The sequence below is a fragment of the Leucoraja erinacea genome, chromosome 10, assembly GCF_028641065.1.
Source record: "Leucoraja erinacea ecotype New England chromosome 10, Leri_hhj_1, whole genome shotgun sequence".
NCBI classification, from domain to species: Eukaryota; Metazoa; Chordata; class Chondrichthyes; order Rajiformes; family Rajidae; genus Leucoraja; species Leucoraja erinaceus.
In genome coordinates, this window is record NC_073386.1 from 51966828 (window position 1) to 52038916 (window position 72089).

Consider the following 72089-nt stretch of genomic DNA (forward strand, 5'->3'; position numbering starts at 1 on the left):
GAGGAGACGGGTGCATGGTGGAATATTGGGTTGGGGGAATCACACCATTGGGGGAGCAGACCCAACGGGTCTGCACTTGGTCTAGTATCCCTCTAAAACTGTCCTATCCATGTACCTGTCAAATTGTTTCTTAAATGTTGCGATAGTCCCTGCCTTAACTACCTCCTCTGGTAGCTCGTTCCATGCACCCACCACCCTTTGTGGGAAAGTTACCCCTCAGATTCCTATTAAGTCTTCCCTCCCTCACCTTAAACCCAAGTCCTCTGGTTCTCGATTCCCCTTCTCTGGGCAAGAGATTCTGTGCGTCTACCCGATCTATTCCTCTCATGATTTTATACACCTCTATAAAGTTCTATGTTATCCCATTGTGTCATTCAATCCCTACACACTAGGGGCAATTTACGGAAGAAAATTAACTTGAAACCATGCAGGTCTTTGGGAGGTTACACAAAAAAGCTGGAGAAACTCAGCGGGTGCAGCAGCATCTATGGAGCGAAGGAAATAGGCAACGTTTCGGGCCGAAACCCTTCTTCAGACTGATCGGGGGCGGGGGTGGGCGGGGACAAGAAAGGAAAAAGGAGGAGGAGCCCGAAGGCTGGGGGATGGGAGGAGACAGCAGGGGGACTGAGGAATGGGAGGAGACAGCAAGGACTAACAAAATTGGGAGAATTCGATGTTCATGCCCCCGGGATGCAGACTCCCCAAACGGAATATGAGGTGCTGTTCCTCCAGGTCTTTGGGATATGGGAGGAGACCAGTGCACCCTGAGAAAACCCACGCGGTCTCAGGTACTATATGTCAATTCTCTTTATCCTGTATCTGTACACTGTGGATGGCATGATTGTAATCATGTATAGTCTTTCCACTGAGAGGTTAGTATGCAACAAAAGCTTTTCACTGTACCTTGTTACACATGACAACGAACTAAAGTAAACCGAACTGAATGTGCATACTTCACACAATCAGTACCTGAGGTCAGGATCGAACCTGGGTCTCTGGCGCTGTGGGGCAGCAGCCCTACCTGCTGCTCCGTGCATTGCAATGCTATTAATTCAGATTTGCAACAGCACTGCATGACGATTCAAATCTGCTATTGCAACAAGAAGGGCCCTGACCCGAAACTTTGAGTTACTCCAGAATCTTGTGCTCAACACAAGAACTTTCGTACGCGAGGCTTATTATACCTCGATATAAACTAGATTTACTCAATTTGTTACCTTCTCCCATATGAATGAATGAATGCACGGAGCCATATTTTGGGTACAAGCCTGCATCTAAACACATTCTCAAAGCCCTTCTATGAAACATGCAAAATTCTTAAAGGATCGGACAGGCTAGATGCAGGAAAAATGTTCCCGATGTTGGGGGAGTCCAGAGCTAGGGGTCACAGTTTAAGAATAAGGGGTAGCAGGCCATTTAGGACTGAGATGAGGAAAACCTTTTTCACCCAGAGAGTTGTGAATCTGTGCAATTCTCTGCCACAGAAGGCAGTGGAGGCCGATTCACTGGATGTTTTCAAGAGAAAGTTAGATAGAGCTCTAGAACAGAATCAAGGGATGTGGGGGAAAAAGCAGGAGCGGGGTGACTGATTTTAAATGATCAGCCATGATCATATTGAAATGTGGTGCTGGCTCGAAGGGCCGAATAGCCTACTCCTGCACCTATTTTTCTATGTTTCTATTACACGCTCAAAGCTGTTTTGCTCAGCTAGTTCGTTGTTCCTGATCCAGGATAACTTTTGTTTTTGAAGTTAGTTAGTTATTACAAATATTCTAGTCTGCCGCGCGTCTGATAAAATCGGGCAGTAACTCACGCGTTGAGTGCAAATTTGGAGCCAAAAATGTTGTCACATGTTTTTCATTAACCATCCTGCTTCATGACTTTCATGGCCGCAGTCTCTGCAATGTATAAATCGGGGTTGATTATGTAAAAAAAGTAAGACATGGTGGCAAAACAAATTAAACAATCAAAATGGAGTGCCTCCAAATGAAAATGACATTTTACTTCCATCAAAACAAGTTAGGCTGACCGGAGGTCTGTTTAGAATAGCTTATCCTTTGAAGTTTCCTGTTGCTGAATAATTCATGATTTAATTGTGACTGTGGAATTTCTCCTTATCTTGGATTTGGAAATGATGTGTGTATTTTCCAACGGCATCCATCACAGGGGACAGACTTCTGACCGACATACACTACAAACCTACTGACTCACACGGCTATCTGGACTACACGTCTTCCCACCCTGCCCCCTGCAAAGACTCCATCCCCTACTCCCAATTCCTCCGCCTACGCCGCATCTGTTCCCAGGATGAGACATTCCATACCAGGGCATCGGAAATGTCCTCGTTCTTCAGGGAACGGGGATTCCCCTCCGCCACCATAGATGAAGCTCACACCAGGGTCTCATCCATACCCCGCAACACTGCTCTCTCTCCCCATCCCCGCACTCGCAACAAGGGCAGAGTCCCCCTGGTCCTCACCTTTCACCCCACCAGCCGGCAAATACAACACATAATCCTCCGCCATTTCCGCCACCTCCAACGTGACCCCACCACTCGCCACATCTTCCCATCTCCCCCCATGTCTGCCTTCCGCAAAGACCGCTCCCTCCGCAACTCCCTTGTCAATTCTTCCCTTCCGTCCCGTACCACCCCCTCCCCGGGCACTTTCCGTTGCAACCGCAAGAAATGCAACACCTGTCCCTTCACGTACCCCCTCGACTCCATTCAAGGTCCCAAGCAGTCGTTCCAGGTGCGACAAAAGTTCACCTGTATCTCCTCCAACCTCATCTACTGCATCCGCTGCTCTAGATGTCAGCTGATTTACATCGGGGAGACTAAGCGGCAGTTGGGCGATCGTTTCGACGAACACCTCCGCTCAGTCCGCAATAACCTACCTGAGCTCCCGGTGGCTCAGCACTTCAACTCCCCCTCCCATTCCCAATCCGACCTCTCTGTCCTGGGTCTCCTCCATTGCCAGAGTGAGCAACACCGGAAATTGGAGGAACAGCACCTCATATTCCGCCTGGGCAGCTTGCATCCTGATGGCATGAATGTTGAATTCTCCCAATTTTGCTAGCCCTTGCTGTCTCCTCCCCTTCCTTAACCCTCGAGCTGTCTCCTCCCATCCCCCTGCCCTCGGGCTCCTCCTCCTCCCCTTTTTCCTTCCTTCTCCCCTCCCACCCCCCATCAGTCTGAAGAAGGGTTTCGGCCCGAAACGTCGCCTATTTTCTTCGCTCCATAGATGCTGCTGCACCCGCTGAGTTTCTCCAGCAAATTTGTGTACCAGCAATTTCCATGTTGCTTCTAAAAATGGAGACGTGACTCAGGTGGTCTTTTGATCAGCAACGATATTAGACTCATCTCCCCTACTTGAGTCAATGTAAGTATCATCGAAGATAGACACAAAAAGCTGGAGTAACTCAGCAGGACAGCCAGCATCTCTGGAGAGAAGGAATGGGTGACGTTTTGGGTCGAGACCCTTCTTCGGGCTATATTAGGAAGCTTGGGCACCTGTAGCTTGAATCAATAGCTATGGGAACCGATATTAAGCTATGTAATTGATATCAAAATCACAGTCATGTTGCATTATTTGGAACAATGCTGTTTGTACTCTTGCCATCTCCATTCAGAAATATTCAAAATAATAATAATAAAAATCATATATATTATTGTCATTGCACATATGTGCGATGAGATTTGGTATGCAGCTTCCATCCGATGTCATAACTGAAACAACTAATAAAAATTAGATTTAGATACCCCGAGAAACATGATTTATAAAAAGAACAGTAAAACCAGTCAAAGTCTAAAGTGCAAATGTGTCTGTGCCGGGTCGATGTGCGATCAAATGTGTCTGTGCCGGGTCAATAGAGGGTGGCACAGTGGCGCAGCAGTAGAGTTGCTGCCTCACAGCGCCAGAGAACCGGGTTCGAACCCAACTACGGGTGCTGTCGGTACGGAGTTTGTACGTTCTTCCAGCGACTGCATGGGTCTTCTCCTGGTGCTCCGGTTTCCACCCACACTCCAAAGACGTGCACCTTTGTAGGTTAATTTACTTGGTATAAATGTAAAATTGTCCCTGGTGTGTGTAGGGCAGTGTTAATGTGCGGGGATCGCTGGTTGGCACGGACTCGGTGGGCCGAAGGGGCTGTTTACATGTTGTATCTCTAAACTAAACTAAACTACACTACAAGTAAACTAAACTAAACTAAACGCTTGTTGCTACAACTGCTCTCCCTTCAGCAACCTTTCCCATGGCCTCTATCCTCACGAAGCCACTTCAAAGCCTGTCCTGTCCAGTAATTTTCCAGCCTCTGTCTCTGAACTCTTCTGGCTTCTGTGCAAGACATCGATGCAGTTGGCCCATTGCTGACAATTCCTTCTGCAACTTGCTCAATTTCCTTTCGTATTCAGGAGTTAGATTTAGGTGTAGGCTTCAAATTTGGACAATAACCCCCCCTCACCTGTATACACCCTTTCTCTCCCCCCGCCACCGTGGTCGGCATGGACGAGTTGGGCCGAAGGGCCTGTTTCCATGTTGAATGACACAACAACTAGATAGGGTGAATGCACTGAATCCTTTATCCGGGGTAGGGCAATCATGAACCAGAGAACATAGGTTTAAGGTGAGATGAGAAAGAATTAATAGGACAACTTTTTCACTGAGAGGCTGGTGGGTGTATGGAACAAGCTGCCAGAGGAGGTAGTTGAGGCTGGGACTATAACAGCATTTAGGAGTCACTGTGACATGGATAGGTAACGTTTGGGGTCGGGACATTCTTGAGACAGTCTGAAGAAGGGTCCCGATCCGAAATGTCACCTGGATTATTGCCAAGTGTACTGAGGTACAGTGAAACATTTTGTTTGGATCCAATCAGATCAGACAATATTATGCACAAATACAATCAAATTATCTCAAGTGTGTAGGAATGAACTGCAGATGCTGGTTTAAATCTAAGGTAGACACAAAATGCTGGAGTAACTCAGCGGGACAGGCAGCATCTCTGGAGAGAAGGAACGGGTGACATTTCATGTCGAGACCTGTCTTCAGACTCAAGTGCAACAGGTGGAGCAAAAGGGATGATACAGAGCTACTCCAGCACTTTTTGTAAACCGGCATCTGCAGTTCCTCGTTCCTACATAAGGTTCTCCATGTTTTTTGAAAATCATTGAGTCTTTTTTCCTTGTCCCAAAGAGCATCAGGAAACCATAGACATCTGGCCCTGCCTTTGTTGAAGAAATCACTTGGAATTGCAAGACATTGTATGGTTACGGTTATTATATCTGCTATTTTAATCATGGGCTGTCCTTCATTCAGGATTAGTTTAGTTTTTAGTTTAGTTTAGTTTAGTTTAGTTTAGGTTTTAGTTTAGCTTAGCTTAGTTTAATTAAATTCAGATTAGTTTAGTTTATTGTCACGTGTACTGAGGTACAGTGAACAACTTTTCGTTGCGTGCTGTCCAGTAGCTGAAAATAGGATACAAGATTACAATCGAACCGTCCACAGTGTATAGATCAGTGGTTCCCAACCTTTTTTTGGCCATGCCCCACCAAATCACCTCTAAAATCCTGATGCCCCCCCTTGCTTTCCCTTGAGAGAAAACGGAGGAAATAGATATTATAAGGGTAACTTAGCAAAAGCTCTTTGAATCGCATTTCTAAATCCAATTCAATAAATAAGGTTCTCCCATGACCTCGCGCGCTTCGTCCGACGTGCATGAAGAGCGATGGCGCGGTGATTATGTAATAACTACACAATAAAGACCTTTTTTACCCCAAAAAAATTATTTATTCAAAATAACATCTGAAACATAAACTACATATGTTTACCTGATGGAAAATCCAAAAAAATAAAAATCGAAAATTTGGACCCAGACCTCCTCAGTCGCGCTCAATTGCCCCCCTTAAAAATCAAATTGCCCCCCTGTGGGGCGTACGCCCCACGTTGGGAACCACTGGTATAGATGTATGATAACAGGACTAACATTTAGTACAAGATAAAGTCCAGTAAAGTTTGATTAAAAACAGTCTGAGGGTCTTCAATGAGGTAGATGTTAGCTCAGGGTCGCGTTCTAGATCTTGATCAGATGATTCAGTTGCTTGATGACAGCTGGGAAGAAACTGTCCTTGAATCTGGAGGTGTGCGTTTTCACACTTCTGTACCTCTTGCCTGATGGGAGAGGGGAGAAGAGGGAGTGAGACTGCTCCTTGATTATGCTGGTGGCATTATCGAGGCAGCGTGAAGTTTAGATGGAGTCGATGGAACGGAGGTTGGTTTGTGTGATGGCCTGGGCTGCATCCACAACTCTCTGCAATTCCTTGCAGTCTTAGATGGAGCTGTTAGCCAATCACGCTGCGATGCATCCCGATAAAATGTTCTCTACAGCACATCTGTAGACGTTGGTGAGAGTTGTTGGGAACATACCACACTTCCTAAACCTTCCAAGGACATTGAGGTGTTGGTGTACTTTCTTGGCTATAATCTTGGTATGGTGCGCCCTTCTGCTTCAATATTTATGTCTCTGAGGTGGCATCTTTCTTTCTTGATCTGCTCATGCATTCCTCTTCTCCATTACCACCACTGTGACCATACTTCATACTTTCTGATAGACACTGCCTCTCCTAGTGAGAGCTTGTGGCTCATCTTCTGAAGAAGGTCTGAAGAAGGGTCCCGACCCACAACGTCACTTATCCATTTTCTCCAGAGATGCTGCCTGACCCGCTGAGTTACTCCAGCATTTTGACTTTTTTTTGCTTCTGATCCTCCTCTTTCTCTGTGTACTATTCTCTTATCTACTGAACCAGGGATGGATCAGGCAACTGAACCACCCTGCCAGCAACTAGAGGACAGTCCTGCCCTACCCTCTACCACATTGGAGACCCTCAAACTATCATTAATTGGACTTTACTGGACTTTATCTTGCACTAAACGTTATTCCCTTGGAAGGCTTGATTGTAATCATTTATAGTCTTTCCACTGACTGGATAGCATGCAACAAAAGCTTTTCACTGTACCTCGATTCACGTGACAATAAACTAAACAGATCTTATGATTTTACTCTATTCATAGTTTGATTGTAGTCTTGTATGGATGCTATTTAACTAACCAACCAACCAACCAACCAACCAACTAACTACTGTAACTGACCAACTGACTAACTAACTTGACTAACTAACTAAATATCTCCAGAGGGAAAGGAGACCTGTCTGCTTGTTTGATTTCGTCTATATCTCTTGTTTCTCTTTCCCCTGAATCTCACTCTGAAGAAGGGTCTTGTCCCAAAACATCACCCATTCTTTCTCTCCAGAGATGCTGCCTGTCCCGCTGAGTAACTCCAGCTTTTTGTGTCTATCTTCAGTTTAAATCAGCATCTGCAGTTCCTTCCTACACAATTTGTTTGCTTGGTATCTTCCACATGACACTGGGTATGGGACTCAGACAGTTCGGATCAATCCTCTGCCCTGTGTGGTTAGATTCCAAACATAATCTACCAGGATTATCAACAAATTGGCCTGTGTGTATTGGAAGGAACTGCAGATGCTGGTTATATCGAAGATAGATACAAAGTGCTGGAGTAAGTCAGCAGGTCAGACAGCATCTCTGGAGAGAAGGGATGGTTGACGTTTCTTCTGAGTCAGAAGAACGATTCTAACCCGAAACGGCACCTATCCCTTTTCTCCAGAGATGCTGCCTGACTTGCTGAGTAACTCCAGCATTTCGTGTCTCTTCATGTTCAATAGCCTGATGGTTGTTGGGTTGTTGGGAAGAAGCAGCTCCTGAACCTGGTGGTTATGGTTTATTTATTTATTTGTCTATTTATTTATTTATCTATTCATTTATTTATCTATCTATTTATCTATTTACCTATTTATTTATCTATTTATTTATTTATTTATTCATCTATCTATCTATCTATCTATCTATCTATCTATCTATCTATCTATCTATCTATCTATCTATCTGTCTGTCTGTCTGTCTGTCTGTCTGTCTGTCTGTCTGTCTGTCTGTCTGTCTGTTTGTTTGTCTGTTTATTTATTTATGTATTTATTTATTTATTTATTTATTTATTTATTTATTTGTTTGTTTGTCTGTTTGTTTATTTATTCATTTATGCATTTATTCATTTATCCATTTATTCATTTATACATTTATTCATTTATTTATTTACTCATTTATTCATTTATTTATTTATTTGTTTATTAGAAGTAAGTACAATACAGTGGCACCTTATTTCAGGTGCTAAATATATGTTGGCATGTTACATTCTATGTACAGCTTCATTTATTTTTTATTTTTTAAATGAGAGAGAGAAAAAGGGAGTAGATAATAGAGAATAGAAAAACATGTGATGTATAGTGTGTGAGAAAAAAAATCGAAAAGAGAGAGAGAGTGAGGGAGAGAAGTAAAAAAGGAGAGAGAGAAAAAGAGTAGAAGACAGGAAATAGGAGATAAGTATTTATATTCTTGACCATTCTTCACTCAGACCTGAAACAGTTGTTTTTTACGATTTTGTTGCACCATATGCTTCCAAGAAATCAATAAATGGAGACCAACTCGTTAAGAATTGGCCTGGTTTATCTGTTAGGAGGAATCGCATTTCTTCAAGATGTGCTGTGTCCAACATATTTATAATCCACATTTTAAGCGTTGGTTTGGGGAGGTCATGGTTTTCAGACTCCTGTATCTTCTTGCTGATGGCAGAAGTGAGGTGAGATTGTAGCCAGGGTGGTGTGGGCCCTTGATGATGCTGGCTGCCTTTTAACTGCATAATGGCGATAATCACTGAAGTCTTCTCAATTGGGACTATGCATTGGGTAAGTATCATTCAGCATGTACCATTCTGTGTCTTCTTTTACAGCTGTATTCGGCATATCTCTCTGAGTTTGCTGCCCTGCCTTCAAGACATGCGATACACACAAAATGCTGGAGTAACTCAGCAGGAGGCAGTATCTCTGGATAGAAGGAATGGGTGACTTTTTGGGTCGAGTCCCTTCTTCAGACATGTGAGGGCTGTTGTTTGCAAGGATTATAAAATTCCCTGCACTTTCATAAACTAGTGCAAGTTTTCACTACATTAACGCAGTGGGCATTCTAACTGGACAAACTACAGCTGGGTGATCAGTACATCCTAACCCTAACACTAAACAAAAAATGATTGAAGAGTTACAGACGAGAGAGCCCATTGGCCTTAAAGTTGCATAAGCTCAAACCTGGGGTAGATCCTGACTGACTCCTACAAATCGACAGAAGGGCAAGGGTAAAGGCGAATAGATTTAGACGAGGATAATGAGACCTTAGGCCAAAGCAAAGTGGCAGTATATTGGCGAAAAGGAATCTCTAGGGGGAGATCATTGAGCCCTAGAGGGAATTTTGTCCCACTGTTCAATAAATGATAACCTAACCAGTAGTGTTCATGGAGTGGATGAGAAAGTGGGATAACATAGAACTAGTGTGAACAGGGGATCGAAGGTCGACGTGGACTCAGCCGGCTGACGGGCCTGCTTTTATGCTGTATATTTCAATTGATTCAATCAATCAAGAGTGAGTATGAGGGATTAACACAGATGTGCACATGTTTCCAATGTATCAAACAAACAATATTATGCACATGTAATAACTAGGAACTGCAGATGCCGGTTTTTGCCAAAGATAGACAGAAAATGCTGGAGTAACTCAGCAGGTCAATCAGCTATATGAAAGATAGACACAAAATGCTAGTGGTGAATCAGTGTGAAGAAGGGTCCTGACCTGAAACATCACCTATCCATGTTCTCCACGATGCTGCCTGACCTGCTGTGTTACTCCAGCATGTTGTATCCATCTTTGACATTGTATAGTTGACTGAAATTGGTACATCTGAATAATTTGTACAAGAACAATTTGATATTTACTCAATAGTTCAGGATTACTGACTAATAGATAAACAATAAGTTGTGATAGCCATGGAAAAGGACCGTTGCATAACTTACCTAAGGCACAGTGGATTTGTTGGAACAAATAATAATTTAGGAGACTTTTGGATAGCCACATGGGTATGCAGGGAATGGATGGATATGGGTTAGGTGCGGGCAGATGAGAGATGGTCTTGGCATCATGCTCAGCACAGACATTGTGGGCTGAAGGGCCTGTTCCGGTGCTGTACTCTTCTATGTTCTATCTTCTAAAAATATGGTTATTATCATGGTTGTAATATGGCTCCATGTTGCCCCAATACTTCACTTAGACAATATTTGATCCAACTAAGTTACAGAAAGTCATTTTGGAGGGTTCCCACCCACACACCAAAGTTATGATAAGGAACACGATTTTCTCAGGAAAAATTATGAAGCAAGAGTATAAAGTACCAGAAACCCTAGTCTACAGTCTCCAATTCTGTCTGCAGGAAAGCAATAAAAAGAACCACAAAATTCCATCGAACCGATCGTTCAACCACAGGAAACACAGAAATAAAAATAACTTGCCTTTCTTTGTGACTTCAAACTCCAGATATTGTGTAGAAAGGAACTGCAGATGCTGGTTTAAACTGAAGATACAGTGCATTCAGAAAGTATTCAGACCCCTTCACTTTTTCCACATTTTGTTACGTTACAGCCTTATTCTAAAATGGATTCAATGCTTTTTATTTTTTAATCATCAATCTACACAATCCATAATAAAAAAAGTGAAAACAGATGTTTAGAAATGTTTACAAAGTAATTAAAAAGAAATAACTGAAATATCACATTTACATAAGTGCCATTCAGACCCTTTACTCAGTACTTTATTGAGGCACCTTCGGCAGTGATTACAGCCTCAAGTCTTCTTGGGTATGACGCTACAAGCTTGGCACACCTGCATTTGGGTAATTTCTCCCATTCTTCTCTGCAGATTCTCTCAAGCTGTCAGGTTGGATGGGGAGCGTCGATGCACAGCTATTTTCTGGTCCCTCCAGAGATGTTCGATCGGGTTCAAGTCTGGGCTCTGGCTGGGCCACTCAAGGACATTCACAGACTCGTCACAAAGTCACTCCTGCATTGTATTGGCTGTGTGCTTAGGGTCATTGTCCTGTTGGAAGGTGAACCTCTACCCCAGTCTGAGGTCCAGAACGCTCTGGAGCAGGTTTTCATCAAGGATCTCTCTGTACTTTGCTCCGTTCATCTTTCCCGTGATCATGACTAGCCTCCCAGTTCCTGCCGCTGAAAAACATCCACACAGCATGATGCTGCCACCCATCATGATTCACCGTAGGTATGGTATTGGCCAGGTGATGAGCGGTGTCTGGTGTCCAACAGACGTGACACTTGGCATTCAGGCCAAAGAGTGCAATCTTGGTTTCATCAGACCAGAGAATCTTGTTTCTCATGGTCTGAGAGTCCTTTAGGTGCCTTTTGGCAAACTCCAAGCGGGCTGTCATGTGCCTTTCACTGAGGAGTGGCTTCCGTCTGGCCACTACCATAAAGGCCAGATTGGTGGAGTGCTGCAGATATAGTTGTCCTTCTGGAAGGTTCTCCCATCTCCACAGAGGAACTCTGGAGCTCTGGAGTGACTATCAGGTTCTTGGTCACCTCCCTGACCAAGGCCCTTCTCCCCCGATTGCATAGTTTGGCCGGGCGGCCAGCTCTATGAAGAGTCCTGGTGGTTCCAAAGTTCTTCCATTTAAGAATGACGGAGGCCACAGTGTTCTTCAGGACCTGCAATGCTGCAGAAATTGTTTTTATACCCATCCCCAGATTTGGGTCTTGACACAATCCTGTCTCTGAGGTCTACGGACAATTCCTTTGTCTTCATGGCTTGGTTTTTGCTCTGACATGCACTGTCAAGTGTGGGACCTTACACAGACAGGTGTGTGTCTTTGCAAATCATGTCCCATCTATTTAATTTACCACTGGTGGACTCCAATCAAGTTGTAGAAACATCTCAAGGATAATCAATGGAAACAGGATGAACCTAAGCTCAATTTTGAGTGTCATAGCAAAGGGCCTGAATACTTATGTAAATGTGACACTTCAGTTATCTATTTTTAATTACTTTGCAAAAATTTCTAAACAGCTGCTTTTGTTTCTTCATTCTTGGGTACTGTATGTAGATTGATAAAAAAAAATAATTTAATCCATTTAAAATAAGGCTGTAACGTAACAAAATGTGGAAAAAATGAAGGGGTCTGAATACTTTCTGAATGCACTGTAGACACCAAAAGCTGGAGATCTTCAGACAAAGGGTCTGAAATTTTTTTAAGGAAGCGTCTCGACCCGAAACGTCACCTATTCGTTTTTTCCTTTTCTCCAGAGATGCTGCCTGACCCGCTGAGTTACTCCAACACTTTGTATCTATTTTCAGATATTGTATCGTTCTTACTAAAGGGCTTGTCCCACTGTACGAGCTAATTCAAGAGCTCTCCCGAGTTAAAAAAAAAAATCAAACTCGTGGTAAGCATGTAGAATGTACGCAGCGGGTTCGTCGGAGCTCGTGGACGTCTCGTAACGCTAATGGCAGGTACTAGGGGAAAGCCGGTAAGCTCGTGAAGACTCGTGAAGATTTTTCAACATGTTGAGAAATGTCCACGAGAGCCCCGAGTACCTACGAGCGGCCATTACCGTAATTCTCCGAGTTTGAATCAGAGGAAACTCGGGAGAACTCTTGAATTAGCTCGTACAGTGGGACAGCCCCTTTAGGCTGCACTTAAAGGCCCTGTCCCACTTTCCCGAGTTACTTATTGAACTCTCCCGAGTTTTCCCCTTGATTCGAACTCGGAGAATTACTCGGGGCTATTTTTTTAAACTCGTGGGCATTTTTCAACATGTTGACAAAACGTTCCGACTTACCCGATGCCTCGAGTTCCTACGGCTGGCATCAAGAGCCGCTACGAAACATCTACGGACTCCTACGAGCTCACTACCGACATTACCCGACATTACCCCTCCTCTACCATTATACCTCCCCCACACACACACCCTCTACCACTATATCACCCCAAACCCCTGTCCCTCCATCACTATCCCCCTCCCTTTTAGCTTGAAGCTCAAAACCCTGCCTTGTCTGGGAAATCTCACGAAAGTTTCACTAACTACAACTTCCTCCACCATCAGCAAGTTTTGTCTGCAGTTCCCAAGTTGTCTGTCCTCCAGTATGCTTTCAATATGTTGGGAAATTCCTTCACCGGTTTACATTCACTGACATATAGAAAGAAGTCATTGTTTCACACTGTCAAATATATAGGAATTTCTCTTCAGGATATTCACATCATTACATCGATTTCTGCCGACAATGGGTTGGGTGTAGCAAAAAAATAGTTTTTAGGAAAGTAGAATTCGATTTAATCTGTTGGACATCTGTGTGTGGGGCTTTTTTTTTTCAGAAGAACTGATATGATTTTTTTTTCGCCACAGTGTTTGACCTTTCTTTTGCTCCTGCCGAAGGCTACAGTCTCCAGTTCCCCTCACTTCGCAGAGAACCAAGCGGTCCCTGGACTGTAATCACTTGTGCAGGATGCGTAATTGGTTAGCTAGCCGGCGTCACTGGGAGAGGGGAGAGAGTCTGTATATAATCCGCAAGACTCTGCAGCCCTCTCCAGGAGGAGCTTCAAGTTTAGCCAGACTTTTTAATTTGGCGAACAGTGACAAGAGCCGGCATAAAATATGTGCAGGGGGTTAGCCGCGTTACCAGCCACATGCATCGAAAGGTGAGAAAAAAACATGCGCCGGTTTCCAGTTCCCGCGACTCAATGTGAACGATATGTTATTGTCGTCCCGTAGTAATTAACACCAGGTCTATTCAACAGGTCAATTACATTCTGTTGCACAGGGCAGCATTTAAAGCTAGTTTTAATTCTAAGACTGCCACTGTGTGATTTGGAGATCTATAACTGGGACTATCGATTGCATTTAACTGAGACACAAGGAACTTCAGATGGCAGTGTTGCTAAAACTCAGCAGGTCAGGCAGCATCTTTAGTCCGAAGAAGGGTCTCGATCCGAAACGTCACCTATTTATTCCTTCTCTCCAGAGATGCTGCCTGACCGGCTGAGTGACTCCAGCTTTTAGTTACTATCTTCAGTGAGCGATCTTTAGACAACATTGATAGGTGACACTTCGCGTTGGGGCCCTTCTTCCGACTGAGGAACTAAAGGTGAAGTTCATGCGAAGTTTAACAATTGACTTGACGTCTCTCGGGTCTGGGCACTTTCACTGATTTGGGGCTTCCAATGGTAAATTACACGACTCCAAGCAATATTTCACAGTTAATGGCATACCTTCAAGGGATATAAAGTGTTGTTCTCTCTATAGTGCATGCCCTTTATGCTGTAAAGCGTTAGTGAATGGATCGATCAAAGACAAGTTTATAATGGTGTTATGTAATGGGAAATATTGATCTGTTGACTAACATTCCTTCAATTAGTCTTCAATTACGTGGAGCTTGTTATCTTAACAGAAACAAACTTTTAGTTTAATGATTTAACTAAAGTTAGTTTTATTATTGCCATGTGTACCAAGCTACAGTGAAAAGCTTTTTTTATTGTGTGCTATTCAGTCAGCTGAAAGACCATACATGATTACAATCAAGCCAATACAGATACAGGATCAAGGAAATAATGTGTAGGAAGGAAATGCAGGTGCTGGTTTATACTGAAGATAGACACAAAATGCTGGAGTCACTCAACAGGTCAGGCAGCATCATTCTGCCTGACCGGCTGAGTTACTCCAGCAATTATGTATCATTAAAGGGAATAATGTTTAGTGCAAGATAAAGGCCAGTGATAGTGAGAACCGTTCTCTAGTTGGTAATAAGATGGTTCAGTTGCCTGATAACAGCTGGGAAGAAACTGTCCCTGAATCTGAAGGTATGTATTTTCACACTTCTGTACCTCTTTTCTGTTGGGAGAGGGGACAAGATGGAATAACTGGGGTGGGACTGGTCCTTGATTTTGCTGGTGGCCTTGCCAAGGCAGTGTGGTGTAGATGGAGGTTTTTACTTCAACTAAATCTCATAAAAGCCAGAAAGACCTGTTTTCAATAAGGCAACTTTTATGGACCAGAAATGTTTCCAAGAGGGGTTGTGTTATGTTAACTCCAGAAACAAGCAAACAAATGAGATATGGGATGTATTTATATCGCTGAAATCATCTCCAAATTGCAAGACTTCAAGTCATTCATTAAATGAAATTGTTCCGAATTATGTGGAAGAAAATCAAACACATTTTCTTCAAAAAACTTGCACAACAAATGTTGCTGCCAATTAAATTGCAGTCCGTATCGTGTTTGCTATTTCACTTCAAACTCCAATGTGGTTTGAAGTGAAATGTTTTTGATTTAAGCCATGTATTTTTTAAAGAAAATATATAGTATAATTATTATAGTGACACAAGAAACTGCAGATGCTAGAATCTTGAACAAAACACAAAATGTTGGCGGAAATGGGTGGCACAATGGTTGAGTTGCTGCCTTACAGCGCCGGGGACCCGGGTTCAATACTGCCTATGGATGCTGTCTTTGAGGAGTTTGTACGTTCTCCCTTTGACCATTTCATGTTTTCTCTGGGTTCTCCGGTTTCCTCCCACATTCAGAAGACGTGCAGGTTTGTAGGTTAATTGGCTTCTGTAAAAACTCCCGCTGAGTTACTTTGGCATGTGCTAATAGACAGAAAAGAATCAAGTAACATAAATATTCAGGGATAATTTTAGATAAGTTTATTATCATTGTCCCATGTACCAAGGTAGAGTGAAAAAGCTTTTTTTGTTGCATGCTAACCAGTCAGTGGGAAGAGTATACATGATTACAATGAAGCCGTCCGCAGTGTATAGATATAGGGTACAACGGGTCGTGCAAGATAAAGTTCAGTAAAGTCTGATTAATGATTTTAACACTGGATATCCACAAATTCGGCACAAGATGACTTCATCTTGTATCTCAGTGTTCAACATACCATACGCTTCAAACGCAACTGATTTGAACAAGTCATCCATTAAAATATGCAGAATTAACCCAGAATCAAGACATCCATTAAAATATACAGAATTAATACTGGCTGGGCATAGTCACTGATGATGTGCTAAGATCTAAAAAAAAAACACCATTAAAACTGATCATGTGTTTTAATTCAATTTTATTTGCTTTAACATAATTACCAAAATATTAAATTTAATACCAAGAAAATAGTTATCACCATTTTCTAGTGCTGTAAAAACCCCCGAAGCTTATTGCGACACAAACAAGTACAGATGCTGGTTTACATAAAAAACACCATAACTTGGGATTCAGGAAGGGTCCCGACCCGAACCCTTGTCTAACCGTGCCCTCAGGAAACGCTGCCTGACCCGTGGTGTTACTCCAGCACTTTGTGTCCGTTTTCTGCCAATGCTTATGCCCCACTTTAGTAACAACACGTGACCATTTTGCTAGTCTTGACAATGGCTGTATAAGAGGAATGTTAGCGTTGATGTTACGGGTTGCTTATAAATGGACTGCCTTTTAAATTCCCAATGCACAAGGCTGACATAGCGTAGGGAACACCTCAAAGTTAATGTTGAATGGAATACCAAGGAACTGCAGATGTTGGTTTATACCAAAGATAGACACAAAATATTGGAGTAACTCGGCGAGTCGGGTAACATCTCTGGAGAAAATGGATAGGTGATGTTTTGGTTTGGGACCCTTCTTCAGACGTTATGGTCAGTATGGCCTTTTTCCATGCTGTATCTTTCAATTGATCAGTAAACTAACTAGCTTCAGTCTGGCTCTGAATTAATAAGGACTTTGCCCGGCCATCTATGACTTCCTCTGGCTTGGATGAGGAAATCCAAGAGGTTTAATGTGTCCTGTTACAAACAAAGGCCGTGGGTCTGGATATAATGGGAATTAATCAAAATATTTGTCCTATCCAGTCACCCCAGGTGAAGAACGGCTTCAATATTGAATGAACAGCAACATGTGTTTGCTGCGTTAATTGATCTGAACAACAAACATCATGTGTTAATAGACACAAAATGCTGGAGTAACTCAACGGGACAGCCAGCATCTCTGGAGAGAAGGAGTGGGTAGCGTTTCGGGTTGGGACCTTTCGTGTGTTGATTAAAAGAAAGAAAAAAAAAAATTTATGATTAACAATATATAAGGAAGCCCACCAAATTGGCAGCACAGTGGCACACTGTGGAGTTGCTGCCTCACAGTGCCAGAGACCGGAGTTTGATCCTGACTAATGTTCAGGGTGCTGTCTGTACTAAGCTTGTACGTTCTCGTAGGTTTTCTCCGGGTGTTGTAGGTTAATTGGCTTCGGTAATTGTTCCTCTGATGTAGAATAGAATTAGTGTGAATGGGTGATGGGAGGTCAGCATGGACTCAGTGGGCCAAAGGGCCTGTTTCCATTCTGCATCACTAAACCAAAATAAACTGACCTAAATCTGTAGCAATTTTCAGATTTGGAAGTCACATGTACTGAGGTGCAGTGAAAAGCTTTGTTTTGCATGCTGTCCATTTGAATCAGTTAATACCATACATAAACAGTGATGCTTAATTGTCATATGAACAGATAACAGAACACTGACATTCTTGCATGCAGCAGCAAAACAGGTCTGTAAATACAATACACATAGATAAGATATAATAAACAAGATGTCTATAAATTAATAATCCATGCCTAAAAAAGCCCCAAATCCTTGGTGCAACCAAAAAGATGGTAGGGCTGAAATGAGAGTGTGGCCAGGGTGATGTATGTATTTGGCATGGTAGTGCAGCGGTAGAGTTGCTGCCTTACAGCACCAGAAATCCAGGTTTGATCCTGACTGAGAGCAGAGTTTGTACGTTCTCCCTGTGACTGCGTGGGTTTCCTCCGGGTGCTCCGGTTTCCTCCCACATTCCAAAGACGTACAGGTTTATAAGTTAATTGGCTTCAGTAAAAATTGTAAATTGTCCCTGCCTTTCTTGACTGTCTCGTTCAATTGGCTTTCCTACTGATAGTGTGTTTTAAAAGCAACCAAGACCCAGGCTCTGATCGCTCATTAAGCTGTGTTGCAGACACACCCAGGTTTCCGATGGGAGGACATTTGAGCTTGTACTTGGCTTGTACAAGCTAGAATTTAGAAGATTGAGGGGGCATCTTATAGAAACTTACAACATTCTTAAGGGGTTGGACAGGCTAGATGCAGGAAGATTGTTCCCGATGTTGGGGAAGTCCAGAACAAGGGGTCACAGTTTAAGGATAAGGGGGAAATCTTTTAGGACCGAGATGAGAAAAGCATTTTTCGCACAGAGAGTGGTGAATCTCTGGAATTCTCTGCCGCGGAAGGTAGTAGTTGAGGCCAGTTCATTGGCTATATTTAAGAGGGAGTTAGATGTGGCCCTTGTGGCGAAAGGGATCAGGGGGTATGGAGAGAAGGCAGGTACAGGATACTGAGTTGGATGATCAGCCATGATCATATTGAATGGCGGTGCAGGCTCAAAGGGCCGAATGGCCTACTCCTGCACCTATTTTCTATGTTTCTATGTATCCTGAACGGTCCGATATTAAAGCTGGAAATCTGCCTCCAGATTAGTTCCATTTATTACTGCTGATCGGTACTGGATGAGGAAATTGAACTGCAGCGGATCCATTCCCTTAGAATGATCGATTACGAGTGGAAGTGAATAATCCACTTACCCATCCATTCTATAATGTGTCTGGTGTAGCAATGTGATAAATCATAGGTCACTATCATCTCAGATGAAAAGAGTGAATTGTCCCCAAAGTTTAGTTTAGTTTATTATTATCACATGTACCAAGGTACAATGAAAAGCCTTTGCGTGCTGTCCTATCAAAGTTCATAAGTTATAGGAGCAGAATTGGGCCATTCGGCCCATCGAGTCTTCAATCACGCCTGATTTATCTTTCCCTCTCAACCCCATACTCTTGCCTTCTCCCCATAACCCTTGACGCCCTTGCAAATCAAGAATCAATATCTCCTGTAAAAATACCCAAAGACTTAGCCTCCACAGCCGTCTGTGGCAATTAGTTCCACAGATTTGCCACCCTCTGGCTAAAGAATTTCCTCCTCATCTCCTTTCTAAAGGAACGTCCTTTTATTTTTAGTAGCTGCCCTCTGGTCCTAGACTGTCCCACTGGCCACTCTCACAAAGAAAAGACTATACATGAATGCAATGAAGCCGTCCACTGTGCATGGATAGAGGATACAATATTTAATGTGAAGATGTAACATTGATGGCAAGGTTGGGTGGTTTTGTGATATAGAAGATCAGAAAGAGACTACTCATCTCCTCAAACTTCGTTCCCCACAGTTAGATCAATAATGTTTCCAACTTTGTGGTCTGTAGCCCTCAATAAAAACTTCTGCTAAAGTGTTCAACCTCGTATGACAAGCACTTTAATGATCACGACTGCCTGTAAAGTCCGTTAATTGAAGTCAAACCTCTCATTGTCTCTCTATAAAAATAAATGTAATGATTAAATATCAAAGATCAATCAAGCGTAGCCATTGTTATCGTTGAAGAACATTCAGGAGAGTTGCTTTAGGACAGGATCGTAATATACTACTGCCAAAATAAATTGACGTTTATTGAGATCAGTTTGGATTGAATGCAAATTTAGTTTACTTTAGAGATACAGCGTGGAAACGGGTCCATCGTCCCACCAGGTCCGCACCAGCCTTCCATCACCCCGTACCCTAGTCCTATCTTGCACACTAGAGACAATTTACAGAAGCCAATTAACCTGCACGCCTTTCAGTTTATAATGGGGTGGGTAAAGGTCGGATTCATTTGTATCTTAAAAAACGTCAATATTTTTTCCTCTTTGTGAACCAGGAATGATAAATTGAAAAAGGGTCTCAGCTTGAAGCGTCACCTATTCCTTCTCTCCAGACATGCTGCCTGACCCGCTCAGTTACTCCAGCATTTTGGTGTCTATCTTCGGTAAACCAGCATCTACAGTTCCTTCCTACAGCTGATGAATTGACCCTATGCTTCACATTGCCGTGAATTAATGTCAAATCATATTTATTAGATTATGCTGTGGGACTTGGTGCTAACTGTTCTGGGTTTAAAAACATCTGAAAGCTAACTTTAAGGAAATATAATACCATATGGTATTGGGGGGGGGGGGGGTACTGATGGATTTACAGTGTGTGTCTGGCTAAAGCTTCAGTTACTTTTGTGTAGATATTTAAACGGTTGAAATGCTTTAAAATTGATTTCAACTGTAGCGCATTCTGGTAAATGTCCATTATATTTGAGAGGCACAAATGCTGGAGTAACTCAGCGGGACAGGCAGCATCGCTGGACAGAAGGACTGGGTGACAGAAGGACTGGGTGACATTTTGGGTTGAGAGCTGTGTGTGCGTGCGTGCGTGTCCTTGCAATTGTGCAACACGTTGGTGAGTGCCCATGGAATTCTGTGCACCATTCTAGTTGCTCAGCTATTGGAAGGATGTTATTAAGCTGGAAGGTGTTATCTGGATTCCTTTTCTCCATTGATGCTGCCTGACCCACTGAGTTACTCCAGCATTTTGTCTCTTTCTAGGGCACAGAGGTATATGGAATTGAAACGAGTAAATGTGATTAGTGTAGATGGTCGGCAGAGGTTCAGTGGGCTGAAGGCTCCGTTTCTGTGCTGTACAACTCTAATCCAAGGGGGTGAAACATCTGGAGTTCAATGTTCAATATTTTGGATGCAAAATAATGGAAATATATAGATTCTCCTTCCATCCATGTATTTCATTCAGTGCGACACAGCTGGTACAGCCGCTGCCTCAAAAATGCTAGAGACCTGGATTCGATCCTGACCTCGGGGTTTGTCTGTGTGTGGAGTTTGCACAATCCCCCTGTAACCGCATGGGTTTCCTCCGGGTGCTCCCATTTCCTCCCACGTCCCAAAGATGATTCAAGATTAAGATCTGGCAAGTAACTCGTGGTCCTCCGGTCCGCAGTGATCCATCTCTTGCTCTTTGCTTTTGAGATCTGGGGGGGAAAGTCAAGTCAAGTCAAGTTTATTCGTCAAGTACACATACGAGATGTGCAGTGAAATGAAAAGTGGCAATGCTTGCGGACTTTGTACAAAATACAAACAAACTACAAACAGAATGGAAGAAAATCGCATATTCTTTTATATATTAAATATTGTGGGCGGAAGGAAAAAGGGAAACTAAAATCAGCAATTTTTTAAAAAACAGTAGAATGGTACAGTGAAGTTTACACAGAAAAGCTGGAGAAACTCAGCGGGTGCAGCAGCATCTATGGAGCGAAGGAAATAGGCAACGTTTCGGGCCGAAACCCGTACAGTGAAGTTAGTCCCTGGAGAGATAGGAGTTTACAGTCCTCATGGCCTCTGGGTGGAAAAAGTACCTTGATGTGTAGGGATTCGATGAGAAAGTTGGATAACCTAGAACAAGTGTGAATGGATGATCAATGGTTGGCGAGAACCCAGTGGGCCGAAGGGCTTGTTTTAATGCTGTATCTTGAAATTAAACGAAACATTGATCAACACTTCAGTGCCACTCCCAAGGTATCTTGGTGCTACCTCTGGCCTTTCTCTTTTTCCCCCATAGAAGAAATAATGTTGCTTCTGCCCAGTTGCAATGCAGACGGCACCATTAAGGGCCCATACCTCAGGAAGTCCCGATACAGCTCTGTACGACTTTGGTCAGGCCGCATTTGGAGTGTTGCGTGCAGTCCTGATCGCCCCATTACAGGAAGGATGTAGAGGCTTTGGAGAGGGTGCAGAAGGCTTAGCAGAATGTTGCCTGGATTAGAGGGTTTCAGCTGCAGGGGAGGCTGGACTAACTTGGATTGTTTTCTCTGCCACACCGGTGGTTGCGTGCAGACGATAGGCGTACATAAAATTACGAGGGGCATAGATAGGGTCGACGGTCCGAACATTTCTCCTAGGGTGGAGATGTCAAGCACTAGAGAGCATAGGCATAAGATGAGAGAGGGAAAGTTTAAAGGAGATGTGTGGAGCACTTTTTTTTCTTTTCTTTTTTTTATAAAACACAGAGTGGTGGGTGCCTGGTACATATTGCCAGAGTTGGTGGTGGAAGCAGATACAATAGTGGCGTTTAAGAGGCTTTTAAATAGGCACATGGAAGCACTGGGAATAGAGGGATGTGGCTCATTTACAGGCAGATGAGATCAGTTTAACTTGGCATCATGTTTAGCACAGACATTGTGGGCCGAATGGCCTGTTCCTATGATGTTATTGTCCGTTGTGATTGATTAATTAATTGATTGAGTGCTTTCCCACTGTGTGGGATCCATTAAGACTGTTCCTTCAACAATATAATGGTAGAACACAAACTCAAAACAGACCCTAGACTCGGGTGAGCGGGCGTATGGAAGGGCAGTTGGATATATCTCAAAGCCCTCCGGTTCATCCTCGACCAGAGAAGCAACCTATACCCAGCCACTGACACTCTCCTCCGCCTAGCGGAGCTGGTCCTTACCCTCAATAACTTCACGTTCGACTCCTCCCTTGTGTAACCTTCCATTCTCCAGCATCTGCAGTTCCTTCTTAAACACTGGATATATCTCCACTTCTTTCACTTTTTCGTTAGTTCTGGGGTTTTTCTTTCTTTTTTCGTGTCTTTCTCGAAATTCTTTCTTTTTCTTTTTCTTTTCTTCTTTCTTTCCCTTTTTTCCTTTTTCCTTTTTTCCCCCGATTTAGTTATTAGTTTATAAAATGTTAAAATGGAAGCAGTACGGAAATTGTGTAACTGTTATGTCGATTACTTTCTCTTTATTGCTTCTAATAAAATTAATATTAAAAAAAAAAAAGTTTCAATTGCCGGAGAGACGACCAGGCCTACTCACCAAGTCAGGCAACGTCTGAGGGGAGGGAAAACGGGCTCAACGTTACAGGTCAACAACCTTTCTAACCCTAGGTACACAAAAAAAGCTGGAGAAACTCAGCGGGTGCAGCAGCATCTATGGAGCGAAGGAAATAGGCAACGTTTCGGCCCGAAACGTTGCCTATTTCCTTCACTCCATAGATGCTGCTGCACCCGTTGAGTTTCTCCAGCTTTTTTGTGTACCTTCGATTCTCCAGCATCTGCAGTTCCTTCTTAAACACCTTTCTAACCCTGCCGCCTGCTTGCTTGCACATGACCCTGAGATCACCCAATTTGGCCTGACCACAATAAAATTTGGGCTTGGCAAAATAGCATTTCCAGCATAAGTGATTTAAGATCAAGAATGAAGATAAGATGATGGAGACTTGGGACGGAGAGCAGGGAAATTGTATTTTGCATGCAGTTAGCGATTAAATCAGAACTCGTGTCGACATTTAAAGATGGATTAGGGTGGGTGAAGGAAAGGAGATTAAGAGGATAGAGAAGATGGCAGATGTGTGAGACTGGAACTGCTGTATGTCTGCCATACAGACAGCACTGGAGACTGGCTGAGCCAAACAAAGATATTTTGAGAGGGCTGTTCATAACAAGCAGTCAACAGAAGTCGTTGGATGAGCTATCTTTTTTGGCAAGCTTGTGGTGCACTTATCAGGATCCATGTACACATGCTATTGCTTTCCCAATGCATTTTTCATAGCACATTCTCCTGAAGACACGTTAATCTGTACTTTAAGCCAAGATAAACACGAAATGTTGGAGAAACTTCAGACGAAGGGTCTCGACCCGAAACATCATCCATTCCGTCCCTCCAGAGATGCTGCCTATCTCGCTGAGTTACTCCAGCATTTTGTTTCTATCTTTGGTTTAAACCAACATCTGCAGTTCCTTCCTACACTGTACTTTAAGGAAGAAGGGCAGGATGTGTGAGTCACAATTCACACTGGACCCATGTGAACAAAATAGTAATTTTTGATATATATATATATATAAGCAGAACTGTTATTTCTCAAGGCAAGGGCAACTTTGTTGTACAATTTCTGGGATGTCGCAGTGGTAGGTCTGCTGCCTCACAGCGCCTGAGACCCGGGTTTGATCGTGGCCATAGGTGCTGTCTGTACAGAGTTTGCACGTTTTCTCTGTGACCGCGTGGGTTTTCTCCAGGTGCTCCGGTTTCCTCCCACATTCCCAAGGCGTGCATGTTTGTGGGTTAATTGACTTCTGTGTGTACGATAGAAGGAGTGTGTGGGTAATCGATGGTCAGTGCGGACTCGGTGGGTCAAAGGCCCCGTTTCCACGCTGCATCTCCAAAACTAAAACAGAACCGCAGTTTCTCATGGCAAGGACATCTACACAAGATACAGATACAAGATGCAAGATACATTTAATTGTCATCTGTGTTGTTCAGCATGAAGACGGCATCGATAGTTACTGTGGAGATGTACACAGAAGGGGTTTTGTGTTCGGGGGTGGGGACAGTGAAATCCTGGTCCATAGCAACATGAGAAGGAAAGATGCTGGAAAGGCATCAATGCAGATTAATCCCCAGGTCCTGACCAAATGTATCCTGGGGTGTTATGAGAGCAAGATTGCTAAGGCTTTGGCCGAGAGTTTTGTATCTTTGTTAGATATGGGTGAGTCATTGGAAGAGTGGAGGATGGATAGTGTTGTGCCTTTGTGTAAGGCACAACATTATAACAGGTCACGGGGAGAACGTACAAACTCCACACAGACAGCACCTGTAATCAAGATTGAACCCGGGTCCCTGGTGCTGTAACACCATGCCACCATGGAATAGGTGTAGGTGATGTTTCAGGTCAGAACCCTTCTTCAGACTGAAAGATAGAGAAGATCAGAACAATGATGAATCTGGGGAATTCTTTGCCACAGAATGCTGTGGAGGCCAAGTCAGTGAATGCTTTTAAGGCAGGGACAGATAGACTTGATTAATATGGGTGTCAGAGATTATGGGTTGAAGGCAGGAGAAAGGGATTAGGAGGGAGAGATCAATCAGCTATGATTGAATGTGGAGTAGACTTGATGGGCTGAGTGGCCTAATTCAACTACCATCAATTACGATCTTGTGAGAACAGGGCCGACGACATAAATCATATTTTGATTTGTCCTATTCAGCGGGAGTTCAATGTTCAATATTTTCTATGCCACAGAAGGAAATCCATCTTGGTTGTCCATCACTTAACCCTCATAGAAAAGAGCATTGTAAACACGATAAATGCAAATCAGAGATTTAATAGGGCTGAAATGGATGGCTGCATTAAATCTGCAGCTTTATAAAAGGTGAACAAGCAAACACCAGAGCTTTTAAGCCTCCCTGTAAATATATAGAAACTGCAAGAAGAGATAGCCCCTGTGTTTGGTCAATATGTGTACAGGTTGTGTTTGGTCCTGTGGACACGTGTCACCAATATGGGTATTGGAGCGCACAGGATTAAGCAAGTGAAGGGATATTGATAGTCATAGAGTCATACAGCATGAAAACAGGCCTTTCAGCCCTGCCGACTAAGGTGCCCCAACTCAGCTTGTCCCATTTGCCCAATTTAGCCATCTCTCTAAACCTTTCCTGTCCATGTACCTGTTCAAATGTCTTTTAAATACTGTTATAGTACCTGCCTCAACTACCTCCTCTGGCAGCTTATTCCATATACACACACCACCATCTGTGTGGAAACGTTGCCTCTCAGGTTCCCAGATGTCTTATCTAAACTAATCCCATTTCCCCACATTTGGTCCAAATCCCGCTAAACGTTTCCTATCCTTTGACGTTGTACCGGGGGGAAGGTCTCCTTGGCTGGACAGTTTAGAACTACGAGTCCTCGTCTTAGAGTATCAACAAATTTGCCCAGAAATTCCTCCCCAATTGGTAGCGCTGAATATTAGAGTCAGAATATCGTGTTTCCCATTGGGACTATTTGACCTGATGAAAGTGGGCAGAATCTCCTTCTATGCGATGGTGTTCATTACATTTCATTCTGGCCCTTCATCCACTATCCCACTCTGGGTCAATCACAAAGTGCTGGAGGAACTCAGTGGGCCAGGCAGCATCTGTGGAGGGAATGGACAGGTAATGCTTTGGGTTGGGACCCTCCCTCAGACTGATTGTAGGGGGGTGAGGAAGAAAGCTGGACAAGAAGAGGTTTGGGCAGGTGGGATTAGTGTAGCTGGGACATGTTGGCCGGTGTGGGCAAGTTGGGCTGAAGGGCTTGTTTCCACACTGTATCACTCTACTGGCTCGGTGACTATGACTGGCAAGTGATAGGTGGATACAGGTGAGGTGGGATGATTGGCTGATGAGTGAAGTAAGTGTCAGTGACTTGAGGTGAAAATGAGACAAAAGGGTGTCGGAGAAAAGGAGGAGTGAAATGTAAACACGGAGGGAGGGATATGGGTGAGGGGGAAGAGGGATGGGATAGAGGAAGGATTGGGTACATTCCCGAGTGGGCAAGGGGTCAGGAGAAGGGTCCAGACCCGAACCATCGCCTGTCCATTCCCTCCACAAATGCTGCCTTAAGCCCCGTCCCACTTTCCCGACTTACTCACGAATTCTCACGAGTTTTCCCCTTGCTTCAAACTCTGTGAATGTCCGTAGGAGGCCTTAGGCATCCTTAGATATTTCGCAGCGGCTCGTAATGCCAGCCGCAGGAACTCGGGGCATCAGGTAAATCAGGAAGTTTTTTCAGCATTTTGAAAAATCTCCACGAGTAAAAAAAAAAAAAATAGCCCCGCGTCCCTATGGCTGGCTATTACCGTAATTCTCCGAGTTTGAATCAAGGTGAAAACTCGGAAGAATTTGTGAGTAACTCGGACAAGTGGGACAGGGGCTTAACCCGTTGAGTTTCTCCAGCACTTTGTGTTTGGCTCGAGATTCTAGCACCTGCATTTCCTCGTGAATTGATTTTAATAAATGATTTGAATGACAAAGCCGTCATTTATTAGTAAGCTGTCGTGATTGGAGCCTGGGAGTTTTTCATTCTGTTTTGAGCAGTAGTATACTTGGCCTCTCAAACCAGCCCTGTTATTCACTGCAATAGTGACTAATCTGCTCCTGACCTCAATTCTTGTGACTTGGATCTCCAGAGACCTCAATTCCAACAAGGTGCAAGTCAGAACACCACAGGAGATCCTTCTTCCCTGTGGCTATCAAACTGTACAACTCCTCCCCCTTTTGTCATGGGTCGACTGAGACTGACTCCCCTCCCCAATCTTTGCACATCCCCAATCCTTTCCACTCGTCACTTTAATTTAATATTTCATATATTTTGTGTTTTTATGCCTGTTGGCAAATTAATTCCTCTCTTGGGATAAATAAAGTTCTATTGTATCGTATCTCCCCTTTATATAGCTCACATGGTCTAGCATCCACAGTCTCCTAGAACATTCCAGAGATTCACCACTCCCTGCAAGAAGTTGTTCCAGTACACACTAGCTTTAATTGCACCCCCTTATTTTAGAAGCATGTTCCCTTGTTCGAGACTCTCCACACATGAAAGCATCTTAATGTTTCAATAAGATTACCCCGTGTTCTTCCAAGGGCCAAAGAATGCAGATCCACCTTCCTCAGCTGTTTGCGTTGGGACAACTCCCTCTTCTCCAGTACGAGCCTGAATAAATCCACTTGTGTCCTCCATTTTGCAAGTTGGACTAAAATGCTGGCAAGATGGTGCCAGAGCGTGGCGATTCCTCGCGTGCTTCCTCTCTTCCAGCCTACCCTACCCCAACCAGTCTGAAGAAGCATCCTGATCCGAAACATCATCAATCCATGTCCTCCAGAGATGCTGCCTGACCTGCTGCGTTACTCCAGCACTTTGTGTCCTTTTCTTTTGTGTGTACAAAGTGTGTATTCATCGGGTGGTGGGTATATGGAATGAGCTGCCAGAGGAGGTAGTTGAGGCGGGTACTATATAAAAGGCACTTGGATAGGGACATGGATCGGAAAGGTTTAGCAGAGATAGGCCAAACATGAGCAAATTAGACAGCTGAGTTGGGGCATCTTCATACACTTTCCCGTTTGTTGAAAGGAACTGCAGATGCTGGTTTAAACCGAAGATAGAATCAAAAAGCTGGAATAACTCAGCGGGACAGACGGCTTCTCTGGAGAAAAGAAATAGGTGACGTTTTGTGTCGAGACCCTTCTTCATTCCCATGCTGGTATAAGTCTAGAGCAGGGTACCGACTTGTCACCCGAACACTGACACCTCTCCGTGTTCTCCGGAGAGGATGCCTGACCTGCTGCGTTACTCCAGCACTTTGTGTCTTTTTCTTTTGCAGTAAAGCACTTTCATGTCCCATGTTGGTTTAAGTCTAATGACGGGTCCCGACCTGAAAGGTCACCTGTCCTTGTTCACCAGAGAAGCTGCCTAGCCGGCTGTGTTACTCCAGCACTTTGTGTCCCATTCTGTCTAATGACTTCACCAATTCACTGTTTGCACTATCTGCCATGAGATATCGTTTGTACATTTGTACACAATGATTGTTGGCAAAAAGGAGTAGATATTTAAATTGTTGTTTGATTATTTAATATGTTTATTGTGCAACAGGAAACAATTTCTACGGAATTTTAAAATGTTGATAAACATCAAAATAGTTGATGATTTGACATGCCAGGAGGCAGCTCTCCAAAGCTGCAGCAACAAGCAATGCGACAAGTAAAATCGATGAAGGAGAGCCTGTGGATGTAGTGTATAAAGGCACAGAAAACCTTTGATAAGGTCCCACACAGGAGATTAGTGGGCAACATTTGAGCACATGGTATTGGGGATAGGGTATTGAGATGGATAGAGAATTGGTTGGCAGACAGGAAATAAAGAGTAGGAATAAACGGGTCCCTTCAGAATGGCAGTCAGTGGCGAGTGGATTGCCACAAGGCTCGGTGCTGGGGTTGTGACTATTTACAATAAATATTAATGATTTAGATGATGGGATTAAAAGTAACACTAGCAAATTTGCAGATGACACAAAGCTGGGTGGCAGTGTGAACTGTGAGGAGGATGCTATGAGAATGCAGGGTGACTTGGACAGGTTGGGTGAGTGGGCAGATGCATGGCAGATGCAGTATAATGTAGATAAATGTGAGGTTATCCACTTTGGCGGCAAGAACAAGGAGGCAGATTATTATCTCAATGTTGTCAGATTAGGAAAAATGGAAGTGCAATGGGATCTGGGCATTCTTGTACACCAGTCACTGAAAGTAAACATGCAGGTACTGCAGGCAATGAAGAAAGCTAATGGCATGTTGGCCTTCATAACAAGAGGATTTGAGTATAAGAGTAAAGAGGTCCTGCAGTTGCACAGGGCCCCGGGTGAGTCCACATCTGGAGTATTGTGTGCAGTTTTGGTTTCCTAATTTGAGGAAAGGCATCCTTGCTATTGAGGCAGTGCATCGTAGGTTCACGAGGTTAATACCCGGGATGACGGGACTGTCATATGAGGAATGATTGGAAAGACTGGGCTTGTATTCACTGGAATTTAGAAGGATGAGAGGTTATCTTATAGAAACTTATAAAGGACTGGACAAGCTAGATGCAGGAAAAATGTTCCCAATGTTGGGGGAGTCCAGAACCAGGGGCCACAGTCTAAGAATAAAGGAGAGGCCATTTAAAACGAAGATGAGAAAAAACGTTTTCACCCAGAGAGTTGTGGAATTCTCTGCCACAGATTATAATGTTTTATTTGTAATTGTCTACTGCATATCATGGTGATACTTGCGAGTAAAGCACCAAGGCAAATTCCTTGTATGTATACATACTTGGCTAATTAAATGTATTCAGTTCAAGAAGGCAGCAGAGGCCAATTCACTGGATGAATTTAAAAGGGTTAGATAGAGCTCTAGGGGTTAGCGGAATAGTGGGACATGGGGAGAAGGCATAGTTACTGGTTGTGGGTGAACAGCCATGATCACAATGAGTGCGGTGCTGGCTTGAAGGGCCGAATGGCCTCCTCCTGCACCTATTTTCTATTTTCTACAGTATTTATGCCTCGCATAGTTTCATAAACTTGTATCAGGTCTCCATTCTACTTCCGGCATTCCAGAAAAAAAATCCAAGTCGGACGAACCTTTCCCTGTAGCAATTATCCCCATATAACATAGCACAGGACAAGGTCCTTCAGTCCACAATGTCTGTGCCAAACATGTTTTCTATATGCAACTACCCAATCCTCTCCAACCCGGCTGGGAAGAATATTGCCACTGTAGACAGAGACCCGGGTTCGATCCTGACCTCGGGTGTTGTCGACATGGAGTCTGCACGTTCTCCCTATGGTCACGTGGTTTCCTTAGTGCTCCATTTCCTCCCACATTCCAAAGATGTGCAGGTAGATAGGTTAATTGGCCCTCTGTAAATTGTGCCTAGTGTGCAGGATGTGAGTGGTATAACATTGTGAACGGGTTATCGACAGTCGGCGTGGACCCGGTGAGCTGAATGGCGAGTTTCCATGCCGTATCACTAAATTCAACTAAGATAGTTATACAGCGTTGAAACCGGCCCCTCAGCCCATCTTGCCCATGGTGACCAAGGTCTCATCTACACTAGTCCCACCTGCCTGCATTTGGCCCATATCCCTCTAAACCTGTCCTATCCATGTACCTGTCCAGATGTGTTTTAAATGTTGTGATAGGACCTCTCAACTACCACCTCTGGCAGCATGTTCTATAAACCTACCAGATTTTATGTAAAAAAAGTTGCCCCCTATTAAATCTTTCCTCATTAAATCTTTTCCCTTAAATCTTTATTTCCCATTACATTTTCAAATGGACAACAGAAATATCCTGACCAAAATCTATCCATTTCCTCCCCAGATGCTGCCTGACCCACTGAGTTCCTCCAGCAACTCGCGTTTTGCTTGAGGTTCCAGCATCGGCTGTTCGTCTTGTCAGCGCCCTTAACTTTGCTGTTTTATCTTCCCAGGGCCAAAGGAATAAAAACCAAATTGGGATATCTGTTGCAGAAGCCAGATATCATCACTGACTACATCATCCCGTATAGTGACAAAGCGGAGAAGACTGCCAAGCCTTCAAGGTAATGAATTACCCTATTGTTCTCTTTGAGAGAAGGGGCTTGGTTTTTAAATAACGGGAATTATTTTCTTTGTCAGAACCAGAGGCAAAGTAATGAGGGTCAGGCTACAAGGTCAGGTCGTTCTGCATCGGATAGGATGGAGAGAGTGGGGGGGGTGGGTGGGGGGGGGGGGGGGGGGGAAACCCAACTGGCGTAAGCATATTGACTGGTTGCACCACGACCTGGTTCGGTAACTTGAACGCCCCAAAAAAATTGCTGAACACTGCTCAGTCCATCATGGATACTGACCTCCCCGCCATCAAGAGGACCTACAGGAGCCACTGCCTCAAGGCAGCCAGCATCATCAGAGATGCACACGACCTTGGCTGCACACTCATTTCACTCCTGCCGTTGGGAAGAAGGTACAGGAGCCTGAAAACCATGACCTCCAGGGCAGGAGCAGCTTCTTCCCAACAACCATCAGGCTATTAAACACTACAACTTCCAAATAGACTCGGACTCGGGGGGGAATTATTTTTGGCTTTGCGCTCTTGTCGTTTGTCATAAATGCATACACGCATAGACACACACGTATACACTCACACATGTATGTACAATTATTTGTTGTTCATTATGGTGTTTACAGAGTACTATGTTTACATATCTGCTGTCGTGCTATTGCAAATAAGGATTTCTTTTGTTTTGTTTCGGGACATATGACAATAAAACACTCGTGACTTGACTTTCCTGGGTCATTACATGTGATATAAAAGTAAGGTATGCTCAAGAATTTCTAATGGTGAAACGAACCCTAGCGCTGATGTTTAAAAGAATGGGCTTGATCTAAAACTGTATGACTCAACGTTCAACCTCAAGTAATTTACTCAAGTGGGTGCCTGGAACGTGCCGCTGGGGGTGATGGTTGAAGCAGGTATAATAGTGGTGTTTATAAGACTTTTGGAAGAGAGTGGATGAGAAAGCGGATAGGCACATGGATATGCAGGGAATGGGGAGATATGGGCACAGAGGTGATGGTCTTGGCATCATGTGTGGTGCAGACATTGTGGGCCAAAGGGCCTGTCCTACAGTTCACTTTAGTCTATTGTCACGTGTAACTATGTCCAGTGAAAAGCTTTTGTTGTGTGCTATCCAGTCAGCAGAAACTCCATACATAATTACAATCGACCCATTTACAGAATACGGATACATAATGGGGCTGTTCCACTTGGGCGACCTAATTGGCGGGTTTTGAAGACTTTAGGAGAGTTTGAAAAAATGTCATGTTGAAGACCTCCTTCGACTATGTTGAAGACTAGCTACGACTAGCTTCGGGGAAATTGGACACCGAATAGTGGAGAGTGAAGACTACTTCCTTCGATCTCCTTCATCCTCCCTTCGACCATGATGAAGACTATCTACGACTACCCTCGATTACCCATGACTAACGTGCCGACCTCCTACGAGTAAAAAAAAGTATCCAATTTTTTTCCATGATGACCTTTGGGGGACCACTCTTGAGCATGAAGGAGAGTTACAAAGATCTCCTACGACCTCATGTGGACCATGCTGTGAGTATGAGTCGAGGGCAAATTCGCCAGAACTCGCGGATTAGGTCTCCCAAGTGGGACAGCCCTTTAGTGCAATGTAAATCCTTATCAAAGATAGTCCTATAGTAGTTCAAGACTGTATAGAAAGGAACAGCAGATGCTGGTTTAAACTCGAGATAGACACAAAATGCTGGATTAACTCAGCGAGACAGGCAGCATCTCTGGAGAGAAGGAATGGGTGACGTTTCAGGTTGAGACCCTTCTTCAGACTGCTCTCTGGTTGCTTTAGGATGCTTCAGTTGCCTGATACTTGTGCTGTACTGTGTTCTGTTCTGCATTCTATGTGGTTCAGCACAGTAAAAGGCCCTTCATCCCACAATGTCCATGCTGAACATGATGTCGGTTGAATCTTAAAAAAAAAAAAAAAACCCCAAACAACAGCTTGAAGTCTTCTTTGAAAATCTTCTCTGCACACCCTCAGAATTGTATTGTCTGAATAACCTGCTCAGAATTTGGACCAGCACGCTCATCTTTATTTTGGTGGGGAGAGTAATACCTCGCGGCTAAGTTAACATTGTAAACAAGCGGGCTGAAATACAGGCAGTTAATGACTTTGGTTTCTTAATTCTAATGTCTGTACCCTGAAGGGAAAGAGCATGTGTTTAAAAGACGACAGCAAATAAAGCCAATATCATTTCACAACAATCCCCTAAAGCGACCAACATAAGTGAATTAACGTGGAACTGCCTCTCTCGATTCCCTAAGTGGTCATGCATCATTGTTAAGGGCCCTTCTGAACATAAAGCAACAGGGAGAAAAAGCAAAATGACAATGATTTAAAATGGGCTGTTGGTGGTATTCCAGGAACAGCTGCGACTCTAGCTGAGATAAGCTTCAAATTACAGATCGCCACGTGCTGTGTGCATCATTCCAAGTGCCTTCTACGAAATGTCCATTGACAATTTACTAGAAGTCCGACCAAAATAAGATCTCCAATAGCACAGTAAATCATAGGAACATGGTCCATTGATCTAATTAAGTAACCAGTGTATTTCCAATCTGTGTATTTCCATTTAACATAATATTTGCACCAACCATCTGGTTAGCTGCTTGCCAATCCTTGTACCATTTAGCAGCCTTGCAGTTTTTCAACAAACTATTCTATTGCCTTTTATCTCAAAGTAGGAAAGGGTGCACAGTGGCGCAGTTGGTAGAGCCGCTGCCTCGTGGCACCAGAGACCCGGGTTTGAAACTGACCTTGGGTGTTGTCTGTGTGTGCGGAGTTTGCACGTTATGCCTCTGACCGTGTGGATTTTCTCCGGGTGCTCTGGTTTCCTTCCTTCCACACTCCAAATAAGTACAGGCCTGTAGGTTAATTGGCTTCTGTAAAGATTATAAATTGTCCCTTCCACATCCCAAAGACGGGTGGATTTGTAGGTTAATCGGCCTTCTGTAAATTCCCCCTAGTGTGTCGGGAGTGGATGAGAAAGTGGGATAACATAGAACTAATTTGATCGATGGTTGGCATGGACTCAGTGGGCTGTCTGTTTCCATGCTGAATCTTTTAATCGAGCAATAATAATTGATATTTATATTAAGGATAGCATAAGGACATTATTGTACTCCTAATATTTGGAATTGTCATAGATTTCTACAGTCTATCCTGATCACAAATGCCCTTCTGATTTGGAAATTGATTTACAAGCATATAAACATGCAAATGTGATCTATTGCATTTTGGAAAGTCTAACATGGGCAGGACCTGCTCTGGGGAGTGTTGTAGAGCAGAGGGATCTTGGAGTGTATAGTTCCTTGAAGGTGGCATAGGGTGGTCAAAACGGCTCTTGGCACATTGGCCTTCATGAGTCGGAGTATTGAGTATAGAGTCTGGGATGTCATGTTGCAGTTATGCTAGATGTTGGTGAGGTCACATTTAGAGTATTGTGTTCAGTTCTGGGTACCATGTTACAGGGAAGATGGTGTAAAGCTGGGGAGGGCACAGAGAAGACTTGTGAGGATGTTGCCAGGACACGAGGGCCTGAGAGATGGGGAGAGGTTGAGCAGGCTGGGACTCTATTTCTTTGAGTCCAGGAGGATGGGGGGAAATTTTATAGAGGTGTATGAAATCATGAGAGGAATAGATCGGGTAGACACACAGAGACTCTTGCCCAAAGTAGGGGAATCGAGAACCAGAGGACATAGTTTGAAGGTGAAGGGAAAATAGTTAATAGGAATCTGAGGGGTAAATTTTTCACAGGACGGGTGTATGGGACGAGCTGCCAGAGGAGGTAGTTGAGGCTGGGACTGTTGTTACCTTTAATAAACGGGTAGAGTTGCCGCGCCAGAAACCCGGGTTTAATCGGACTAGAATGCTGTCTGTGTGGAGTTTGTACGTTCTCCATGTGACTGTGTGGGTTTTCTCTGGGAGCTCTGGTTTCTTCCCACATCTCAAAGATGTACAGGTTTGTAGGTTAATTGGCTTCAGTAAAACTTGCAAATGGCCCCTAGTGTGTGAGATGGTGCTAGTGTACGGGGATCGCTAGTCGGCACAGACCTGGTAAGCCAAAGGGCCTGTTTCCACACTCTATCCCTAAAGTAAACTGTAGGCCAGCCACTCCGTTGCTCAACCCGCTTCTGCCATTTCGTAAGATCCTGGCTGATCAAACTGTGACCTCCGTTCTGAATCTCTTTCTGCTTCTGATAACCTTTACCCCCTCATTTATCAAAGAAGGATGTGGAGGCTTGGGAGAGGGTGACCAGAATGTTGCCTGGATTAATGGCAGTAGCTATAAAGAGAGGTTGGACAAATGTGGATTAATCTCTCTGGAATGTCAGAGGTTGCGAGCAGACCTGATAGAAGCAATGAGAGGCAATGCAAACCTTTTTTCCTAGGTTTGGAATGTATAAGACTAGAGGCCACAGCTTGAAGGCAGGGGTTGCCAACCTTTTTCGTCCCGTTTACCCCTGACAACTTTAATAGCACATAACAAATTTATTTCACTTATTTATGAATATCTATTGATGAGCAATATACCAAGACCAAACACAGTCAATGAGAAAAAATATGTACAAATCCAGAATCAACTAATTTACCCCCTGGGTAGGTGAAATTTACCCCCTGGAGGTAAGTTTACCCCAGGTTGGGAACCCTTGCTTTAAGGTGAGAGGAGCTAAGGTTAAAGGAGATGTCGGGGCAATTTTGTTTACAGTGTGGTGAGTGCCTGGAACATACTGCCAAGGGTGGTGGTGGAGGTAGATATGGTTGGTATTTAAGAGGTTAATAGATAGGCACATGAATATGCAGGGAATGGAGGGATATGAATCCCATGCATTAAGTAAAACTAGTTTAGTTCTGGTGGTGCATGCTTTCAAGCTTCTGTGCCTTCTGCCAGGCAGGAGCAGGGAGAAGAAGGAATGACCGGGGTGGGACAAGGCTTTGATTATGTTGGCTGCTTTTCCGAAGCAGCGTGATGTGTAGATCTAGTCAATGGTGGGGAGTCTGGTCTGTGTGACGGACTGGACTATGTCTACAACTCTCTCCTGGCTAGTGATGTTGGGCTGCGATGCAACCACACAACATACTATTACGCTTGACAATTTAAGTACTTCTCCAGATGTTTCTTGTACGTCATGAAATAACATGCATCTACCATTTACACGGGCAGTTTGTTCCAAATTGCAACCACATTTTAGGTAAAAATTTTCTCCTTGGGTCCTCTCTAAACCCGTTGCTCAGAGAAGAAAGGAGGAAACGGCGAGAGGGAAAGGGGAGGGGGGGTGTGTGGGTTGATTACCCAAAATTGGTGAATACAATGTCCATTTAGTTGTGGAGGTGCAGTGTGTAACAGGCCCTTCGGCCCACTAAGTCCATGCTGCCCAACAGTCATCCATACACTAGTTCTATCCCACACACTGTGAAGAATTTATAATTTTTACCAAAGCCAATTAACATACAAAGCTGTACTTCAGTGGAAGATGTGGGAGAAAACCGGAGCACCTGGAAGAAACCCACATGGCCACAGGGAGAAGGTAAAAACTCCATACAGACAGCACCCATAGTCGGTGTTAAAGAACTGCAGATGCTGGAAAAATCAACAGTAGACAAAAAATGCTGGAGAAACTCGGCGGGTGAGGCAGCATCTATGTAGAAAAGGAATAGGCGATGTTTCAGATCTTGACCTGATCTTTGCACCCATAGCCAGGATCGAACCTGGGTCTCCGGCGCTGTAAGGCAGCAGATCTACCGCTGCACCATCGTGCCGCCACTGTGGTAAGCTCCCCAAGTGGAGCATTTGCTGTCTGCATATGCTCAGTCAAATGCAGCAATGCAGAGGTGTCTGTCAGTGATACAATTCTCTAGAGAATCAAACACTACCGTCACCGCCAAATGTGTGAATTTCATCATTTTACACATTATTGTCACTGTAAGACTCGCTGGAGATGTTATATCTTCATGAATCAGGTGTAGCTGAGTTTTTAAAGCTGTACAGCATTACAATTACTGAACAACTTCTCAGGCCCTGCAAAACTCTTTCCACGCTGTATCTCTCTCTATACAGTCTCTGCCCTACGCTGGGGAAAGGATTATCCCATGGGCGAGTTTCTTGGAGGTCAGCATTTGTTGTCAATGGACCAGAAAATCCCAGCTGTTTCAGCTCCTCCTTGAGAAAGTATGTATTGTTGAAGCTCAGAGTTGCCCCGAGGTGGATGAATGAATGTTTATTGGCCAAGTATTCACATACAAGGAATTTGCCTTGGTGCTCCACCCGCAAGTGAGAACATGACATGGTGACAGTTAGGAATGATGCATAAAACATTAAACATTAATAATAAAACATTATTGATGAAACATGTGAATTAAATAAAATACCAGAGCAAAGGAGGCTACAGAATTTTGGTTATTGAGTAGAGCTACTTATCGTGGAAAAAGTTGTTTTTATATCTGGCTGTGGCAGCTTTGACAGTCCGCAGTCGCCTTCCAGAGGGAAGTGTTTCAAGGAGTTTGTGGCCAGGGTGAGAGGGGTCAGAGATGATCTTACCCGCTCGCTTCCTGCCCCTTGCAGTGTAATGGTGCAATCGCCCATGTGAGATGTTGCATGGTTTGCTCATTGTCACTGGGCCCTGTGCTACGCAGTCTAATTAGTTCTAGTCCATTCACTGAAAATAAATTGGTGCTCTGTTCTTCCTATCCTCTTTCTTCGCTCTCTTGTGCATCTCCCTGAAGGGTTTTGAAGACTTTCTAATAATTAAAAGCAGCTTTCAGGATGTGGTCATTGTTCGATCGATCTAAACCGATGTGATTTGGATCCAGTGAAAAGCTTTTTGTTGCGTGCTATCCAGTCAGTGAATAAACTATACATGATGACAATCAAGTCGTTCACAGTGTACAGATACAGTATAACAGGAATAACGTTTAGTTTAGCTAATCATTGTCACGTGCACTAAGCTACAGTGAAAATCTTTTTGTTGTGCACTAACCAGGCAGCGAAAAGTCTGTACATGATTACAATCCAGCTGTCCACAATGTACAGACACAGGATAAAGGGGATTTGTTTAGTTTAGTATCATGTGTACCGAGGTACGTTGTAAGTAGACAAAAATGCTGGAGAAACTCAAGGGCCTGTCCCATTTGCACGTCATTTACGCGACATTATTTACACGTCACGGCGCACGATGCGCACATCGTGACACGGACGTGATGCGGGCATGGTGCGCATTACGCATGCGTGGTGATGCGTGGTCACGCACAGCTCCCCAGGATTTTGGGATGTACAAAATCTTCATGACTCGCAAATAACGCCCAAGTGGGACAGGCCCTTCTGCGGGTGAGGCAGCGTCTATGGAGCGAAGGAAGAGGTGATGTTTCGGGTCGAGACCTTTCTTCAGGCTGATGACCCTTCTTCGGACTTAGGTACACTGTAATGCTTTTTTTGCAGCGTGCTATCGAGTCAGCGAAGAAACTGCACATTTACAATCGAGCCGTCCACAGTGTACAGATACAGAATAAAGGGAATAACGTTTAGTGCAAGGTAAAGTCCCATTAAAGATAGTTAGGAGGTCGCCAATGAGGTAGATAGGAGGCTGATCAGTCCTGGTTGATGAGAGGATGGTTCAGTTGCCTGATATCAGCTGGTGTAAAATTGCTGATGCACGCTAGCAAAAGTTGATGGAATTCTAGAGAGAAATAAAAGACACATAATTTTTCTATTTCTGTTGATAAAAACGTTGAGCAGAGAGATAGAGAGAGCTACAGGATGGAAGGCGGCTCTCTGGTCCATTAATTCCATGCTGACCATTAATCATCCATTTATGCTCATCTCCCACTAATCTAATCTAATCCACTCTATTCTCTCTATATCTCTCCACAATCCCAGGAATGAGTAGGTTAACCTATGATGAGCGTTTGTTGGCACTGGGCCTGTACTCACTGGAGTTTGGATGAATGAAGGGGGGGCTCATTGAAACGTACAGAATAGTGAAAGGCTTGGATCGAGTGGATGTGGAGAGGATGTTTCCATTAGTGGGAGAGGCTAGGACCTGAGGTTCTTTCAGGAAGGAGTTGAGGAGAAATTATCTTTAGTCTGAGGGTGGTGACTTTGTGGAATTCTTTGCCACAGAAGGCTGTGGAGGCCACAAAAGTCAGTGGATATTTTTAAGGCAGTTATAGATAGATTCTTGATGAGTACGGGTGTCAGAGATTATGGGGGGAAAGGCAGGAGAATGGGGTTGAGGGGGGAGAGATAGATCAGCCATGATTGAATGGCAGAGTAGGTTTGATGGGCTGAATGGCCTAACTCTACTCCTATCACCTTATGACCATATTGCCATCAATCCCCGCCCCCAGATTCTGCCACTCACCTACACACTAGGAGCAGTTTACTGAAACCAATTAACCTACAAACTTACACGTCTTTGGAGTGTGGGAGGAAACCGGAGCACCCGGAGGAAACCCACGCGGTCACAGGGAGAACGTGCAAACTCCGCACGCAGGCAGCACCTGAGCTCAGGATCGAACCTGGGTCTCTGGCGCTGTGAGGCAGCAGCTGTACCCGCTGTGCCTCATTGCTGCTCCATGGAATGGTTACCATAGATAGGTGTAGTTTGCTTTACTCATTTCCAGATGTTACATAATCCCAAGATAGCTGATTTGATTGCAAACTATCTGAGGAATTTCAGAAATTTAAATTGTCCACACCATTAACTCAGCTCAATTTCAATCCAAAATAGATACATTGGCTGCTCTATGTAAATAAAGAAAATGTATGCAAGGCTAAAGCTGTACAATATCATTTATTTCTCTCAATTCTAATAGAATCTTGGACAACAGAAAAAAAAATATGATATCAGTGGTGCAGCGAAGTTACTGCCTCACAGCGCCAGAAACCAGCATTCAATTCTGATGGTGGGTGCTGTCTGTGTGGAGTTTGTACGTTCTCCCTGTGACCACGTGGGTTTTTTCTGGGTACTCCGGTTTCGTCCCAATTTTCAAATGCGTGCAGGTCTGTGGGCTAATTGATTTCTGTAAATTGTCCCTAGTGTGTAGGATAGTGCTGATGTACTAGTGGTCGCCGGTCGGCACAGTCTCAGTGGGCCGAAGGGCCTGTTTCCAGGCTGCATCTCTAAAACTAAAATTAGACAAGGACTTCCCACAGAAGTCCATTTAATTTTTGGTTTCCCAAGAGATGTTTGGAAGACATAAATAATGATATTTAATTTGTGTTTGAACAATGCACAAACACATTTCAGTGATTGGACAGCAATCTAACAGCAAATGCTGGGATCTAGAGCAAAGCACAACGTGCTGGAGGAACTCTGAGGGTCAGGCAGTGTCTGTGGAGGGAGTGGACAGGCAACATTGTGGGTCGGGGGGACCCTTTTCAGTCTGATCAGTGCTGGAATCTGTCTGAAGAAGGGTCCCAAACTGAAATATTATCTCTCCATTTCCCTCCATAGATGCTGACTGACCCGCTGAGTAACTCCAGCCATTTGTGTAGTGACAAGGCGGTTGATGTTCCCACCATCCAGCTCCTGTGACCCAAGGTGTCAAAAGGAACTGCAGATGCTGGTTTACATCAAAGATAAACACAAAATGCTGGAGTAACTCAGTGGGGTGGGCAGCATCTCTGGATAGAAGGAATGGGTGAAGTTTCTCTGAGGAAGGGTCTCGACCTGAAACATCCCCCATTCCTTCTATCCAGAGATGCTGCTGGTCCTGCTGAGTTACTCCTGTGACCCAAGGTTGGATTTTGACCTTGGGTTCGATCTGTGTGGAGTTTGCATGTTTCCACTGTGACTACAGGGGGATTTCCCCTGAGGCTTCAGATTCAGCTTGGAGAAGATGTGCTGATGTATTTATGTGCTCAAAGACGTGAAATGTGCTCAACATTGTTATTGATAAGATTATATTGATAATTCCAAGAACTGTAGACATCAGCCAATTAGTTTCCAGATATTGAATTTTTGTTTTATACATAACAAACTTGCTTTGAATTCATTACCTAATAGCAGCTGGAAACTTTAAGATGTGGCTTAACAATTTAAGAATAGCATTATTCACATAATACTGTGGGAAGGCACAAGTGGCTCAGCGGTAGAGTTGCTGCCTTACAGCGCCAGAGAGCCGGGTTTGATCCCAACTACAGGTGCTGTCTGTACGGAGTTTGTACATTCTCCCTGTGACTGTGTGGGTTTTCTCCAGGTGCTCCGGTTTCCTCCCACACTCCAAAGAAGTACAGGCTTGTAGGTTAATTGGCTTCCATAAAGATTATAAATTGTCCCTAGTGTGTAGGATAGGTTGGTGTATGGGGATCGCTGGTTGGCACGGACTCGATGGGCCGAAGGGCCTGCTTCCCCGCTGTATATCTAAACTAAACGAGAACATAATTGTTCCATAAATACAAGTTCCTTTCATACTGACAAGATACTTCTATGTGTCATAGAATCAAACTTGGAAACAGGCCCTACGGCCCAACTTGCCCACATTGACCAACATGTCCCATCGACACTAGTCCCACCTGCCTGAATTTGGCCCAAATCATTTTAAACTGTCCCTAACCATGTAACGGTCCAAATGTCTGTTAAACGTTGTGATAGTACCTATGGGAAGTTTGTAAATCAGCATACTGTGGTTGGTTGATATGTAAATGAACGTGTGATGGCACTGAAACAGAATTGGACTGGTAAAAGAAAATTAGTTTATAAGCACAAAGCATCATTTAAACCAACGCAAGACATGGGGAATGCAGCATGGCTTGACTGAGAGACCAAAACTTGCAATTTCAGGTACATCATCAAAGGGCTGCGCAGTGGCTCAGCAGGTAGAGCCGTTGCCTCACAGCAACAGAAACCCAGGTTCAATCCTGGCCTCGGGTGCTGTATGGAGTGTGCACGTTCTCCCTGTGACCGCGTGGGTTTCCCCTCGTAGCTCCTGTTTCCTCCCACATCCAAAAGACGTGCGAGTTTGCAAGTTAATTGATCTCTTTAAATAATGTGTAAAGACATATGGACAGGTACAAGGTTGGGAACGGTTTAGTGGGATATGGGCCAAAGGCATGCAAATGGGACCAGCCTGGATGGGGCATTAGGTTGACATGGAACAGTTGTATGCCGTATGAATCTATGATTCTATAAACTAGACAAAATTAGCTAAACCATAATAAAGAGAGTACAGCTATCAAGAACCAGAGATTGAAGGAAAGATTAAACCAGCCATGATTGAATGGCAGAGTAGACTTGATGGGCCAAATTCAGGGCCAGAGGGGAAAGATTTAATAAGAACCCGAGGGGCAGCTTTCTCACACAGAGGGTGGTGGGTGTATGGAACAAACTATCAGAGGAGGTAGTTGAAGCAGGTACTCTAACATCAGTTAAATTACATTTATGTAGGTTGAAGGAGAGGACAGGTTTAGAGGGGTTTGGGTCAAACGCGGGCAGGCGGGACTAGTATAGATGAGGCATGATGGTCGGTATGGGCCGAAGGGCCTGATTCCACGCTCATAAGATCATGTGATAGGAGTAGAATTTGGCCCATCAAGTCTACTCTGCCATTCAATCATGGCTGATCTATCTTTTCCTCCTGACCCCATTCTCCTGCCTACTGCCCATGACCTGACACCTGTACTAATGAAGAATCTATCACTCCCTGCCTTAAATATATCCACTGACTTTGCCTCCACAACCTTCTGTGACAATGAATTCCACAGATTCACCACCCTCTGACTAAGAGAAATTCCTCCTCATCTCCTTCTTAAAAGAACGTCCTTTACTTCTGAGACTATGACCTCTAGTCCTAGACTCTCCCACTAGTGGAAACATCCACTCCACATCCACTCTGTCTAAGCCTTTCACTATTCTGTACGTTTCAATGAGGTGTCCCCTCATCCTTCTAAACTCCAGCGAGTACAGGCCCAGTGCCATCAAACGCTCACCATATGTTAACCTAATAATTCGTGGGAAATGGCTGTTATTTATAACATTAAACATAGAAACATAGAAATTAGGTGCAGGAGTAGGCCATTCGGCCCTTCGAGCCTGCACCGCCATTCAATATCATCGTGGCTGATCATCCAACTCAGTATCCCGTACCTGCCTTCTCTCCATACCCCCTGATCCCCTTAGCCACAAGGGCCACATCTAACTCCCTCTTAAATATAGCCAATGAACTGGCCTCAACTACCCTCTGTGGCAGAGAGTTCCAGAGATTCACCACTCTCTGTGTGAAAAAAGTTCTTCACATCTCGGTTTTAAAGGATTTCCCCCTTATCCTTAATCTGTGACCCCTTGTCCTGGACTTCCCTAACATCGGGAACAATCTTCCTGCATCTAGCCTGTCCAACCCCTTAAGAATTTTGTAAGTTTCTATAAGATCCCCTCCTCAATCTCCTAAATTCTAGAGAGTATAAACCAAGTCTATCCAGTCTTTCTTCATAAGACAGTCCTGACATCCCAGGAATCAGTCTGGTGAACCGTCTCTGCACTCCCTCTAAAATCAGATGTATGACTCCTGCAAGTATTTCCACAGTGTCTGGACATTGATAGGAACGCTGAATTGTGCGAATAGTTGTGGGTTATTGAAGACTGTTCACAGATTGACTCTGAAGTAACAGCGGGCTTCATGAAAGACGTTGTGCGTTTTTGATTAAACATGCTGTTTCTTTTGCAGACCATCCCAAACAGAAGTCCAACAATGGCGCGAATCTCTGGAGAAGCTTCTGATGAACAGCTGTAAGTGATGCGTTCTTCAATCTGATGTTATGATAAAAATCACAGCCCCTTCCATGCTATTGCCTGTCAGAAAATAATGATACTTCATCCAAAAGATGACCAAGGCACCGACAGGCAGGGAATGGAGGGATACAGATTACTTGGCTTGGCCTCATGGTTAGTGCAGGCATGATGGGCCGAAGGGCCAGTTCCCATACTCTACTGTTTTGTATTCTATTTAAAGCTTGCCATTCAATGGTATTTTGGATATCCTCTTTCTCAAATTAAAAGTCCAAAGCCATTAAAAAAAAAAAAAAAAAATCAACTGCTCACGTTATCATTTTCTATGTGGTTAGATTTTTTTTTTAGCATTTAGAGATAGAGCATGGAAACAGGCCCACCGAGGCCATGCCCTTCAGCGATCCCCGTACACTAACACTATCCTACACACTAGGGGCAATTTACAATTTTACCAAAGCCAATTAACTGACAAACCTGGTTGTCTTTGGAATGTGGGAGGTAACCGGAGCGCCCGGGGAAATTCCATGCCGGTCACGGAGAGAACATACAAACTCCGTACAGACAACACCCGTAGTCGGGATGGAGCCTAGGTCACTGGTGCTGTGTGGCAGCAACTCCATCGCTGAGCCACTGTGCTGCCCTATTGAGCAGCGGACACCGACTGCAAGCAGCATAGGTGACGGGTTTGGAAGAATCCCAGTCAGGCAGACCGGAAGGAAGGTTTATCATTCTTGCCCAAAGTCATACAGCAGGAAACAGGCCCTTCGGCCCAACTCGTCCATGTCAACCAAGAGGCCAAATTGAGCTAGCTTGGCTGAAGGCAAAAGGACGCAAATTGCTAGAGTAACTCAGCGGGTCAGACAGCATCCCTGGACAACAAGGATAGGTGACATTTCAGGTTGAAACCCTTCTTCAGACAGATTGTCAAGCCTTTTTTCCAGCTATTTCTCCTCCCCCCCCATACAACCCTCCTCCGCTAAATAGTTTTTGATACAACAGTGACAATTCTCTTTTAAATCTGAAACCTCTCTCATTCTCCTGGACTAAAATAAAATCTGCCTTGATGTAGATTGCAAACAGACTGTCTCAGAGGGAACAATGCTGGGAAGCAACACGAGCATTTTCAGTTTATTGCTAGGAGACAGCTTTTGTACGCTTCTAATCTTGACAGCCTGAAAAATAAAACCCTGTTAAGCTTTCTTTACCCATGATACATTTGCCTGCTGAAATTATCTTGAACTGTGGTCAATGTGTGAGAATATGATTAATTATCTCCTGAAAACTTGGTTCTTTACACAAAGGTTTATTTGAATTCCTTCCACACTAAATGCAAGAATGCACCATCCATTTTTTACTTAAGTTCTTATTCTTCTAAAATGCAACGGTACTGTATCTCGATGCCCAAAATCAGTTCACCACATCCTTGTGTCCTCGATTACAATACTTCCCAGTATATCTCCTTTAAACTTTGCCCCTCTCACCTTAAAGCTGTGCCCTCTAATCTTTGACATTTCCACCCTGGGACAAAAGGTTCTGACTGTCAACCCTATCTATGCCCCTCATAATTTTATATACTTGCAAGACCAAGTGCTCCCACTATACACCCTTCCCCTACCTATAACCCCCACGGGAGGCGTGATCCTCCAACTCAACCCGTTGCTGAACGTAAGATTCGAACACTCCTCAGCAAAGATCATAGCTTGTGAGCCTCTCCCAGCACTGGAGTTGGAAAAAAAATCCAATTGCACTTCCCCAATTACAATACCAATTGACCCTCCCCCTCCTGAGCTGCCAGGAGCTATGATGGCAATATTGTTGCAAATGCTGTAAGATGCCATTGAACTGAAAAGTTCAGAGTGTTGCTGCCAGTGTTCCTGTCTTGCAACTTTGTATCGAAGTGTGTTGGAATGCGATGGGAAAAATGTCTACCAGAATATGTAAAAATGTTATCGTTACCGCGTAGATTTTTTGCGAAGATGTCATTACACACGTGCACACATCCACATACAAGATCCGACTTTTAATAGTTATATGATATGATATAAGGTCTCTCCTCAACCTCTGGCATTCCAGAGTAAACAATCTATATTTCAATCTGAAGAAGGGCCCCGGCCTGAAGCATCACCTGTCCATGTTCTCCAGAGATGGTGGCCTGACCCACTGAGGTACTCCAGTATTTTGTGTATTTCCATCTTTTCCCCACCTCTGCGTCTAGTTAATACCACTGAATTCTGACATTGCTTTGGTAAACCTCTTCATGCACCCTCTCCAAAGACTCCACATCCTTCCTGTTGTGGGAGATCGGAACTGTACGTAATGTATTGATGGTTTAAAGGTGCTTGTATCCTGACAAATTATTTCCTTACAAACAATCCAGTAGATTGGGCTTGTACACTCTGAAGTTTAGAAGGATGAGAGGGCATCGCATTGAAACATATAAGATTGTTAAGGCATTGGACATGCTGGAGGCAGGAAACATGTTCCCGATGTTGGGGGAGTCCAGAACCAGAGGCTGCAGTTTAAGAATAATGAGTAAGCCATTTAGAACTGAGACGAGGAAACACTTTTTCTCACAGAGAGTGGTGAGTCTGTGGAATTCTCTGCCTCGGAGGGCGGTGGAGGCGGGTTCTCTGGATGCTTTCAAGAAAGAGCTAGATAGGGCTCTTAAAAATAGCGGAGTTGGTGGATATGGGGAGAAAGTAGGAACGGGATACTGATTGGGGATGATCAGCCATGATCACATTGAATGGCGGTGCTGGCTCGAAGGGCCGAATGGCCTACTACTGCACCTATTGTGGCTATTGCCATTCGCAAGCACATTCCCAATTAGCAAGTGTACACAAATAGTTCGCTGATCCCACATGCAAGAGGTACCATGTTTTGGCGCCATTTTCAAAGTCCAGTCGCGCTCTAGTTGTATGAGTGTTGCCCATTCCAGGCGAGCCGCAGGCTGCCACAGGGCCTCCAGCCATCACCTGCCCTGACTTGCGAACCCATGTCCCTCTCCTCACCCCTCCACCTTCGCTCCCCAAGGGGCGCCTCCTGCAGCCGACCTCGAGGGCTTCTGCAATTGATTCTGTGTCTGTCATAGCTTTGAACTTTCTGCTAATGAACATTTTAGAACAAAACTCTAAGACCGGATCACTGATATATTCAAACATTGGTATTCGATTCCAGGTTTACTGTGTTAGTAGTTCTTAATGACACCTTATCTCAGGATGTCAGAGCATGAGGGAATGTATCATCATTCCTTTGTCAAATTTATGTCAGTGAAACCTTTAGACTGAAGTTGACACTTTCTTGGGTTACACTAAAATGAATAGGAAAGGTTTAGAGGCCTATTGGATTTACATGGATAGGACAAGTTTGGAGGGATGTGGATCAAGCGCAGGCAGGTGGGACTAGTGTAGCTGGGACATGTTGGCCAGTGTGGGCAAGTTGGGCCGAAGAGCCTGTTTCCACACTGTATCACTCTATTGAGCAAATGCAGGCAAATGGGACTAGCACAATATATCATCTTGGTCTAGGTGGGCTGAAGGGTTTGTGCAGTGCAGCTCCATAACTCTATGAGATTTAGCCCAATATTTAGAGTGTAATTGACAAGAGTTCAACTCAAACATTGGAAACACAAGGAACTGCAGATGCCGGTTTCCAACAAAAAAAAGATTCAAAGTGCTGAGGTAACTCAGATTTAAGATGTTTGAAGTAATGTCCCGACCAGAAACTCCACCTATCCATGTTCTCCAGAGATGCTGCTTGACCCCTTGAGTTACTCAAACCTTGCTGGTTGTCTGAGACGTTAGGCTGCTGGTAATAGAGTCCAAGAGTCATTCAGAGTGGAACCAGTCCCTTTAGCCCAACTTGCCTATGCCGACCAACATGTCCCATCTACACCTGCCTGTGTTTGGCTCAAATCTCTCTAAACGTGTCCTATCCACATTTGTTGTTTGCCTTTTGCTGACCTTTGAACAGTTAAACCTCAATAACCTTAATCGAAACATTTATCAAACATTCTAGTCCATCGGAAGCAAACTCGTGTAGCCAAGAATGTCGAGTCTTGAAGCCAGATCTGTGTTACACCGGCATGCAAACGTTTGTGATTAAATCATGAAAATGCTTCAGTAATCTGCTCCATCTGAGACGTAAGACATTTTCCATTTGCTTTCCTCCAGATGGTCTGGCTGCCTTCAAGGCTTTCCTCCAATCTGAGCACAGCGAGGAGAACATTGAGTTCTGGATGGCTTGTGAAGACTACAAGGCGACCAAGTCACCTCTCAAGCTGGCCGTCAAAGCGAAGAAGATCTATGAAGACTTCATCGAGAAAGAAGCTCCAAAAGAGGTTTGGAAAGAGCAAAAGTGGTGCTTTAAAACGTGCTATGCTTTAAAACATAAGGAATCGTACAGCATGGGCACAGCCCCCCATCCCTTCAGCCTAACTTGCCCACACCGTGCAACATGCTCCATCTGCACTAGTCCCATCTTCCCATCTTTGGCCCATATCCCTCTAAGCCTCTCCTGTCCATGTACCTTTGGCAATGTCTTTGTTGAAAGCTATATTCTTACATAGTTGAGCAAGTTTTTTTATTATGCAGAAGGCGATGGGTGCCTGGAACGTGCTGCCAGTGTTGGTGATGGAGGCAGATACAATAGTGACATTTAGAGACTTTTAGATAGGCACGTGGATATGCATGGACCAGAGGGATATGGATCATTTGCAGGTAGATGAGAGTTGGTCTTGGTATTATGTTCGGCACAGGCATTGTGGGCCGATGGGCCTGTTCCTGTGCTGTACTGTTCTATGTTCTATGTGCCTGGATTTGGGAGTAATTGCTACAGGGAGGGAGGTTGGACAGACTTGGATTGTTTTCTCTGGAATGCCGGAAGTTGAAGGGAGACCTGATAGAAGTATATGAAACGACAGTATGAGAGGCATAGATAGGGTAGACAGTCAGAACCTTTTTCCCGGGGTGGAAATGTCATAGACTAGAAGGTTTAGCTTTGCCTTAAGTACATGATTGAGGGTGTTCATTGTAAGCTTCTCAACAGAATAAAAAATATTCTCCATTGTCAAATAATAGAATAGAATGCCTTTTATTGTCATTCAAACAGACAACGTTTGAACAAAATTTCGTAAAGTAAAAAAAATATATTTGCAAGCTTGCCTAATTAATGTTCAACAGAACAAAATGGCAATTTATATTACTTGTGAAAAAGGCACTTCAATCTTTGAATTCCTTTCATAAGATATCATGTTCTTGAAAATAGTTCAATTGATTGTTGCAATATTCTCTCCTTGTTGGCTTTTCGTCGACACAATAAAAGCTTTTCAAAAAAGCACGTTGAATGGAAGATTGCAGAGAACATCCAGTTTTTATCCTTTGAATTTGCTATTGATTTTACTAGCTTTCAACAGAAAGAAACAAGTTTGTTCAAAGAACACCAAATGGATGTGCTGCTGCTAAACGATGACACAAGGAACTGCAGATGCTAGTTTAGAAATAAGACACGGAGTGCTGGAATAATTTAGTGGGTCAGGCACAATCTCTAGATGACATGGATAGGTGTCTATCTTTGGTTTAAACCAACATCTGCAGTTCCTTCGATGACATGGATAGGTGACATTTTGGGTCTGGATCCTTCTTCAGATTGACCCAAAGGGTCACCTATCCATTTTTATTTAGAGGTAGAGTGTGGAAACAGGCTCTTCAGCCCCTTCCAGTCCACGTTGATCCACAATCACCCCATACTCTACGCGATTAACAGAAGCCAATTAATTTACAAACTTGGATGTCTTGGTAGTGTGGGAGGAAACTGGAGCACCCGGAGAAAACCCACGTAGACATAGGGAGAAGGTACAAACTCCACACAGACAGCACCTGTAGTTGGGATCGAACCCAGGTCTCTGGTGCTACAAGGTAGCAACGCTACCCACTGTGCCACCCAAAGATCTCCAGAGACGTGCCTGATCCGCTGAGTTACTCTAGCACTTTGCCTTGCTGCTAAAATGATGATGTTTGCATTGAGTTTGAGTTTAGTTTATTGTCGCATCAACTGAGATCCAGTGAAAAGCATTTGTCGCATGCTAACCAGTCAGCGGAAGGCCCGCACATGATTACAATTGAGCCGTGTACAGATACATGTTAAAGGGAATAACATGAAGAATGTTTTGTGCAAGGTAAAGTCCGATCAAAGATAGCCCAAGGGTCTCCAATGAGCTAGATAGCGAATCAGGACCACTCTCTAGTTGGCGGTAGGATGGGTCAGTTGCCTGATAACAGCTGGGAAGAAACTGCCCCTGAATCTGGAGGTGTGTGTTTTCATGATGGGGGAGGGGAGAAGAGGGTGTGACCAGGGTGAGACTTATCCTTGATTATGCTGGTGACCTTGCCGAGGCAGATGGAGTCAATGGAAGGGAGGCTGTTTGGTGTGATGGTCTGGGCAGCGTCCACAACTCTCTGCAATTTCTCGTGGGCTTGGATGGAGCTGTTCCCCAACCATGCTGTGATGCATCCTGATAACATGCTTTCTACAGCATGTCTGTGGAAGTCAGTGTATGGTGTAAGGAGAGCTCACTGAGATTTGGTCTTCCCTTCTCCAGATCAACGTTGACCACTACACCAAGGACATCACCATGAAGAGCCTGATTGAACCTTCGACCGCTACCTTTGAACTGGCTCAGAAGAGAGTCCTCTCTCTGATGGAGAAGGATTCATTCTACAGGTTTCAGAAATCTGAACTCTATCAGGAGCTGATAAAGTAACAAGGTTGCTGGTCTGTGCAAAGCATGGGTGAAGAGTGGCCCTTGTTGTTCACATCGACCCAGTAAATGTATAAGCCCTCACTGCTGGTAGTTAAGTCAAACAATCATTCCCTGTATTATCTTGCCTTCCAACTTTGGGCACTAAAATGGCATCATATATCCATCTTGCACCTGTCTTTGCATAGCCCCAAAATAAACATACACCAAACATGGCCAATGTGTTTATACCTTCAACGTTGTACTTGTCTTTCATGTGTGCTTTCTCTCCCTCCCTCGTTTCTGCCACGCGATTATACCAAGAGATGAATAATCACCTGGCTTCAGGCAAATCCAATCATTTCCGTGGGATTGTTGTCCCCATGATATCAAGAATCCAGAGGAAAAATGCGATGAAATAAAATCAAAAATATCAGTCATTCCACTCAGTACCAACTTCTTATCCTTTCTCCACTTAGAAAACTAACTCTGGTGGAACATAATTCATTGGAGTTGTCAAAATCACCAACAGGTTTATATCTACTAACAATGCATACTAGAAATATATTATGTCATTTCTATAAATACATGACACTTGATGATATGCTGTTAATATACGACACTTATGCTGATGGCTTGCATTAAGTAACAATACTTCGTGAGTGGGTGAGGCATGTAAGAAGATATGGTCTTTCTGGGATACAGGCTACCTAAACCCAACCATCCCATCTATACTGAGAGCATAGTGTGGATAGTCCATCCACACTGCAGGACACATGTTAAAGGGAGGCATCTTTACTCATTCACGAAAAAGTTGTGTGAGTAATTCACCTGAAGGTTTCTAGCCTTTCTGGCATCCATCAATGATGGACAGTACTACAAGGGGCAACATAATGGTGTATCACTGGTGTAGGGGAAGGTGAAATGGCCACTGTTTCGATTGCTAAGGCTGTTACAGGTGGATTTAGTTGAAGGAAGGGCAATGGCAAAAGTATGTACACTTCACTACTGATTATTGCATCCAATTTTAGTATGAGCGCAAGACTCTCATAAATGTTGCACGCATTGAGAAATGCGTGGAATAAGCGATAAACAAAGCAAAGGTTTACAGCTACTGCAGTCAGTATCGCAAACAATACAATCCCGCAATCGACCCACACATAATAAACTATCTAATATATTTATACTCAAATCAAAGCCTCGGCGTATAACTCGTGCATACAATCCACAATAGCATATTAATCCAGCAAGATCTTACATAGTCTGTAAATGCAGCCATTAAGACGTTGACCTGTAATTTGGTTTCTGACAGAGGAATTATGCTTTATCATTTATGGACACCAACAAAGATTGAGCACAAAATCCATCACTCGACTGGAAACTTAAAGCAGCTATTATTTTCCTTTGCCTGTTTCTGCCTTGTGTGCTGAAGTTGGGCCGGCTTTGGGGTTCTAAGATGGGACCCTCTCACGGAATGTCAGGGAACTTAACCTGAAGGAGAACAAAGAAGGCTGAAGGCGGTGGTGGTAGATAATATCATTTCACACATGGAAAATAGGTGCAGGAGTAGGCCCTTTGAGCCAGTGCCACCATTCAATATGATCACGGCTGATCATCCAAAATCAGTACCTTGTTCCTGCTTTCTCCCCAAATCTCTTGATTCCGTTAGTCCTAAGAGCTAAATCTAACTCTTTCTTGAAAACATCCAGTGAATTAACCTCCACTGTGGCAGGAAATTCCACAGATTCATAACTCTCAGGGTGATAGGTTTTTCCTCTAAATGGCCTGCTACCGCTAATTCTTAAACTGTGACCCCTGGTTCTGGACTCCCCCAACATCGGGAACATTTTTCCTGCATCTAGCCTGTCCAATCCTTTAAGAATTTTATATGTTTCTACAAGATTCCCTCTCATCCTTCTAACTTCCAGTGAATACGCAGTATACGAACTGCAATGTGCCTCAAATACATAAAGCCTGCTCGGAAACAAAAGCCTGACAGAATCCAAGCCGTACAACATTAATACAGATTACCAAATGACCCTTAAAACAACAAGTTAATAAAACAATAAACATCGATTCAACATCAATGCATCTGAATAAACGGTTTGAATTTAACAGGGAGGCCCCAATTATTTTACATAGTCAGACGAGGATCGAATTAATCTGAATGGAGAATTATTTTATTCCTCAACTATGATTTAGATTTTCTCAGCAGGCAGCAATGCTGGAGAACATACATGGGTGACGTTTCAGATCGAGAGCTCTCCTGAGATTCTGCCTGACCTGCTGAGTTACTCCAGCACTCTGTGTCCTTTTTGTGTATTAACCAACATCTGCAGTTCCTTGTTTCCACATTTAGCTTTTCTTTTCTGCCACTAAGCTTAGACTGACGTGCATAATTCTCAAAGTTTCCATGGAGCAAAAAGCGAACCGCTGGAGGAAGTCGGGATGCTGAGTCAGGCGGCATCTGTGGAGGGATTATTAAAAATCCAATGCTGGAAGATGCCAGCTGCAGTCTGCAGACTTCCTCCACTAGTTGGTTTTCAGCTTGGGATTCTGGTATCTGCAATCTCTTGTGCCTCTATCAAGTTTCCATGAAGTCCTTATAGCGAGAAAATATTGTATGGTGGCTCGTTTAAAAATATACTGCAAACATGGACAGAAATTGTCCTTGAATGGCTAATCCCTTATATATACTCAAACAATGAATGGAATGATTTGTCTGCATTTGTATTCCTTGCCCTTAAGCTAAACAACATCTGCAAAGTTATCCAAAATTATTTAAAGAGGCTACTTAAGAATTGATTCCTGTACTGTGAATCGTGTAGTCAGTGCATGCTCCTTATTAAAACAAATGCTCCATTTATTGCATGTGTTATTTTATTGCAGTACACATATTAATCGCATGAAGGGTAGTTTCAGTAAGTGCTTCGTTTCACCATGGTGGAAGGTTAGTGTGGAGCCTCGGTGGAGGGCAAAAGCCCTTGAGTGCAGGACACAGCCAAGGTTCAGAAGTGTAGAGTCAATGAAAGGCAAGGGTCAAGAGTGTTTAATTGCCAGAAGATTCAAGATTCAGAAGGGTTGATTGTCATTACAGCCATATACACAGTGCAATGAGATAGCGTTTCCCTAGAATCTCGGTGTTACATAGAACATAATTGGACAACATGCTACATATATAGATATACTACACTATACATATGGTGCAAAACCTTCCTTACTAAAATGCAACAAAGTAAATAGAAAATGTACAAAACAGCAATGCAGGACAGTAGACAACAATGCAACAGAGTGCAATGTACACAAGCCCAGGGTGCAGTGCAGAGTTTATGCAGCAGCAGAGATGGGGAGGGGGGCTTATTCAGATCAGTCCCTGAGTGTTGAGTCAGTTGGCCTGGGGGAAGAAGCTGTTGCATAGTCTGGATGTGAGGGACCGTATGCTTTGGTACCTTCTGCCAGATGGGAGGGGGGGAGAAAAGTTTACGTGAAGGGGTGGGTGGGATCCTCCGCTATGTTGGTTGCTTTGCGGATGCAGCGTGTGGTGTAGATGTCCGAGATGGTGGGGAGAGAGACTCTGATGATCTTTTCGGCTGTCCTCACTACTCGCTGCAGGTTCTTGCGGTCCATGCTGGTGCAGTTTCCAAACCAGGCAGTGATGCAGCTACTCAAGATGCTCTCTGTCGTCCCTCTGTAGAATGTGGTGTGGATGGGGGGGGGGAGGGGGGGGGGGGGGGAGGTGGGCTTTGCTCAGCTTCCTCACGAAGTGGAGATGCCGCTGGGCTTTCTTCACGGAAACGGAACAATGACATTTGTACTAGCAGAAGCACAAAGAGATAATGGTCATCTAATACCAAGACAAATGTGCAAGTATGGGGATAATATGTTGCCATTTCTGCCCGACAACAACTGATCAATTTCCATGCAAAATGGGGACACTTTTCATTTCAACACACTTACTGTATGTCCAGCTTGACTTAGTTTAGCACTGTCTGTCAGTTTCTGTCCTGTTTTTCTGGGTGGTGGCAAGTTGCGAGAAGATTGGGAGGAGGATTAACTGACTGTTTGAGTTGAACACGCTCTGGTTGTAGGCTTCAGGTGAGAGGTTGACAATCCTCTTGTGTTAGGCAGCATAAGACGGAGTCGTAACAAACCACCTTGAAGCCTGAAACCTCATAAGACAGAGGAGCAGAATTAGGCCATTCGGCCCATCGTGTCTACTCCACCATTACAACCATGGCTGATCTATCTTTCTCTCTCAACCCCATTCTCCTCCCTTCTCCCCATAACCTTGTCAACTTGACACAATTATTTTGACAGTCGCTGTCCAGAATGAGAATGTTATGTCTTGATTAATGGAATTTCATCTCTGAAACCAAGTTGATGAAGCAATTATACACAGTGAATGGTTATGCAGTGTAAATGCAATCTACCATGATGTGTTTTCATCTTAAGATCTAAATGAAGCAAATATTGAAATTCAAAATATTATTCATCATTAAAAAGTTAATCTTGTTGTGATTATTCTGCCTTGTGTGCAATATGTATCTGCTCTGACAGTCTAAATTAGTCTTACAGCATGGAAACAGGCCCTTCGGCCCAACTTGCCCATGCCGACCAACATACCCCATTACACTAGTCCCACCTGCCTACTTGTATCCCATACCCCACCAAATCTACCCTATCCATGTACCTGTCTAAATGTTTCTTAAACGTTGCGATAGTACGTGCCTTAATGACCTCCTCTGGCAGCTTGTTTTATACACCCACACATACTGTGTGAAAACGTTACCCCTCAGATCCCCATTATATATTTTCCCCCCTCACCTTAAACCCACGTCCTCTGGTCCTCCATTCCCCTACTCTGGGCAAAAGACTGCATCTACCCGATCTATTCCTCTCATGTTTTTGTGCACCTCTATAAGATCACCCCTGGTCCTCCTGCGCTCCAAGGAAGTAACCTCGTCCTCCTGCGCTCCCAGCCTGCTCAACCTCTCCCTAGAGCTCAGTCTTTTGGTTCCTGCAACATCCTGGTCAATCTTCTCTGAACCCTTCCCAGCCTCAAACTACTTGATCTGAAGTGGTTGTGGATGGTCTTCAACAGGAGGCGGGCTCCACCGTAGTGCAGGCAGGACTGATGCATGACAGAAGCACTGTTAATCGTTCCACTTCACGTGCCGACACGGTTTCTGCTGCAAAGTTGAGGATTCTTTAAGCTGGGTAAATGACAGATAAGAAATGATTCATGTCACTTTAGAGGTAGTGAGTATGTGATTCAGAAAGTGACGGAAAATGTCGTGTCCCATCTTAGGTGTTCAAGATGCATATTTAAGGCAGTAAGGGTGTTGGGTTATGGGGAGAAGGCAGTAGAAAGGGGAGGGGTGGTGGGGATTGCAACCTTCATGTGGTCCACCTGGTTTCGACTAATGCAATCAACCTGACGAACACAAACAAATAGATCAAATAGAACAAGTTGACCTACAACTTTAGGCTGTGCACGCCATACGCAAGAAGAAGAAGAAGAAGGAGAAAGGAGTTGAGAGGGAAAGATAGATCGGCCATGAGTGAATGGCGGAGTGGACTTGATGGGCCGAATGGCCTTATTCTGGTCCTGGAACTTGTGACTATTATTTCATCACAGCGGTCAATTCCACTAGCTCCATTAAAGAACAAAACACAAAGTGATGGAGGAACTCAGCAGGTCAGACATCATCTGTGGAGGGACATGAATGGGCGATGTTTCAGGTACCCAAACAAACAGACCTTGTCCATTTTGCCCAGATAACCTCAGAGGAACAAACAATCTGGAACTCAGTGGGCCAGGCAGCATCTAGATGAAGGGTCAGGACCTGAAACGTCTCCACTGATGCTGCCGGACCCGTTGACATACTCCAACAGTTTGTGTTTTGCTCCAGGTTTCAACATCCTGTGTGTCCTTATTAAAGAGCCATTATACACACTTGACTGCATGAAGAACAATGCTCCATAGTGGGCTTAATCCAAATTAGTTACTGGCAGTTCATCACCAGTTTCCAATACTTTGTTGTTATTTGAGATTCAGTTCTATATATAATTTAATTGAAGCAAATGAGTATAATTGTTCATTTAATGTTATCTGAATTACCCTCTACTGCTAGAAATGACGGCACAGGCAATGTTTTCTGTCTTATCTTGGAAGAGTTCAAAACCTTCTGAAGTAAACACACATTCCTCCAACAACACATGCTACTACTTTCTCTGTATAATTTAACCGATTTTCTTATTAAAAGTTCCTGGTGATTCAACAAGCCAGCATAGTGGCCCAGCGGATAGAGCCAGTGTCTCACAGCACCACAGACCCGGGTTCGATTCTGACCTCGGCTGCTGTCTGTGTGGAGTTTGCACGTTCTCCTGGTGACCGCACGGGTTTTCACCGGGTGCTCTGGTTTCCTCCCACATCCCAAAGACGTGGGGGTTTGCAGGTTAATTGGGCTTTGCAAAACTGCGTGTGCAGGGAGTGGATGAGAAAGTGGGATAGCATAGAACTAGTGTGAACGGGTGATTGATAGTCGGCGTGGAGCTGGAGGGCTGAAGGGCCTGTTTCCATGCTGTATGTTTCAATCAATACAAATTGATAGGTGCTCTGTACTGTAGGTTTACGACGATTACACTGTCCACCCTAAGTACATGATTCACCAACATTGGCATGCTCTTTGTAACTGAATTGTAAGAATGAAAAGCTACCAGGTTTAAACCATTACTTAAGGGCCTGTCCCACTGTACGAGGTAATTCACGAGTTCTCCCGAGTTTTCCCTTGATTCGAACTCGGAGAATGTCCGCAGCGGGTCCGTAGGCGCTCGTGGATGTCTCGTAGCGGCTCGTACGAGTAAAAGGTAACCATTTTTTTCATCACAAGTATTTTTTTACTCGTGGGCGTTTTTCACAGTGTTGAAAAAACGTCACGAGTTTAACGGATTTCCCGAGTACCTACCGTTACTCGTACGAGCCTCTACGAGACATCCACGAACTCCTCCGCCACGGACCCGCTACGGACATTCTCCGAGTTCGAATCAGTAGGAAAACTCGCGAGAACTCTTGAATTACCTTGTGCAGTGGGACAGGGGCTTTAGCTTACTAGTAAATGACGCCTTTAATTATCATTCAAATCATTTATTAAAAACAAATCGCAAGGAAATGCAGATGCTGGAATCTTGAGCCAAACACAAAGTGCTGGAGATACTCCATGGGTAAGGCAGCATTTGCGGAGGGAATGGACAGAGGACGTTTCGGGTTGGTACCCGAGTCAGAAGATCCTGTATCCACCTATGGTACACAAATATGCTGGAGAAACTCAGCGGGTGCAGCAGCTTCTATGGAGCGAAGGAGATAGGCAACGTTTCGGGCCGAAACCCAAGGGTTTCGGCCCGAAACGTTGCCTATCTCCTTCGCTCCATAGATGCTGCTGCACCCGCTGAGTACCTCCTTGTTTTTGTGTACCTTCGATTTTCCAGCATCTGCAGTTCCTTCTTTAACACTGTATCCACCTATCATTTGCCAGGCTCAGTCCCGCCCCACTTCTCTATTCCAGCTTTCTCTCCACCGTACTGCAATCAGACGGAAGACAGGTTCCGACCCGAAACGTCATCTGCCAGTGTTGTCCACAGATGCTGCCCAACCCGTTGAGTTCCTCCAGCACTTTGTGTCCCGCTGTTAAAGGCAAACACGTCGGTCTGTTCTGAATTAGGTCACATTAAGTGGGATCAACAGAGATGACGCAGATAGGCCTGAGGGTAATGAGTTCAGGGTGACAGAAGATAGCTTAGCCGTGATTCCCAGTGCAGATCACAAGTCATTATTTTATGCTGCAAAGTTACGTGTGAACGATGTTACAACGTGGTGGATACAGTGTTTAGGGAGTTGGCCAATACTCTGGTCTTGGTTCACGCATGGAGCAGCTACATGATTAAGGGAGACAATCGTTGCCAGACCGCAAGTTGCAAAAAAAATCTGGAAAAGATTCAATTTGTTTCCAGTCATCCTGTGAAAACACAAAGGCCCAACAGAAGGGAAAAAGCACTGGAGTTGGAAATGAGGTCTGGCTTATCTTAAGTCATGGGGCTTGCTAAAACCTGACTGATCCCACAAGCTAGGGTACTGTCCATGTGTGCCTCTTGTTTTGATGCCTTGCTTCCACTTCAGTCAATATGCCTTGCAAGTTCCCAGAGACACAAAATGCTGGAGAAACTCAGCGGGAAAGGCAGCATCTCTGGATAGAAGGAATGGGTGATGTTTCGGGTCGAGGACCCTTCTTCAGACTGACCATGTTGTAAGCTCCCATGTTTCCTCCCCTCTGTTATCAGGCTTCTATGAAACTGATGCTACAATGCTGAGACCTCTATTCTGCATTCTTTGGTCTACCTATTGTAGTTTAGTTCATTTTAGTTTAGAGATACAGCGCGGAAACAGGACCTTTGGCCCACCAAGTCCGCACCGCCCAGCTCTGCCCACAAATTAACATTATCCTTCACTGAGGACAATTTTCACATTTACACTAAGCCAATTAACCTACAAACCTGTACATCTCTGGAGTTTGGGAGGAAACCAAAGTTTTTGAAGAAAACGTACGTAGGTCACGGGGAGAACGTACAAACTCTGTACGGACAAGCACCCGTGGTCAGGACCAAACCCGGGTCTCTGGCGCTGGAAGCACTGGAAGACACCAACACCACCGCTGTTCCACCATTCCGCCATTGTAGTTGAGTTTGACATTGTATTAATGCGTGGAGCAGGTCCACCACCGAATTTACAGCAACTAGTGATCCGGCGCCCACTGTAATCCGGAGAAAATTCCCCCCACTACTCCAAAAATGTAGCCTAGGCCGGGTGAGGTGGCCAATCCCAACCTCATCGGGACTTCCGCGGCCGATCGGCAGGTCGAATCTGCGGCTGGGGCCGGAGCCGGCAGACGACTTCCGAGGCCGACTTTGTGAGCCGGTATCTCGGCCCCCCCAAGGCCGCGACCTCTATTGGTCCAGCAAAACGGATAATCCAGAAAGGCAGATGCTGGTTAGACACTGAAGATAGACACAAAATGCTGCAGTAACTCTGCGGGACAGGCTGCATCTCTGGAGTGATGGAATGGATGACGTTTCGGGTTCGAGACCCTTCTTCAGACCAGAAAGGCTCTGGAACCAAGAGTGCCAGAAAATCAGTGATGGATCTGAATTCTCTAATCTGATCTTACTAGAATGTTGCCTGGGTTTCAACAACTAAGTTACAGAGATAGGTTGAATAAGTTAGGTCTTTATTCTCTGGAGCGCAGAAGGTTAAGGGGGGACCTGATAGAGGTCTTTAAAATGATGAGAGGGATAGACAGAGTTGATGTGGACAAGCTTTTCCCTTTGAGAATAGGGAAGATTCAAACAAGAGGACATGACTTCAGAATTAAGGGACAGAAGTTTAGGGGTAATATGAGGGGGAACTTCTTTACGCAGAGAGTGGTGGCGGTGTGGAATGAGCTCCCAGTGGAAGTGGTGGAAGCAGGTTCATTGGTATCATTTAAAAATAAATTGGATAGGCATATGGATGAGAAGGGAATGGAGGGTTATGGTACGAGTGCAGGCAGGTGGGACTAAGGGGAAAAAAATTTGTTCGGCATGGACTTGTAGGGCCGAGATGGCCTGTTTCCATGCTGTAATTGTTATATGGTTATATGGGTTATATGATCGTACAAAAGTAAAGTAAAGTAAAGTATCCTTTAATGTCATTCAGACATTTCAGTCTGAACGAAATTTCATGCCTTGCAGTCATAACATAGAATAAAATAACAAAACACACATTTAACACAGTTTAACATCCACCACAGTGAGTCTACCAGGCACCTCCTCACTGTGATGGAAGGAAAAAGTCTTAAAGTCTTTGTCTCTTCCCTCCTTGTTCTCCCTCTGCGTCGAGGCAATCCAGGCTTCCGATGTTGTGACCCCGCCCGGTGATAGTAAATCCCGCGGCTGAATCCGAGCTCCGCAAACGGGCCGGTTCAAACTCCGCCGTCCGGGGCAGACGAAGCTGCCGAAGTTGCCGCCCTCGTCCCGCGGACGAAACTGTCGTTGCGGGAGCTCTGGAGAACAGGTCATCAACCCGGGACCTGCGAGCTCCCGACATTGTCGTCCACTGGGCCCGCGGCCGAGCCTCCGAGGCTCCAGAGTCGCGTCGCCGCCACCACAGCCCCGAAATTGGCCAGCCACGCGTTGGTAAGTCCTGGCTCCGCCTCCGGAGCCTCGAGGTTGGTCCCAGTTGAAAGCCGTCAGGCCTCATCGCAGACGGAGACGGAGACGGGGGGATACGACAAGAAAAGGTTGCAACCCCCCGAAGGAAGGGACTAGAAACAAGTTTCTCCCCCCTCCCCTCCCCCCACACATACACAACTAAAATAAACTGAAAATAAACTAAAACAACAGGACAAAGAAAACAGAAAAAAAAGAAAAGACAAACGGACTGCAGGGGAGTTGCAGCTGCCGGGCAGCGCCGCCACTTCCGGGACACGTACGCTAATGGAAAGCATTCATAAAATCATTTGTTTTCTTTTCCCTGGATAGTTCCAGGAATAAGTCTCTTTATCTATATCCAGATGGACTAAAGCGAATAATGACAAACAGACGCTTGTCTCAGCCTCAGAGACCCAGGTTCGAACCTGACCTCGGCGGCTGTCCGTGAGGAGTTTGCACGTCCTCCCTGTGACCGCGTGGGTTTCCTCTAGGCGCTCCGGTTTTATCCCCATGCATCCTAGGACGTTGCGAGTTTGTAGGTTCTGTTTCCATTCAATGACAGAGCACTCATGATGGGTAATCTAACCCTCCTATTTCCGTACTTCTGAGATACGTGAATCAAAAGTGTATTTTTTTTTACGTCTGAAATAAAATTTTATTTTCCCCAAAGTGACAAGATTGCCAAAGTTGCCTTTAACCTCCTACACCACTATTGGAGTGAATTGAATTGAAAGACACAGTATGGAAACAGGACCTTCAGCCCACCGGGTCCACGCTGACCACTAGTTCTATGTTATCCCACTTTCTCATCCACTCCCTACACAATAGGGAGAATTTACAGAGGGCCAATGAACCTACAAACTCGCATGTCTTAGGATGTATGGGGATAAAAGCGGAGCGCACAGAGGAAACCCATGCGGTCACAGGGAGGACATGCAAACTCCTCACGGACAGCAGCCGAGGTCAGGATCGAACCTGTGTCCCTGAGGCCGAGACAAGCGTCTGTTTGTCATTATTCGCTTTAGTCCATCTGGATATAGATAAAGAGGACAAGAAGGCTCTGCAGAGAGTAGTGCGTTCGGCCGAACGCACTATGGGAACTGCACTCGCCCCCCTGCAGGAACTATACATCAGGTGGTGCAACTCCAGAGCCAACAATATCATGGGAGACCCCTTCCACCACTGCAACGGACTGTTCCAGCTGCTACGGTCAGGCAAATGCCTCTGTTGCCATGCGGTGAGAACGGAGAGGTTGAGAAGGAGTTTCTTCCCAGAGGCCATTCGGACTGTAAACACCTATCTCACCAGGGACTAACTCTACTGAACGTTTTTCCTTCCATTATTTATTATGTAAAAGAATATGTGTGTTATGATTGTGTTTATAGTTTGTTTGGTTGTTTGGTTGTTTGTCTTTTGCACAAAAGTCCGCGAGCATTGCCACTTTCATTTCACTGCACATCTCGTATGTGTATGTGACAAATAAACTTGACTTGACTTATTACTTGAACTATCCAGGCAAAAGAAAATAAATGATTTTATGAATACTTTCCATTAGCGAGATAGTGTGTGACTTTAATCCCTTAATGCATTGTCAGACTGGAATACTTTTCCCATGACCATCTTTTATCCCCGGAGTTAAGAATGCAATGTTAGGCTATGGTTGTGAACTTGAAACAAGTCCTTTTATTATTCATCCCTTGCTCTAGATTTGTGTTCATTCTACACAGCCGAGGAATCCTTCATAGTTCCGCTCAACTGGGACGAGCAGTAATGAAAGGGAAAATTAACCTTACCCTCAATCTGTAAACCTAACCTTGTCTTACATTGAATATAGAACAGCACAGCACAGGAACGGGCCCTTCAGCCCACAATGTCTGTGCCGAACATGATGACAAGTTAAACTGACCCCATCTACTTGTGCACGATCCATATCCCTCTTTTCCCTGCACTTCCATGTATCTATCTAAAAGCCTCTTGAACATCTATCTACATATATCTGACAACAATGGCATTTTTTTTTAATGGATCTAACTTTAATTTGAAGGTAGACACAAAATGCTGGAGTAACTCTGCAGAACAGGTGCAAGGCTAAGATCATTGACTGCTCTCACCCTGGCCACAAACTCCTTGAATCACTTCCCTCTGGAAGGCCACTCCGTACTGTCAAAGCTGTCACAGCCAGACATAAAAACCTTTTTCCTCGATTAGCAGCTCTACTCAATAACCAAAAATCTGTAGCCTCCTTTAGGTCTGGTATTTTATTTAATTCACCTTTAATCAATAATGTTTTATTATTAATGTTTAATGTTTTATGTGTTATTCCCAACTTTCACTGTATGTCATGTTGTCACTTGCGGGCGGAGCGCCAAGGCAGATTCCTTGTATGTGAATACTTGGCCAATAAACCTATTAATTAATTAATTAATTCATTCATTATTCATTCATTCAGTTACATTTTATCAGGTGGACAGTGAAACTGGTCGGAGAACTAGGATGGGGGAGGGACGGAGAGAGAGAGAGGGGATGCAAGGGTTAATTGAAGTTAGAGAAATCAATATTGATACCGCTGAGGTGTAGGCTAGGCTGCCCAAGTGAAATATGAGATGCACATATGAGACATTTGGTTTGGTATGGGATAACTTCATTTCTAGAAACAGATGTTATCTTTAGGATTCAAGGTATCAGCCCTTTGGTCTCAGATTTTTCCATCCCATCTATACAGAAGCAGCATTATCTCTTGTGCATGAAAAACATGTGGGAATTACTTGGCTTACAGTGTATTTCTAAATGTGCTTTCACTCAGTCATCCTTTCTGGTACATCCCTGATGCAATCAAATCCCAATGGGGATGCATGGTATGGGTCCAAATTCTTGACTCATCTTCACTGGTCTGAAGACCATGGATTAGGTCGAGATTTAATATATTTTCACATGTGCTGAGGTACAGTGAAAAGCTTTGGCTTTACATGCTCTCCAAACAGATCAGATAATACTACACATATATACAATCAAGCCAGACTCAAGTACAATAGGGAGAACACAGGGGGAGATACAGAGTGCAGAATATAGTTCTCTGCATTGTAGCGCATCAGTTCCAGAGACAAAGTCCAATGTGGGGAATCGGACAGTACCCTAGCTTATGGAAGGACCGTTCAGAAGCCTGATAACAGAGAGGAAGATGTGGTTCCTGAGTCTGGTGGTGCGCGCTTTCTAGCTTCTGTACCTTCTGCCGGAGTGGAGCGGGGAGAAGGAATGACCAGGGTGGGACAAGTCTTTAGTCATTGAGGCAGTGTGAAGTGTAGACTGGTTGGCGCGGACTCAGTGGGCCGCAGTGCTTGCTTCCACTCTGTATCTCTAAACTAAACTAAAAGTCACCGGCATTTTCAGAGAATACAGCCCAAATTAAATTTTTTGACTGAAATAATACGTGAAAATCTCGGGAAGAATTTTAGTTGCTTGAACAATCCAAAGTTAGTACAACAATTCTGACAAAAATAAAGAGAATGAAAGGTAAAAACTTTGATTAATTATATTTCTAACATCAGTCGTTCTTCAGATGTTCAAGATCATATGGTCATGTGATAGGAGCAGAATTGCACCATTCGGCCCATCAAGTCTACTCCACCATTCAATCATGGCTGATCTATCTCTCCCTCCAAACCCCATTCTCCAGCCTTCTCCCCATAACCCCTGACACCCGTACTAATCAAGAATCTATCTCTGCCTTAAAAATATCCATTGACGTCCTCCACAGGCTTCTGTGGTGAAGAATTGCACGGATTCACCACCCATTAACTAAAGAAATTCCTCTAAAGGAACATCCTTTAATTCTGAGGCTAATTGGAAAATTGGTTGGCAGACAGGAAACAAAGAGTAGGGATTAACGGGACCCTTTCAGAATGGCAGGCAGTGACTAGTGGGTTACCGCAAGGCTCGAAGCTGGGACCACAGCTATTTATAATATACATTAATGATGTAGATGAAGGGATTAAAAGTAACATTAGCAAATTTGCAGATGACACAAAGCTGGGTGGCAGTGTGAACTGTGAGGAGGATGTTATGGGGAAGCAGAATGACTTGGACAGGTTGGGTGAGTGGGCAGATGCATGGCAGATGCAGTTTAACGTGGCTAAATGTGAGGTTATCCATTTTGGTGGCAAAGAAAGGAAGGCAGATTATTATCTGAATGGTGTCACGTTACGAAAAGGTGAGGATCTGGGGGTCCTTGTTCATCAGTCACTGAAAGTAAGCATGCAGATACAGCAGGCAGTGAAGAAAGCCTTCATTACAAGAGGAGTTGAGTGTAGGAGCAGAGGTCCTTCCAGAGAGCACTAGTATGGGGTCCCAGTGAGACCACACCTGGAGTATTGTGTGCAGTTTTGGTCTCCAAATTTGAGGAAGGACATTCTTACTATTGAGGGAGTGCAGCGTGGGTTCACAAGGTTAATTCCTGGGATTACAGGACTGTCATATGTTGATAGAATGGAGCGGCTGGGCTTGTATACTCTGGAATTTAGATGGATGAGAGAGATTGTATTGAAACATGAGATTATTAAGGGTTTGGACGCGCTAGAGACAGGAAACATGTTCCTGATGTTGGGGGAGTCCAGAACCAGGGGTAAGGGGTAAGCCATTTAGAACGGAGATGAGGAAATCTTTTTCTCACAGAGGGTTGTGAATCTGTGGAATTCTTTGCCTCAGAAGGCGGTGGAAGCCAATTCTCTGGATGCTTTCAAGAGAGTGTTAGATAGAGCTCTTAAAGATAGCGGAGTTAGGGGATATGGCGAGAAGGCAGGAACGGGGTACTGATTGTGGATGATCAGTCATGATCATATTGAATGGGGGTGCTGGCTTGATGGGCCGAATGGCCTATTCCTAATCCTACTCCTATTGTCTATTGGTCCTAGACTCTCCCACTAGTGGAAACATCACTTCAACTTGAGTCAATCCTGTGCTCTGTCATCTTGTATAGCTTGTAGGCTTGGGATTTGGACTATTTATTGAAGGGTTGAAGTAAATATATTTAGTCATTGTAATATGTCACCCCAAGTTTCCAAGAGTACAGAAATAGTTTGTTGATACATTAGAATGAAGAATAGAGTACGTGTGCCAAGGACTGTAGACGTCATATCACAGCTGTGCAAGGACATGCATGGAGTACTGTGCACAGTTCTGGTCACCCTGCAACAGGAATGGAACTGGAAAGGGTGCAAAAAAAAAGAATTACGAGGATGTTACCCAGTCTAGAGGGCTTGACCCATAAGGACAGGCTGGAAAGATTGCACTGAATGCACTAATGCAATTATAAACAAAGCACATCAGCGCCTCTATTTCCTGAGAAGATTACGGAGAGTCGGTTTGTCAAGGAGGACTCTCTCTAACTTCTACAGGTGCACAGTCGAGAGCATGCTGACCGGTTGCATTGTGGCTTGGTTCGGCAACTTGAGCGCCCAGGAGCGGAAAAGACTCCAAAAAGTGGTAAACACTGCCCAGTCCATCATCGGCTCTGACCTCCCTTCCATCGAGGGGATCTATCGCAGTCGCTGCCTCAAAAAGGCTGGCAGCATCATCAAGGACCCACACCATCCTGGCCACACACTCATCTCCTCGCTACCTTCAGGTAGAAGGTACAGGAGCCTGAAGGCTGCAACATCCAGGTTCAGGAATAGTTACTTCCCCACAGCATCAGGCTATTAAACTCAACTCAAACAAAACTCTGAACATTAATAGCCCATTATCTGTTTATTTGCACTTTATCAGTTTATTTATTAATGGGTGTATATATTTATATAATGATATATGGACACACTGATCTGTTCTGTATTGATGCCTACCATATTCTGTTGTGCTGAAGCAAAGCAAGAATTTCATTGTCCCATCTGGGACACATGACAATAAACTCTCTTGAATCTTGAATCTTGAACCTTGAATCTCTTGAATTTTGAATCGTGATCTTGAAAGGCCAGGTCTTGTTTTTCTGGAGCGTACGAGGCTGAGGGGAGACCTTATAAAGGAATATAAAATCATGAAGGACACCAGTGAAATGCCTCAATCATTTTCCCAGGATAGGGGCGTCTTAAACGAGAGGGCATAGGTTCGAGGTGAGTGGGGAAAAATACAAAAGGGACCCGTGAGGTGACTTTTGAAACACAGAGACCATAGTCAAGAGTGTTTTATTGTGACACGCCCCGAAACGGAACAATGAAATTCTTACTTATGTGCGTGCATGTGGAACGAGCTGCCAGAGGAAGCTTTGGATGCAGATGCACCTCTAATATTTAATATAATTATTTGGACAGTGTAGAGATCAAACGTTGTGAACAATACAGTGTTTTATTAAGAAATACAGTTTTGGCACACACACACGTTTAGTAAGGACCTGAGCAAAGTTTCCGCCGTTGCTATCGGGCACAGCATTTAACTGAAGACTGACTCAACGCCAACTCCCGCCAAAACCCTGTCATGTGATAGTCCCAGCTCTCCTGACGAGGGTTCCAGCTATGTGGCCTGATATAGAAACATAGAAAATAGGTGCAGGAGGAGGCCATTCGGCCCTTCGAGCCAGCACCGCCATTCATTGTGATCATGGCTGATCGTCCTGTATCAATAACCCGTGCCTGCCTTCTCCCCATATCCCTTGACTCCACTATCCCCCAGAGCTCTATCTAACTCTCTCTTAAATCCATCCAGTGACTTAGCCTCCACTGCCCTCTGTGGCAGGGAATTCCATAAATTCACGACTCTCTGGGTGAAAACGTTTTTTCTCACCTCAGTCTTAAATGACCTCCCCTTTATTCTAAGACTGTGGCTCCTGGTTCTGGACTCGCCCAACATTGGGAACATTTTTCCTGCATCTAGCTTGTTCAGTCCTTTTATAATTTTATATGTTTCTATAAGATATTCCCTCATCCTTCTAAACTCCAGTGAATACAAGCCTAGTCTTTTCAATCATTCCTCATATGACAGTCCCGCCATCCCAGGGATCAATCTCGTGAACCTACGCTGCACTGCCTCAATCACAAGGATGTCCTTCCTCAAATTAGGAGAGCAAAACTGTACACAATACTCCAGATGTGGTCTCACCAGAGCCCTATACAACTGCAGAAGAACCTCTTTACTCCTATACTGAATTCCTCTTGTTATGAAGGCCAACATTCCATTAGCTTTCTTCACTGCCTGCTGTACCTGCACGCCAACTTTCAGTGACCGGTGTACAAGGACACCCAGGTCTCGCTGTACCTCCCCCTTACCTAACCTAACCCCATTGAGATAATAATCTGCCCCCTTGTTTTTGCTGCCAAAGTGGATAACCTCACATTTATCTATATTATACTGCATCTGCCACGCATCTGCCCACTCACTCAACCTGTCCAGGTCACCCTGCAACCTCCTAACATCCTCTTCACAGTTCACACTGCCAACCAGCTTTGTGTCATCCGCAAACTTGCTAGTGTTGCTCCTAATTCCCTCTTCCAAATCATTAATATATATGGTAAACAGTTGCGGCCCCAACATCGAGCCTTGCGGCACTCCACTCGCCACTGCCTGCCATTCTGAAAAGGACCCGTTCACTCCTACTCTTTGCTTCCTGTCTGCCAACCAATTTTCTATCCATGTCAACACCCTACCCCCAATACCATGTGCTCTAATTTTAGTCACCAGTCTCCCGTGCGGGACCTTATCAACCACCAGATGTCGCCACACCAGGAACATAGATAGGACAGGGTTGGGGGGGATATGGGCCAGGTGCAAGCAGGTTGGGACTAGCTTGGTTAATAAACTTGGTCAGCATGGATCAATTGGTCAGTTGGGCAGGAGAGCCTGTTTCTCTGTTTAGTTTTAGTTTAGTTGCTGACCTGCGATCAATTTTGTTTACCTAAGCCAATTAACGTCCAACCAGTTTGTCCTTGGAGTGTGGGAGGAAACTGGAGCACTCGGAGAAAGCCCACGCGGTCACAGGGAAAAGGTACAAACACCATACAGTCAGCAGCCACAGTTAGGATCGAACCTGGATCTCTGGTGCTGTAAAGCAGCAACTCTACTGCTGCGCCCTTGTGCCGTCCCCACTGTGACACAACTTGTTCAGCATGGATAAGTTGGGCCGAAGGGCCTGTGTCTGTGCTGTGACTCCGTGACTAGTGCAAAGAAATTGCTAATACTCCAGTGTGATTTAACTTCAATTTTGCTTGGGGGGGGTGCAGCATTGGACGGTGAACATTCTAAAACTACTATCTATCCATCATTTACTATCCAACATTACTATAAACCCACCGACTCCCATGGCTATCTGGATTACACTTCTTCCCACCCTGCTTCCTGTAAGGACTCTATCCCCTATTCCCAATTCCTCTGTATAGGCCACATCTGCACCCAGGATAAGATGTTCCAAACCAGGGCATCGGAGATGTCCTCATTCTTTAGGGAACGGGGGTTCCCCTCCTTGACTATACTTGAGGCACTCACCACTCACTTCTATACCCCGTAACTCTGCTCTCACTCCCCATCCCCCCACTTGTAACAAGGGCAGAGTCCCCCTTGTCCTCACCTTCCACCCCACCAGCCGTCACATACAACAGATAATCCTCCTACATTTTCGCCACCTCCAACGGGATCCCACCACTGGCCACATCTTCCCATCTCCTCCCCTTTCGGTTTTCCGCAGAGACCGCTCCCTCCGTAACTCCCTGGTCAATTCGTCCCTTCCCACCCAAACCACCCCCTCCCCTGGTATTTTCCCTTGCAACCGCAGGAAATGCTACACTTGTCGCTTTACCTCCCTCCCCGACTCCATCCAAGGATCCAAGCCGTCTTTCCAGGTGCGACAGAGGTTCACCTGCTCCTCCTCCAACCTCATCTATTGCATCTGCTGCTCTAGATGTCAGCTGCTCTACATCGGTGAGACCAAGTGTAGGCTTGGCGATCGCTTCGCCCAACACCTCCGCTCGGTTCGCAATAACCAACCTGATCTCCCGGTGGCTCAGCACTTCAACTCCCCCTCCCATTCCCAATCCGACCTTTCTGTCCTGGGCCTCCTCCATGGCCAGAGTGAGTCCCACCGTAAATTGGAGGAGCAGCACCTCATATTTTGCTTGGGTAGTTTACACCCCAGCGGTATGAACATTGTCCTCTCCAATTTCAGGTAGTCAATGCTTTCTACCTCTTTCCCCTCCCCTTCCCAGCTCTCCCTCAGCCCACTGACTCCACCTCTTCCTTTCTTCTTCCTGCCCCCCCCCCCCCCCCACATGAGTCTGAAGAAGGGTCTCGACCCGAAACGTCACCTATTTCTTCGCTCCATAGACGCTGCCTCACCCGCTGAGTTTCTCCAGCATTTTTATCTACCTTCGATTTCTCCAGCAAACTATCTATTTATAAGCTCGAGTGGTGGAAATAAGGAAATAACAATGTGATCATGTCAAATCCAACTTTCAAGGATACTCAATAGAAACATGGAATAGGTGCAGGAGTAGGCCATTCGGCCCTTTGAGCCAGCACATGGCTGATCATCCAAAATCAGTACCCCTTTCCTGCTTTCCCCCATATCCGTTGATTCCTTTAGCCCAAAGAGCTACATCTAACCCTCTCTTGAAAACATCCAGTGAATTGGCTCCCACTGCCTTCTGTGGAATTATTCTCAATTTTGTCAAAATTGAGATGCAAGGAATATTTAATGCCTTACAACAGAAGGACTGTGTGCATTCAATACGCCGTTAGACATCTGTCATTTAGTTTCCTCGGGCTTGTTCTAAATCATTTATTCATATTTGTGGCCTGTCCTTGACTGGATGAACTCTGGAATAACCGCGATGGGATTACACATCGTCGAGAACCTTCTGGCCCCTGTGGGTTTGCAAATTGCTGAGAATTTCTCCAGCAAGATAATCCCACAATCTATCTCCAGCCTGAGCAAACTAGACTTCTTGAGCAAGAACATTTAGGGAATTAAAAAAAATGACAAGACTATGAACAAGTTCTCCCAGTACAAATGTCAAAGTCTCTCATTATATTGAATTGTTGAGGTCCCAAACGTTCCGATGTGCTTTAAATAACTGCTCAAATTTGGCAATCTGGAGAATTTCAACATTCGTCACGTGAGACAGTCATCAGCGGCAGGCAACATAAATTGTGGATTAGTATCAAAAACACTTTGCAATTTTAAACAAGGATTTGCCTCTTGGTTTACATTACCGAATATTATAGATGCCAAAAAGAGAAGTACTTTCTTCGTCATATTGGCCTGCAAGTTGTATTGCGTAAGGTGTGCATTTGACCTTTGTTCCCATTCCCAGGCATAATGCAAGTTCATCAGGACCACAAGCAACGCTTCCCATTTCTCCGAAGTAGAAGACAACCTGCAATTCACCCCCATTCACCATCCCCGGGCTCCCGAGCTCCACTCAGTTTCTATCCAATAGTTCAATCTTCACTTCAACAATACCGACGTGGCAATATTATAACAGGGAAACCCTCCAGTTATGAATTGATGTTTGCATTGGCAAATTAGGCTGCGAGTTTACACCTAATGCCCAACAAGTAGAATAGGTCTCCAGAGCAAGGCAAATTATTTTATACCTACATTGAAGATGAGGGTGGCACAGTGGCACAGTGGCTGCCTTACAGCGCAAGAGACCTGGGTTCGATCCTGACAACGGGTGCTGGTTGTACGATGTTTGTACATCCTCCCTGTGACCCAGGTTTTCTCCAGGTGTTCCTGTCCAAATTTTTTTTTAATGTTGTGATAGTTCCTGCCTCAACCACCTCCTCTGACAACTTGTTTCCTTCAGCCCAACATGCCCATGCCGACCAAAATGCCCCATCTACACTAGTCTACACGGGCCCCACTTGCCGGCACTTGGCCCATATCCCTCTTAAACCTTTCCTGTCCATGAACCTGCCGAAATATCGTTTCAAGTCTCTATGACTCTAAATGTAGTCATAGTACTTGCCTCAACTACCTCCTCTGGCAGTGCATTCCAAACGCCCACCTGAGTGAAAAAAAAGACTGCTCTCAGATTCGTATTACCCCTTTCACCTTAAACTTATGTCCTCGGTTTAAGCTTCTTGAGAAAGGACAATGAGTGATAGTCAGAATCTCATGCCAGATGTTGTCGAGGCAATGTACACAACTCATAGAGCCACTGCCTCTTGCTTGCACATCACTGCAAAACCAGCCTGGTACATGGCCCTGTTTAGGTAACATCTGACACTTAGAATCAATGCCCTTTGGCCCAACTCCATACAAACAGGTTGTTCAACCAAGATGGTCCTATTCCAGTTTAGTTTACTGTCACATGTACCGAGGTACATTGAAAAGCTTTTGTAGCGTGCTATCCATCTAAAGAAAACATGATTATAATTGAGTCATTCACAGTGTATAAGTATATGATAAGGGAATGACGTTTAGTGCAGGGTAAAGTCAGTAAAGTCTGATCAAAGATAGCCCGAGGGTCCCCAATGAGGTAGATAGTAGTTCAGCAATGCTCTCTGGTTACGGTATTTACCTGTGCTGGCCCATATCCCTCCAAACCT

The 72089-nt window shown here is 44.4% G+C and overlaps 1 protein-coding gene across 1 annotated transcript; it reads left to right on the forward strand.

Moving 5' to 3' along the window:
- Positions 1 to 13499: 13499 nt before the first annotated feature.
- On the forward strand, positions 13500 to 50575 carry LOC129701206 (regulator of G-protein signaling 5-like). Its single transcript, XM_055642306.1, has 5 exons — positions 13500 to 13659; positions 30726 to 30836; positions 43524 to 43585; positions 47758 to 47924; positions 50184 to 50575. Exons 1-5 carry the CDS (start codon positions 13616 to 13618, stop codon positions 50343 to 50345), a joined length of 546 nt encoding a protein of 181 aa, XP_055498281.1. The 5' UTR covers positions 13500 to 13615; the 3' UTR covers positions 50346 to 50575.
- Positions 50576 to 72089: the final 21514 nt, after the last annotated feature.

Bases quoted from the DNA above. Each gene is read 5' to 3' on its own strand.
- LOC129701206 (XM_055642306.1), top strand. From the start codon at position 13,616: ATGTGCAGGGGGTTAGCCGCGTTACCAGCCACATGCATCGAAAG. The intron at 13,660-30,725 runs GTGAGAAAAAAA...TTATCTTCCCAG, and splicing joins CCAGCCACATGCATCGAAAG to GGCCAAAGGAATAAAAACCA. The intron at 43,586-47,757 runs GTAAGTGATGCG...GCTTTCCTCCAG, and splicing joins GAAGCTTCTGATGAACAGCT to ATGGTCTGGCTGCCTTCAAG.